The sequence below is a fragment of the Pongo abelii genome, chromosome 14 (genome assembly GCF_028885655.2).
Source record: "Pongo abelii isolate AG06213 chromosome 14, NHGRI_mPonAbe1-v2.0_pri, whole genome shotgun sequence".
Classification (NCBI taxonomy): Eukaryota; Metazoa; Chordata; class Mammalia; order Primates; family Hominidae; genus Pongo; species Pongo abelii.
The window spans coordinates 85608531-85680619 of NC_071999.2; the positions used below are offsets into that span (position 1 = coordinate 85608531).

Here is a 72089-nt window from a genome sequence, read left to right on the forward strand (position 1 = left end):
TGTGGCAGAACCATATTATAAACTCAGATCTTCGAACTCCTGGTTGCCATGAAAGGAGTACCAGCCCAGTTATCTGAGACCTGGATTCAAGTCCTGGCTGTACAGCTTACAGTGTGTCACAAAAGCTTTCTAATCCTACATTACAGAAATAAGTAATCTACTTTGTCTGCTTCCCAGGGTGGCTATAAGGATAATACATACCAAAGTATTTTGCCAAGAGTTATATAAGTGCAGAGTTATGTTGCTTAATTCAAAGTATAATCATTTGATATCACCTATTTGATAAGGCCAACTTTGTAAATAATAAAAGCATGACAATGAAAACCTGTTTTGTCATTTTCTCTTACCCCTTGGAGTCTGGCAATAGTACTGGCAGATGCTGTGTATAATAAAGCTGATTTATCAAAGAGTGTAATTTGTGAAATTCAAATGTACTTGTGACGACAGTTTGCTTTAAAAAATCTTGCTTTCAAAGAAAATATGCAAATAGACCATAATGCAAAATTAATGTTCTTCATTAATGTTTTTCATGTCATGGATAATGACTTTCCTTTTAAAATGATAAAGGACGTAAATAATTTCTTGCTTGACAGAAAATATTCTGCATTACCAAATCACAAATTTTGCCCTGATTTCAGGTCCAGACTCAAATCAGTGTAAATTTTCCAGGCCTTTACCACATTCATCATTGATGTCTATTCTAGTTCTTTGTAAACCCACCATAAGTTTATTGAAAAACTACTGTAGAGTAATCCTTGTCCTTTTCAAACATTTAGATAGACAACATTTACCATGCCACTATTTTCACAGGCTTGGCAAAGGTATGCTTTAGAATTGTAAGTATTATCATACAGAGGTTTATTGAGTTGAAATTCGTATGATGTGAAATCAACCATTTTAAAGTGTACAATTCAGTGGCATTAAGTATATCACAGTGTTATGCAACCACATGTCTATAATTTCAAAACATTTTCATCTCCCCAAAAGAAATCCATTACCCATTAAACAGTCACTCTCCAATGTACTTTCCACCACCCCCCTGGAAATCACCTATCTCTTCTCTGTCTCTATGGATTTACCTATATGATCCCATCTTATTGGCTTATATTGTTATGTCTAGCAATTTCTTCTTTAACTTCATACTGGTTCTGAGAAAGATGATCAGTTTGTATTTTCATTTCTGGCTACAAAATGGAAGTAGAATTAAGGAGACGGTAATTGACTTGCCACAGTCCACTCAGAGAGGCATTGGCTGACAGTCCCAGAAATGTAATAGACCATGACAGATTACTTGTGTACTCACCAAGGAGAGGATTACAGGTTAGCATCTGTCTCCTTATTCAGACTAGCCAATATCAGAATGTGTTACTGAGTTCCTAGCTTGAATAGGATGGGTAACAATGTTCATTCATTCATTCATTCATTCAACAAAGAATGAGTGCCTAGAATGTGTAAGTTCCTGGGCTATATATTACAAATGACTGTTGTGTGCATTGCAAATCACAGTTCCTAAAGGTAGATAGTTTTACAAGCACTTGTTCTTGTGAACCATGATATGTTAAATAAATATGTTCTTAGGGATCCTTTAATTCACACACACGCATACACACACACACGCATACACACTTGTTTGTTAACATTTGAAAATCAAAGCTCTTTTAGCTGGACTAGCGGTTTTCTTCCCTAAAAAGGCTTTGTGAATGTCTAGTAACACAACCTGAGTATACACAGAGAATTCATTTCTTGTTCTTTCTGACCATAGATGGGTGCTCCTCAATGCCCGATTTAGTTGTTGATTGGACTAGTCAACCCATTTAGGTACTGTTTAAAAGCCTCTTCATCAAGAGATCTGCAAATGTGGGTTTATAGAACTTCACCGTTGTCTCCGACTGAAACAGGGCCCTTGATGCCGTGATGTCTAGCCAGGCCTCTTCTGTATGTGTCACGCATGTGTGGGCATAAGATGTGATGTAAACAGAATGGTAGGTTTCAAAATAAGGAAAATGGGAGGACCTGGGCCGACCATTGGTGCTGCTGTAAAAAATCATTTTTGGCATGAATTTGGGTTTAATTTAACCCATTCTTTGTTAAAAGAAATCAAATTATTCAAGGAACTAGGACCTGGGAACCTCCACCTCTCCCCTGAATATCATGGTCAGTCTGGGCCTTCATGATAAGAAGTTTCAGGTTATTCTATTGAAACGCAAGGGACCAAAGAGTGTTTGTTATCTGTTGCCTTTCAAAGGCCTCTAAGCATTGAAATACTATCTGAGAGAAAGAGACACAAGACCAGACTAGCAGGTGTTGATCCAAAAAGAGGTGAAAACATTCTCAGCACAAACTTACAGCCAGTGTGAATTTATTTTTGTGCCTCCAGGTAGGGAATGCCTAACAAATAGAATATTATCTACTTTTTAGTCTGATGGAAGATGTTTAAGAATTTTATGGTACGCATGCTCAAACAATTACATATCATAATATTGAATTCTATCATATAGCAGAGGAAAGATAACACTAAGGTTAATATCAAAATTAATAATTTGTAAGTTAAGAAATTTTCACTTTTGAAGAAATTTGCTGCCATATGGTTCTTCACGGAGTCTTTTATTGTTGAGCCATTGCCTGTCCTTTGGATGAAAGGGTTCACGTTCTTTTTGGTGTGCCAGGGGAAAGATTGCTGTTTGACCTTGGAAAGGAGTAAAGGAAAAGATTTCGTGGCTGTTCTTGTTTGCTATATTTTCCACTGAGCCCTGGTGGCCATATCAAGATTCTGCTTCAGACGTGATTAGTTTTCCCCAAAGGGTTCTAAGCTTTGAAGGCATTTGCATTATGCAAAGAAAAATATTTCTCTAAAGGAATTCTACCTATCCATTCCTCACTGGTAATCCATATCCTCCTTCTCTTTCAAAATTTAAAAAAATTAAAAAATCTGTTTTCTTCAGGAAGCCTCCACAATTTAACTTAACGTACTGTGTAGTCTTATAAAATGCCACATAGAATTCATTTGTGTGACATGAATTCCTGATCCTGATGGTAACTTCTTTGGAGAACATTGTTTCAGCTTTTCCAATCACACAGTTGGCTGCTTAGAATGAAGAGTGTCCTTCCCGAAAGCTGGGGTCAAAGAGGGATCTGGTCATGCAGGGAATGCTCAATGAGTGTTGACTGGCTCACCTCAAGGCTGGTATATTTCCTGCTCTCACGCCTCTTCTTACATTTACGATATGTGTGGCAATGATTTTTTCTAAGTCATTAAAGTAATGATTTTTTTCAAAGTCATTGAAGGAGGGAGAGAGAAGGAAAAAGAGACACGGAGAAAGAGAAGGAGAAAGGGAGAGAAGAGGAGGGTAGGAGAGAGAGAAGGAGGAAGAGAAAAGGAAGAAGAGGATGAGAGAGGAAGGGAAAGAGGATGAGAGAGGAAGGGGAGGAGGAGAGGAAGAGGAGGGTGAAAGATGATCTTTACACATTAGTCCCTGTGCTGCCCTATGGAAATATTCAATCAACTTACACTTTGATGCGAGACAATAACTGATCACAACTGATCCAACTACAGTGAGAAGGAAGGTGGTGGGTTTATCTACAAGTGATTTCATTAAAGCATTACAGTCTACAGAAGTCCTGGAATCTTGAATAAGTAAAAGAAAGTAAATGAAGGGGAAAAGATGTCAAATAGATCCTATTGCCTCAGTACAGAGGGACTGAAAATACCTTTCTAATACCCCAGGTCCCCAAACCTACGGTCAGATTCCTGAGTTGTTTGGCCTTTTTCAATCTCTTTTATTTTTCACGATTCCTTCAGCTAAAGAGTCTTTGCACAAGCCCGTCTGAATTGCTCTGACCCTCTCTCTTTAGTTAAATTCATTTCAGTTCATTCACTTAATAAACATTCATGGAGTTTTGAACTTGATGCCAGACACAGTTTTAGGCCCTAAGGATAATGTGACAAAGGAGACAGCAGGGTCTGCTTTTGTGGGACTTAAATCCCAGTAAGCAGGAACAGACAATAAATACAATATATGTGTGACTGTCTGCTTAACTACTGTCTTCAAAGTTTAGCTTGAGCCTCAACTTCCTCTGGGAGGTCTTCCTTGAAAATTGCTTCCAAATGCTAGATGTCAAATTCTTCCATTAAAAGTTCCTTTATCATAAGTATACATATGTTCGTGTGATTATTTGATTAACACCTGTATCCTCCACTGCCTATGGAACTGCATCAGGACAATGATTTTGTCCTTGTTCCCACCAGATTCCCAGCATTAATCACTGGCACATAGTAAGCACTCAATAAATACTTTTTGAATGAATATATGTGCAAGTGAGAAGGTACACAAAGAGCATACATCAGACATTTAATAGAATTTCCAGACTGGCTTTAAACTTCCAGGGAGAAGCAGTATGTAAGACACTTTTCCCAAATACCTTAATCAACTACAAATGTAGCTGACATTTGTAGAAATTAAAGTGAAACAAAATGAAGGATGCCGGGTAGGCGGTTGGGAAGTACTGACAGGTCCGTGGTACACCTAAGAGGAGAAAAAGATAGCTGTTGAGGGAGGTGGAGATTTCCAAAACTAAGTCATCTCCCACCTGGTTACCAAAATCTAGCCAGATCATTAGCAATTCTCTCCGGGACTTGGGCAGATTCCTTCTTTGGAATTGCTAGAACAGCTTTGAAAATGATTTTCCAATGAATTTGATACATAAAAGTGATCCGATTTACTTTACCTCATAATTCAACAGCATCCCCAAATCTTATTGCCTTGAGAGGTCGAATCTGTTTTGCAAATGGGACTACCTTAAACACATAGAAACTTAGATTCTGTTTGGAATTTGGACTCACTTCTCTACCTTATTTGGTGCACAAAGTCAGTGTTGGTTTATAGTAGTAGCATTTTATGTCCCCTTAGCACACTGCTGTGGGGAACTCTTGAGGAAGTGGTGGTTAGCAGTGGAATGATAATGCATATTATGTCAACTGACTTCTGCTGGAGTAATATTTGTAATGCTGGGTACAGTATAATATCTGTGAAGGTTGTTACCACATGTATACTTTGTTTTTAAAAAATAATACTGGAAACTTTACTTTTTAAAAGCCTAACTAACTCTGTACCTCTCAAGTATGCCTCTGACCATAATGATCGTCTTCCCCTACTCAGTAAAAGGAGAATGGAACTAACATTTGTTATGTGCAATTATGTGCTGAGAGATAAATACTGTTTGCATTTTGTTTTGGGGACACTTATACATGGAATGGACTTAGAGAGTCTAAGAACCTTGCCTGAAGAGATAGCAATCAATAGCAGAGCTAAGCTTTAAGTAAACCCTAGATAATCTGAGTTTTTTCCAAAAAGATGGCATCTCTGAAATCTTACTGTATATAAATTGTTACAGGCATTGTGTCTTGAATAACTAATGATTTTTGTCATGACAAAGAATTAGACAATAACTAGGTACTTTCAACAAGAAAGATGTAAGGATTCTTCTTGTTTGTTTTTATGGCTGTGCTGAATTTGGGATTTTCTTCTTATAAAATTATTTTTGTAATTATATAGATAAAAGACCATATCATAAAATGAGATAAAGACATGAAGATGCTTTAAAATTAAAAGAAGTCTATTGTTATTAGTACTGTACTTTAGGTTTAGATAAGAGTATCAATAGAAAAATAAAAACATACTGGAAATTCAATATAACGTGTTATTGTTTTTGTTGTTATTTTCCATTGTTTAAGAGAAGATACATCAGGCTTCACAAATCTGGGGTTTTCTGGAGATATCAAAAATCATCCCCCAAAATGATAATGATGTGAGGTGATAAATATGTTAATTTACTTTACTTAATCATTGCACTATATATAAATGAACATTACGTTGTGTGCCATGCATCTATACAATTTTCACTTGTCAATTAAAAATAAATTTTAAAAAAGACCTTTCTTCAGATATTATTAGTGAGGTGGTCCCTCCTCATGACTCTTAAGGAAAATTAAGGACAAAACAAGCAAATATAACAACATTTCCAATAGAAACCTGAGAATGTGGTTCATATGCCCCCAAATCTCTCTCTAATTCTAGTCAAATACTTTTTTTCCGGTTATCTCTCTTCAAATTTTATGTTTAATAAAGAAAATTTATCTTTTTTTCCTCCTGCTTGACTTTTTCTTTGGTTTTTCGTGTCTTAAATAGTGCCAGACAATTCAGTTTGTTCTAGCAGTCACTTGATTCAATAGCTGTGATAGTGAATAAAAAAAAGAACAGTGTAGGTAAATGAACTTACAAAAACGTCAAATTTATTAGATAGGACAAATCACTGACCTACATTTCAAGCCCTGAAGGTTAAAGTTGTACTCTGGTGTGAGGTCGTGGAACTCAAGTTAAAGTTATAAGAGACATTTTTTCCCCCAACAAGTAAACAAAAACATTTTTTCTCACCTTGCTCAGGGTAAGATTTTGTTTCTGTTATTAATGCTAAGCTATTTCTATTATATATAATATATATAATATTAATATAGTATATAATATTTCTATAATTGCTTAGGTACTTTTGACTTAATGAAAGATTCAGAAACAAAACTTATTTTGGATTTATTTTTGCCTGACATGAATCGTTTCTTATTTTTTCCAGTAGTTAGAATTCACTTCATGAAATGTGTTAGTCTGCTTATTTCTGAGGAGGCTTGTGTTAAAATGGAACCAAACATGCTATGTGTTGATATGCTCCAAATATTCGTTACCAGGTACACACAGGTACTCAGCCTTGCTCCACGAGACTGTTAATTTCACTAGTTGAGGGAATTTTAATCTCCGAGATCGACCTCTTTCAGAAACAAAGGGGGAGGGAGATAAAGAAAAAGTACACACCTGCAACCTATTTCTTTTTGAAGCAAAGCCTTTGAGCAGATGGAAGATGAGATAGAGAGAGAAAACAGGCCAATTGCCAAGAGAGGTTTGTTTACAATACAGGCAAGTTCCTTCAGAAGTTGATAGAGAGCTGTTGTCATGGAAATGAAGGGAAATATTGCTGCAGGGTTCCACAGAACAAATTCCTACTACAAATATACCTGGATTTAAAGGTGACGGAGATGGGAAGGGGGGCAAAGAGCTTCCTGAAAAAGTTTTAAGTAATGCTTTTCTGCATATCTTTGAGGTGTTCCTCAGAACCTGAGAATTCCTTGCCTTGTGGTATGCAAAATAGGCAATCAAAATAAATGTTGCCATTTTTTCTGTATTACATGGAATTCCTAACAAGAATAAGAGAATTAGTGTTCAAGTGAGAAGTCAGCACTACATGTATCTCAATTCTGGAACATTGACTATTGTTTAAAAGACTTCTGAGAAGTACACTATTATTGTTAAAAACAAACCAAAAAGATGGTTTTTTTTTAATCCCGACTGCAGTAACACAGGTAAAGTGCCTATACCGTAAGGTACTACAATACACTGTTTTCAGTATACAAATATCAACCTTTAACAAATTAAATAGAATCTATTCCCTCGCCTTGCCCTCCACAAAAACAAAAACAAATAACCCGTCAATTTATAATTTACTGCCTGCTTCAAAATCTAGACTTTGCTTTAATTTTGACCACTATGACTTTCTACTGTTTTTAAAAGAAAATCTTTTCACAAATTAGTTTTTTGAAATGTAAATTGTTTTGTGGACAAAAGTTAGTCCTGCAAATCTTCAGCTTTACAAATTCCTTATTAGGAAGTGCTTAGTAAGCTATTTTCTGGCTTTTCTCTTTTCTCCAACAGTTCCAGCAAAGGATGATGTCATTTTTCCCTTGTCCTGTTCCACCTCCCACCCTTTTATCCCACTAAGTTTCTTGTTAGGCTTTAATTGAACATAGCAACACCTGTGTTTCTTTACTGGACTTCAAACTACTATTTCCAATCCATTTCTTCAGCTGCTTACAGGGTTGTTTTCATTAACAGATAATTAACAACTTCACACAGATTGAGGAAAAACAGTCTAGAAGCCTATAGAAGCTTCTGCTGCCTATTGCGCATATTAAATTAAGTGTAGATGCTAATGATCAAGACTTGACATTGTTTATTAGATATTGTAGCACAGGGTTATAAAAAAAAGCAACAAGAAACTAAGTTAGGAAATTGGATTTCTCTTGTTGGCTCTGGCATTAACTAGTTGGATAACTCAGACAACTGGCCTAACCCACTCTAGTTTTACATTTCTTGACTCCATCAATCACGTGTTGGAATGGTTAATACCTTTAGTCCTTTGTAATTTTATTATTTTGTAAGAATTATATTGAATTCATATAATCATTTCCTATTTGCAATATGGCGCATAAACTTCTAGAAACTGTAAAACAATCATTATATCTTTTTTCTTTTCTCATTCCTGTTCCCTTTATCATCTCCACACACCAGCATCTTCCCTTTCTTACTCACATGTTGTCTCGCCATATGATACAAAGGAAACCAGTCAATGCTGTCTGAACAATGTTATGCCATCTGGTAGGATTTCTGTCCCGCTCACTTCTCTATTGCTATAATTCTCCTCAGATATACTTGGGGGAATTCTCCCTAGACAGCATCTTCAAAAGCTGCATATTCAGATTTACCTCTAAAGGTTTACCTGGGCTTCTCACCTTCATTGTTCATTAAGACCACTAGAAGATGTGAAGACTTATGCAAAGGAACCAAAAGAGATGAGAGGATACTTCCTTAGAGATGTTCGGTATTTCAGCTTGGGCAAGGGGAGATTCAGTTTTAAATATTGATTGTGTCTCTTAAAAGCTGTGTGACCTGGCACCAGGTCATTCTAAAACACAGGTCCTTGTTCTGAAACACAGGTCCCCATTCTAAAACACAGGGACATAAATAGTACTCACCTAGCTTGGCTGTTTAAATTAGTTAATACAAGGATAATGTTTATCGCAGTGTCTGGCAAAAAACAAAATGTCACCTAGTGTTAGCTTAATTACTGGGGAAGGAAAGATCCTCAGAGATCCATAGATAGTTTTTCTGATAATTTTCAACTTATATCCAATGTTGCTAGATCTTTTCCTACTTTTTAATATTTTTATCTTTGTTGATCATTGTTTGTTTTCCTGACTTCTTTGTTTATTTTACCTCCAGGTTATACATTTTATACTCTACCTAAATCAATCTTAATTCAAGGAGAGAAACTTTCCCTTTTATTATCATAGGCTTCTGAAAAGAGAAGGAAAGTAATTAGCTCATCTTACTTCAAGGAAATATATTGCCCACTTAAAGGCAATTAGTAGTTCTGTGGTTCAGGAAAACAGGATATTGATTTTTTTTTTGTTTGATCCAGTGGAGTAGTTGACATGTTTATGTTTTATTCTGCATTGCAGAAACTTGGAAGTGGGGACCCAGTTTTATAAGTAAGGCCTTGTTTGTGTATAATGGAACATTATACACCTAGTAGGAACTCATTTAGGACATGTTTGTTAGTGGTTTTTCTTGTCTTAAAATAAAGGATTCTGAAACACGTTCCAAGTGAGATTGATGATTTTTAAAAGCAGTAGCAAGAGGAAAGGTGGAGGATGAGAAGCTGTTTCTAATCCCCTTCTCTTCTGAATCCTCTCTCGGCTTTATTACTGCTTCTACTCTCAGTTGACGGTGTTAGTAATTTACAGATGCGCCCACTGATTTTTAAAAAAGAGAATTCAAGAAGGCCTTGACCTCTTTGCAACACATATATTTTTAGAAAAATAACTATCCCATATATTGGAAGAATAACATGTTAGCTCTTTAACGCAGTCTAAGATAGCATGTTGGGACAGCCTTGAACTTCATTCTCTATGCCTCAATTTCCTCATCTGTAAAATACTAATAATAGGACTATCTTATTTATGAAGAATTAACTGTGTTTGTCAGCCAGTGATAATAATGCTTGTCATAACCTAAGGGCCGAAAAAATGTAGCTGTGCCGATTTTTCTCTTCTATATGTTATTCTGCAGCTATGGTTTATGGGTGCAAGAGGTAGTTACTTATCCCCTTCCTGGAGTCTTTCTGTGGAATGTCTATCATGACCCCATTATTCATTTCTTTTTGGATGGTTGGCCTCTTGGTTACAAGCATGTACATTATGGCTCTCTCCTTGCCTGGAACTAGATATGAGAAACTGGCTTGAATTTAGATCTGTGAATTATCTTATTTTCTTGGTAAAGTGGGATTGATTTTATTCCAAATAATATTTGTTTGTTTTCTAAGGAAGGAAACTTCTGGCCTCAGTTTCCTTAGATAGGTTTGAATCTTGCTTGGTGTTTTTAATCACTGAAGAGAGATTGAGTTCATTTCTCTGGAATACATTTTGGTTTATATTCTGAAGTTTTAATTTCATTTGGAAGCTGTAGGCTGAAGGATTATCACTTTATAGTAAGTGTATTGGCAGGGGAAGCTGGCTGCTACTGTAACCCCCAAACCTCAGTGGCTTATCACGCTGACTTTTGTTTTTTGCTTTTAGCACAGTTGGGTGAAAATGAGGATGGCAGTTCTGCCACTATCCAGAGCCTCTGCCACCCTCTCAGTCCACAGAGTCCTGCAATGGACTTTTTGCATGTGATTAGCAGATGCAGGATGAAGACAGTATGCCACGTGCAGGGCCAGCTTTGTAGGCCACACTGGACAGAGCATGTACCTCTTCTACCCATGGTCCGTGGTACAGAACTCATCACAGGGCAGCACCTAACTGCAAGCAAGGCTGGGAAATGGAGGCCAGTAACGTGCTCAGAAAGACAAAAGAAATGGCTGGTGAACAACTAGTTACTGCCAAAGCAAGATAGTTAGTTCAACTGATTTTTATATTACGGAACATTTCTACGATATAATACATGCACAGACGTGGAAGTTACAAGAATAGTAACATGAGTACTCAGTTTGAGAAATAATATATTACCAATGCAGTTGATGTCTTCTATTACATATGCCTCTTTGCCTCTGCTTGCATCTCCTTCTGTGTTGCACAGGAGCAAACACTATTTTATTAGCTTTTTGGTTATCATCTTATGACAGGTATATTTATACCCAGAGGTTAACATTTTTTGTTATTTTTGGTCTTTATACAAATGGTATCTATTGAATGTATTCTTTGGTGAGTTTTTTCACCCATCTTTATAATTCTGAAATTCATTCATGTTGACTCGTGTAGCTGTAATTCATCTATTTTTACTGTTGTATGGTATTCCATTTGTTGGAATAATCACAATAGAATCATTCAGTTTCCTGGGCATTTGGGTTACTTTCAGGATTTTTTTCTTTTTGCAAGCAATGCTGCTATGAATATTCCTGTACATATCTCTTCATATACATTTGTAAATTACTCTAAGGTATGAATCTTGCTGCTATTACCAGAATACCACTCTATTAAAATTGTATGCAGTAGTATGTCTTTTTTAAGGAAAAGTTAATAATTTAGATTTCCATTTACTCTTCCTAGGTTGGTGTGAGTGTGTTGCTATTGAGTGCTGGCTTCACAGAGTGTGAACTAAGTCAGACTAGAATATTTAACTCCATAGATCCATTATATTTCTTTGATTTTTGAAGAAAATTTAAAAAATAAATCCGTGAAGTCATAGCTGTACTTCTATTAGCTATCTCACTTTGTGCAATGTGGCTAAGTTATTTTGCAGGGTGGGGGTTCTATGTTAAGTTCACGGCATATCACTTTTCTGATGTGTAGAGTTCTGTGTGACAGAGCTAGATTTATGTCAGAGATAAGAGAGTCCCCCAAATTATTTTTTCTCCCCACTGACTAGTTAAGCAAATTTCCAACTTCCTAACCTTATTCTTGTGATTTAAGGCTTTATTTCCTTTTAAAAAGCAAATTGTCCTTCTGACAATACATAAAGGATAAGCAAACTAATCATTTAAGAAAAGCAGAAATCATCTTAATTCCAGAGTCAGAAAAAATTGTGTCCAAGACTCACAAATGGAGATAATTTGATGGGAAAAATAATGTTTTTAGTAGCATCATCATAGCAAATGACAGGGTGACTTTCACAGGCCTGTTTGTGATAGTGCCGCCTACCCAGGCAGATGGCACCACCCGATGTGATGTTGAGTCATAGCTGTCTCTCAGTGGGATAAATCTATGAGTTTCACATTAGAATAACCTTCCTATAGCCCAGAAGAAGGGCAGTGTTTTTCATAATAAGAAAAAGAAACAGCGAAAAATTAGGCTCCTAAATAAGAGTCATGGAGGAAAAACACCTATTATTGTAGCATAGCCTGATGAAGTTTTGGCACATGGCTCATTCCTCCAACACTGATCTTGTCATTCAACATAAATTTCTGGTTTCTTGCTCACATGACTCAGAGTTGCATATACCTAGAATTTGCCTTCATGGGGAAATCCTTTCAAGGCTTACAGGCCTAACATATCTGGGGCAGGCCATGGGGAAGACTGACATTTTAAACCACATGTTTATTAAATTATATGTTTGAAAAAAACTCCTGCAATTTTAAACCGCATGATAGTGGAGGAATTTATTTTTCATTTATAAAATTGTGTTATTGTAACAATTTTTCTTTGAAAGGAGATGAGACAGAGTGAATAGGGAATTTCTCAACTCCTTTTCGCAATTTGCTCCCTAGCTGTGTTACTCAGTCCTTTGGCTCTTCAGAATCTATTTGTAGCTAGACATCCTAGTGGCCTAAAAGACAAAGTGCTAGCACCCAGCAGTCAATAGCTAAGGCTTTAGGGCCCAAATCTAAAGTCGAATCCTAACTGTGTCAACTTCAGCATGGTCCCAAATCTATCTATGCTCTCAGTTTTTTTAACTTGTAAAATAGAGATGTTCATGCTAATATTTAATTTTTAGTGTTTCAATAAGTATAGCTCAACAAACCAATAAACCCTGTTACATTATTCTCCTCCTCAACAAATATTAGCAAGACTACTGTCTGCCAGACACCATGCTAAGTGCTGGTAATATAAAGATCATATTATTGCCTTGGGAAAGAGCATCTAATAGTTCAGTGAAGAGACATTTTCTGTAGAGTAAAAAATGCATTCATATTTCAGGACGTGCCATGCTTATGTTGGCACACTATTTACTTTCTTCACATCACCCTAAATCCTCCATAATTGTTTTTTGTCTTACTCTAATACCAAAGACTGGGTGGCTTACAAACAATGGAAATTTATCTCTCACAGTTCTGGAGCCTGAGAAGTCCAAAAATCAGTGCACTGGTGATTCTATGTATGGTGACGGCTGCTTTCTTATTCATGGATGGTGCCTTCCAGCTGTGCCTTCACATGTTAGACGGGGTAAGGGGTCTCTCTGGGGCCTCTTTGATAAGGGCACTAATCCCATTTATGAGTGCTCCACATTCATGACCTACTCACCTCCCAAAGACCCCACCTCCTAATACCATCACATTGAGGATTAGGATTTTGGTGGAGGGGGACGCAACCATTTAGACCATGGCAATTTTAAAACAGTGTTTTATATATATATATATATATTTTTTTTTTTTTACTACAAACATCCTTTCTGTAAATTAAGGTAAAGAGAAATAAATCCATCTTCATTATGAGATTCTTTAACTTCATTTAGGCTCTCTGAGGTCCAACTGAGTTGTGACAGTGGCAGGTAAGGACTGAAAGCCCAGAAGGGATTCAAGTCAGTTGCGTAGAGGGCCCTTGGTCTTGGCAAGTTCTTGCAGCCAATAAAAGAATAATTTTTCTAACATCCCTGCCGCTTCATTCAAGCACTGAGGAAGAACATAACTTCTGTCTCATCTCTTCTCACTGGGTGATATGAACTATGTTGCCCATTTGGGTGAGTTTAATATGTTCGAGGTCACCCTTCAAATGTGGCCTGTGACCATTTACCCTCCCGGGAGCTCCTGCTTATGACTGTAGGCATTCGCCTCTCCTCTGAGCCTCCCTGAGGAAGCTCTGTTCTGCAGAGAGGACAGACAGAGGGGATGTACCTAGAGTTATTCAGCTGCTGTGTTGGTGACCAACTCAGGGTAGTAGGACTAGGCCACCCAATTTGACCTCAAGCCCAATCTATCCTAATACAACTTTACCAGTTTGGATGCCTAAGCAAATCATATGTCTATTTCTCTATTGACACAAAATCCAGCAGAAAGAGGCCTGTAGTGAATTGGCCCCTCCAGTCCCTAGGTTGTACTCTCTATTTTGCCATTTACCAGCTCTGTTACCTTAGGTAACTTATTTTACTCTCTAGACTGTAAGAATGACAGTGTATTCATTTCCTATTGCTGCTATCACAGATTGCCCTGGACTTAGTGGCTTACAATAGCACACATTTATTGTCTTACAGTTCTGAGGATCAGAAGTTCAACACATGTCTTATTGGGATAAAAGCAAGGTTTTGGCAGGACTGTATTCTTTCCGGGAGGCTCTAGGGGAGGATCTGTTTCTTTCCCTTCTCTAGCTTCTTCTAGAGGCTACCTGCATTCCTTGGCCTGTGGTCCCTTCCACTATCTTCAAAGCCAGCAGCAGAGCATCTCCAGACCTTGTTCTTACTCTGACACTTCTGCCTCCCTCTTAGAAGGACCCATTTGGTTATACTGGGACCACCCCAATAATCTAGGATAATTTTTCCATCTCAAAATTCTTAACTTAATCCCACCTACAAAGTAAAGTCTCTTTTGCCACATAAAGTAACATTTTTGCAAGTTCAGGGATTAGGACATGGACATCTTTGGTGGGGAGAGCGTTATTCTGCCTTCCATAGAAAGTATGACTGGATAATTTCTAAATTATTTTCTACTCATATATATATTACTATAAATTAGGTTTGCAGATCTTATGATTTTTCACACTCTCATGTCCTCATAAAAAGATAGGTTACTTCAGACCTAAATCCTTATATTACCCTCTCCATCTTCGCCCTTATTTCATCTTCTCTTTATTCCTGCAGAAACCCATTAATAACTACTTTCCTCTATACAGATCTTTGATTCACTATTTAAACTCAGTATTAGAAACAAATCCAGCTTCTAATTTCCTCACGCCCCTTCTGTTGTTTAAATAATATTTATTTAGTCTGATATGCTCTTTGCAGTTCAAATATTATTCTTTGCTGATATTTTATCTCATCAAACCTGCTTATTCGTAAGTGATGGAAAAATCTGCCCATCCCCCTTTCTCTATATAGTAAGGGTAGTTTAATCTAGCGAAATCTTATGTAGAATACTCAACTGGGTTTTAGGAACAGAAATATGAGGTAGCATGTACCCTGCCATCTAGCTGAATACTTGCAAAATACTATAGTAGAGCTTCACTGTTCGGAAGACATTTGCAGAGTGCTTCTGGAATTAGCTAATTAGCTAGAGCTTGTTTCCTTCTTACTACTTCTCATTGCATTGTTTGCCTTACCATAAAATCATCAAATGGAATTTCAAAAACATCAACATATGTTTTATTTTTTTCTGACTCTTCTCATCAGGAGAGAACCTCATTTTTAAACAGCTGTTTTCCTGATTTTGTCTTGGTTGATGCAATGCTTTTTAAACTGTGGATGAAATAAGGGGATGGGAAGTGTCAAGAATGCTGATATTTTATCAGGCCCTTATTTAGGCATTTATGAAGAAGACGGTGATTACTTATTCATTCCTAAATTCTCTACCTCCTATTTAAGTAAGTGTCTGCCTGCTTCGCTAATTGTTAAATAATGAAAAGACTCACCCCTCAAAAGATTCTTTGAAAATGTAGCAACTACGGTGATGACTAAATTTCTTCAAGTGACACCTGGAAAAAAAAAGTATTTTGTTTCTCTTTGCTGTGAGAGCACAATTTTCAGACCATCTCAATGGGGCTTGAATTTCACTATAGCTCTTCAAAGAGCTGCTATTATTTTGGGCTACTTCTGGCAATTGCCATGAAAATGATAAACTGCTAAGGCCTGAAGGCTTGACACAAACTGTCACTAGCAATGCGTGTTTGTGTGTATATGTGTTTGGCTATCAGCTTTGATGTGCTAATTACATGTTACCTTGTTCCTTAGTCCTTTTCCTTAACATTTGTATAAAATCAAGGTAAAAAGCATGCCATAGGCATCCTTGCAGGAATTCATCATCTTGAAAGGAAGAAGGATCCTTCCAACTGTTTTTTTTCTTAATCAGGGCCACTCCTTAGGTGTGCAAAGCCTGAGGCAAATATTTATTTTTTGCAGCACCTGTGTCTGTATAAACACTATTAAAAATTATTACAATATTCATGAGGTCATGCATAGTGCCTTATAAATGAAGATTTGGAATAATAAGAGAAGATGTACTTACGCATTTGTTTATTGTCCAGTCAGAGCCAGTGAGGATTCTTTGCAGTGGTCAGTCACCACCTTGTCATGTTCTTAATTGTTTTTTTTTTTTTTTTTTTGAGACAGAGTCTCGCTCAGTTGCCCAGGCTGGAGTGCAGTGCAGTGGCACTATCTAGGCTCACTATAAGCTCCACCTCCCGGGTTCAGACCATTCTCCTGCCTCAGCCTCCCGAGTAGCTGGGACTATAGGCGCCTGCCACCATGCCCTGCTAATTTTTTGTATTTTTAGTAGAGACGGGGTTTCACCGTGTTAGCCAGGATGGTCTCGATCTCCTGACCTCGTGATCTGCCCACCTCAGCCTCCCAAAGTGCTGGGATTACAGGCATGAGCCACCGTGCTTGGCCCATGTTCTTAATTGTTAAATGTAATAAGGTACATTTATTACGTTATACTGAGAATAAGGTAGCAATAGTGCCATTGTTCACAATGCCATGGCCATGGCTCTCTGGACCCTATTTGTACTAAAATAATGTTGACCTTTTTGCGTTTGAAACTTCCCAGTACCATTTACTTGATGTTGATTGCATCATTTCTCATGACCTGTATTATTCACCCCACTGTCCACAAATCCTGGCTTCCAGAGATTCTCTCAAAGGTAGATATGAGGCTTCATTGATAGACACAAATACAAATCTTGTTCAAAGTACACAGAAAATGTGAACAATAGTCCATATTCCAGTCATCTTGAATTTATTGTGTGGATTTCCATAGCATAAACATAGCACAAATACATCTTCCATCCATGTCTCCTCTTGAACTCTTTAGGCCATAATCACTGCATTCCTAGATTGTGAAACCTTTCAATGTTGATCAACAACGTGGCTCTCACACGTGGCTACCACCAAGGGCCATAAATGGAGAGAAGGGGGGAATAGGTGGAGAGAGAAAAGTGATTCTTGGAAGCAAAGTGTATTCCTTATCCAACATGGCTTGAGGTTAACCCAGAGAGCACCTTGTCACCATATGGATGTTGGCACTGGGGAGCAATGAATGTCCTAGGAAAAGATAGGCGCAGCTGCCCTGGAGGGATACCTGCCACATGGTGCATAGCAGAAAAGGGTGGGGTGACCGTCCTGAGTGCCAGTGTGGGGATGGAGAGGGATCTACCTATTAAAGAATGCCCACCCCACCCCGCCAACCTAAGGTACTCTAGACCCACATGCAGAGAGCCCACAACACACACTGCTCAAGCCCCAGGGCTGGCCCAAAGCATGACTTGTCCTTTGTTTGTTGTGAATAAAGGTCTGTCCAAATCAGCATGTCATTAGTACTCTTCTGGTAGTTCAATTACCATACTGGATGATGAAAATGATCCACTTGCTTACAACAATGTCCCAGCCATGGAACTTGAAGAACACTGCATAGGTACAACTCAGGGCATCTGGTCAACTTCACTTTTAGGAGAGGTGGATTATTGGGGTTAGAAGTTTGGAGAGCACCTCAAAGGAAAGGAACAGAAACAGGGTCATGACCAAGACTCCTGGGTCTTGACCAAGGTTTGGGGAATGTGGTTCCTGCTGGTTCCAGGCAGAAGAGGGAGACTTGGATGAAAATATTGAGGATGGTACTTTAAAGAACAGGACCCCCCTTGAAATGCAGCAGCAGTCCTACTTCCTTGCAGCTAATGGCTTTAAGTGATAATGGAAGAGTGTACGCGGGGGTTAGACTGATTATATGGGTGTGAATTTTTATTTATTTTAGTACTAACTGGCTGGTTGCATTCTCCTTCCCTCTGTCATCTGTCATCCATCCATCAAGCAGTAACTGACTACCTTTGCTGTGCTCAGCAGGGTCAACTTATCCATTAAGCACTAAGGCCAACTCTTAGGGGCCCAGAAAAATGCTCTAATTGCTTTTATGAACACAAGAAGAAAATGAACTTTTAGGTCCAAGAACATGTTGTAACATATAATATTAAACTATTCATCTTTATACCAACAGTCACAAGGTATATTTTAAAATATTTTTTATGGAGGAAAAGTCCCACCAAGGCTAAAATGCCCAAAGCCTAGGGAGATCATAATGGAGCCCTGGTGATCGGCCCCATGCTAGAGGCTGGGGCTGCAGCAGTGAGCAGAAAGCAGTCCATGGGAGTTGGAGGAAGATGGAAAAGAACACAGGAAGTTACGTTACAAGGTAATGCACTATTGCAACAGAGTTAAGCCCAGGGAACTTACAAACAGGCTTGTAGCAAGGTTGGGGGTTGGCGGTGGGTGTGTCTGTGCAAATCAGTGATGGGTTGGAGGCGATTGCCTCATTGCTTTATACTGTATAGATAGTCCACTAGAGTTTTATCTGTTATTCTTGTTATTGATGCAGATGATGATCCAAGTAAATTATGGGCAATTATTGAACTCAGCTACTGGTAGAGATTTAACTTTGATACTGGCTGCTTTGAAATATAAGCATCCCATCTGAAAGCATTTTGAAATAATTGAGAAATATATAATAAATGTACATAAAACTTGCTACCTGGCTGTGTTCATGATTACTTCCAGGTTCTTCAAGCTATCCAAATCAATGGTAATCCTAACATACTATATTTGAGCTGTTGAGACTGGAATAGACACCTCTAAGTGATGCCTTTTTAAATACCAACCAGGATAATGATGTCATTACCTCTCAACCTAGTCCACAAAGGACAACTTTGTATTTTAGTAAGACTTTTTTGTGACTCTTTACTATAAAATAGTAACAATAATAGAAACAAAACCTTCTGTACATTTGTTTTGCCATAATAGGTAACAAGGCTGATATGGTTTGGATTTGTGTCCCTGCCCAAATCTCATGTTCAGTTGTAATCCCCAGGGTTGGAGGTGAGGTCTGGTAAGAAATGGTTGGATCACGGGGGCAGTTTCCCATGGTTTAGCACCATCCCCCCCTTGGTACTGCATAATGAGTGAGTTCTCATGAGATCTGGTTGAGTGTGTAGCATGTTCCCCCTCTCTCTCTTATTCCTGCTCCAGCCATGTAAAACATGCTGGCTTCCTCTTTGCCTTCTGCCATGATTGTAAGTTTCCTGAGGCCTTCCCAGAAGCTGAGCAGAGCCATCATGCTTCTTGTACAGCCTGTGAAACTGTGAGCCAATTAAACCTCATTTCTTCATAAATTATCCAGTCTCAGGTATTTCTCTATAGCAGTGAGAGTGCTAATACAAATGCTAATATATACGCCTCATTAGTTTGTATGTCTCATTAGTTTGGGTCATATTTGATAATACCCAAGTTTCTTTCAAACCATAAAAGTTTAATTTATTTACATTTTATTTAATGAATGCAGGCACTCAGCAAAAGATATATACTTCATTCAGCAAGTGAACATTTACTGAGCATTCACTATTGTGCCAGACACAATACCACTTTACCAGGTACTGGGGATATTTAAGCTACACACAGCCCTTATCCTCAAAGGACTCATGATTTAGGGGAGGTTGTAGGCAAGAAAAACAGTGGTTATGAAAAGGGAAAGGTTCCCTTGTCCTCCTCGCAGGGCGTGTGCTGGGGGTGTGGCTGGCTTCTTCAGTGCCCCGCTGCTCAAACCTCTAGGGGAGCATACAGACGGGCAGGCTGTGGGGCTTCGACCCCACGGCAGTGTCTAGGGGTGAATATTTACAGCTTCTGAAGCCTCAGTGGGCATGTGTTACCAGATGCTCTCTTAGTTTGCCGTCTATAGGTGGCTTGTGTTAACCAGCTCAAATAGACCCTCCACCTTGTCCCAAGGACAGAGGGCTTTCTGTATCCCGGGTTCCTGCCTTGGTGTACCAGAAGAATTGGGTCACGTGTGGGCTTGGAGAATGACTACGAAGTTTTATTGAGTGGAAGTAGCTCTCCGCTGGTGGGGGAGCCAGAAGAGAGATGGTTTTTCTCTGGAGTTGGGCTGCTTAACACCCGGCTCTCCTCCAACTGCCCTGGCCAAACTCTGCCTCATCCCGTAGGTCAATAGCCTGCTGGCTTGCCGGCATCTGTCAGTGTGCTCTTCCACCAGCGTGCTCCCTCTATGTCCCCTAGCCATCCAGCCACTTGTGTCTTCTGCTGATGTGCTCCTCTTGACATCTGGTCGCCTGTGTGTCTGCCTGCTAGGGTCTTGGGTTTTTATAGGCCCAGAATGGGGGCATGCCAGGCCAGGGTGGTCTTGAAAACTGTAACATTTGGGCAGGAAGGCAGGAGAGCCTGTCCTCACCTAGGTCCATGAGGGTGGAGCCCTAGCAAGGGACCGACATTTCTCTACCCAGCACTTCCCTGCCTCCCTTCTGTATCAGTTACAATTACTGTTATGGTTACCTTCAATAGTTGATAGACCTTCCACTTAAAGTTTGGTTTGGATATTGAGATTTCTGATGCCACATACTAATAGAGAGGGTATGAAATGGTTAATTACTTGCAAAATTGAGATCTCTGAGATGAGAAAAGCAGGGCTTTCAAGCAGGTCTAAAATGACTTAAGGGCAAGGAAAGCAGGCTGGCTCTAGGTTTTTGTTGTGATTCCAAAATGAGGCTGGAATCATGGGCTTGTGTGGCTTGAATCTCCCACTGACATCAAAGAAGGGAGCACCAGGTTTCCTTATCAGCTTGGCACCAGGAAGCGAGGAAAGAGGGCTTTCAGCATCAAACGCCAAAAACATGGAGTCAGTCTCCTCTTTACAAACGAAGTGTGATCAGAAGTTCTATAAGGGAAGTTTGCAAAGGGTGCTTACCTCACATGGACATTTAACTCAGTCTTGGAGGGTTCAAATACTGTCCCTGGAGAAAAAATGCTCTTGAGCTGCTTCACAAAGGGTGAGAAGAAGAGGGAGAGGAAGAATGAGAGGATGTTCATCATGAAATTTAACTCAAGGCAGGACGTTCGAGGTGGAAGGTTATTGTATTTGAAGCACCAAAGGGTGAAAGTGCAGAGTACCTGAGGTTGGAGTGAATTTATAGGATAGGTAACATGTAGTGTTACGGCAGTAGATGCACCTAAAAGGTATGAAGTTTGAGCTTCATTCTGAGGATGAAGGAGAATCATTGTAGAGTATTCATCAGATTTGCATTTTGAAAGGTGACTATTCTATTTAGAAGGCTACCTGAAGTTAAACAAGAAGGGAAGACAAAATCTATGAACTGTGAGAGATATACGACTTGATCAGTTAACCTCTTGATAATTGCAGTCTTAATTTAAGCGGTTGTTCTCTTAGTTTAAGCGGTTGTTCTCAACATAGTCTTACTGTCTTTCTAGTAAAGGTGCATAGTGAGGGGCAAGGAAGGAGATGGAGGTAAGAAAGTTTTGGTCAATCTTTTCAAGCAACAGATACCTCTATGCTCTCTCAACTGTTCTGATACAACCCCTAGGGGAAGGAATTTTCTGTGTTTTGAAAAAACAAAAACCTGCCAGAATGATTTGGTTTTATGTCAACCTCATCCTAGCAAAGAATTACTGAGTTAATAAAGTAAAGCTCTGAGAGTGAATTTCAGGCTTGGGTCTGGTGGGGACAGGGTATTGAGCTAGAGGATGGAAGGGGACAATGAATAACTGTTACACTGTAATGCTTTCCTGGAGTATTGCAATCACAGAAAAGCAGGCTCTCTAGAGTGGGTATAAAAAATAACAGACTTAGCCCCAGTTCTTTAGAAATGTTCAATTTAGTGGAGAAGGATAGAAGAAAGAAAAGACAGAAAAGAAAGAAAGAGAGAGAGAGAGGGACAGAAAGAAAGAAAAAGAAAGAAAGAAAGGGGAAAAAAGAGAAAATACAGAAAAGAGAAGTAGAAAGAAAATGAGATCTGAAATTGTCAAGAGGGCCTGGACCCTGAAGGGAAACTAAGGAAAGCAAAATCCTGATATGTTCATGTCACTAGACTCCCTTCCTCCTATTTTTGACATGAGAACTAACAAAACCTTCAAGACATTTAAGAATGGGAGACAAATACTAATCAGATATTTTATAATATGTAGCCATAGTTTCCTAACCAGGTTCCCTTAAAACATTCTCAGCCAGTGGTCTTTGTTTTCTACCCACATTTCAGGTAGGTCTCCTGGAAATCTTTGTGTGACACTGGAATTAGCTGCCATCGAACTATGGGCTCTGTGCTGTTGGAGCCAAGAGAAAAGAGTAATAAGAGTTGGAACTGGTCTGCTGAGCAAAGGCTCCTTTTTTTCAAAGCAGGAGGCTGTGGAGTTGGGGGAGGGGAGTTTGATTAAAGGAAGAAAACCTTCTGTGACCAAGGCAACCAGAGGGCCCTCAAAAGCCTGTGGGAGCCTGGGGGAAGAGGCATGAAGTCCTGTAGATTTGTTACATCAAGATGTTAATGTTTTTAATCAAGGTTCCTAGGTGACCCTCAGGCAATTAACTCACGGTCCAGTTGTCCTATTATGTATCTTCAGCTGATTCTTCTCTTTGTACATTCTCTTCTCTTTTCCCGACCACCACTACTAAATTTGAGAAGTGGTTATGAGCTGCTACATCAGCATTAATTTAATCCTAGTACTTAATTCATTTCTTTCTCTTTTGTAGCTGATTGAAAAAAGGAGGAAGTTATTTCAATCAAGGTTTTATCCTTTTGAGAGAAGGATAATTTAAATATGTGAAACATGGTATTTCTAAAACCAGGGAAAGTAGCCTTATGAAATAATTCTGACCATGTGAATGAGTCCACATTTCATTGTCATTACCAGGTGCACACAACAAGAGCTGAACTAGCTTTCTACTTTATTTATTTATTTGAGACAGAGTCTCACTCTGTTGCCCAGGCTGGAGTACAGTGGTGTGATCTCAGCTCACTGCAAGCTCCGCCTCCTGGGTTCACGCCATTCTCCTGCCTTAGCCTCCTGAGTAGCTGGGACTAAAGGCACCTGCCACCACTCCTGGCTAATTTTTTTTTGTATTTTTTTAGTAGAGATGGGGTTTCACAATGTTAGCCAGGATGGTCTCCATCTCCTGACCTCGTGATCTACCCGCCTCGGCCTCCCAAAGTGCTAGGATTACAGGCGTGAGCCACCGGGCCTGGCCGAGCTGAACTATCTTTCTAGATCAATGTTCATTCGAGTGATTATAGGAAAATGGTTATAAAAGTACTGATTTTAAAAATTATAATTTTGGGGGCATAATTGCAAATATATGCCTTAATAGTAGTAGACATTATTTTTAAGATTACATGAATTTGAGAATAAGGCAAATTGACAGCTTGTATTTTACCATACAGGCTGATATCAAAGTTTGAACTGAAAATAAAAGTCCACAAAAATATAGGTAAGAAAGTATTTAATAAAATGGCACTTAAATAGAAGAAACATATTTTGTAACTCAACTTGCTGTTTAACACTATTCTTGAAATATTTTACATTGCATTCTCTTACTCTTATCTAGTACTATTTAAATTTTTGCTCATCAATTAGTTTGTGGAATATTGGTTCATTAGGAGACATGATTAATTGCATATTACTGATGATTCATCAGGACAAATGTGTTTCATTAATGGAACAGAGTACTGTGAATATGGCCAGCACAAAAAGTACTCAAATATTCACAGAAAATTTAAAAAATATATGTTGAATAGGACTGCCAACAGAACAGACTTGACCCACTAGGGAGGATTTATAGTGTCAGATCTTAACATTTACAGTGTTAGACTTTCAGCTAAATTTCTAGGAGTTAAGTTTTCCAGAGGAGATGATACCCAGGCACAGTGGCAATATGCTTAAAATTAGAAGGAATAGCTGTCCATTCACTGCTGCTGTCTCCAGCATTTCTATGGAGCATGGTGGCTCACCTGCTGCCTCCCAGGTAAATTCCTGAAGATAGTTCACTTTATAGCTCTGATTTTGTCAACTACAGAAGAAAATGGGAAGGAGAAGTGAAGAACGGTTCTTCTTGGTGATAAGTGTTCTGTTTTTCATGACATTGCTCACTGTGGTTTGAATACTTTTTCTAGGAAGAGTGACAGATTTGCACAGGTGTAGAGCTATACTCCTTCAACTGTCTTCCTTATTGCTAATCACGATTTATGAGTTAGCTTTTCTAAGGTTTGGGAAGGCATCTGTGCTGTATCTTACAGTGGGCCTAAGGATCCAGGCCTATTTATTATCTGACTGTAATTTTACCCTCTGTATGCGTTCTTCCTTGATGGAAAAAAACTGGTATAAAGTATCCACCATTTTTCACTGTTAAATGTATGTATTAGGGAGGGCGTTCCACAATGGCAGAATAGGAACAGCTGCGGTTCACAGCTCCCAGCGTGATCAACGCGGAAGATGGGTGATTTCTGCATTTCCAACTGAGGTACCTGGTTCATCTCATTGGGACTGGTTGGACAGTGGGTCCATGGAGTGCATTGCGGTGGACAGTGCAGCCCATGGAGGGCAAGCTGAAGCAGGGTGAGGTGTTGCCTCACCCGGGAAGCACAAGGGGTCGGGGGATTTCCTTTCCCTAGCCAAGGGAAGCTGTGACAGACTACCTGGAAAAGCGGGCACTGCATGCCCAAATACTGCACTTTTCCCAGGGTCTTAGCAACTGGCAGACAAGGTGATTCTCTCCTGTGCCTGGCTTGGCAGGTACCATGCCCATTGAGCCTTGCTCACTGCTAGCACAGCAGTCTGAGCTCTATCTGCTAGGCGGCAGCCTGGCTGGGGGAGGGGCGTCTGCCATTGCTGAGGCTTGAGTAGGTAAACAAAGGGGCCGGGAAGCTTGAACTAGGTGGAGCCCACCACAGCTCAGCAAGGCCTACTGCCTCTAGACTCCACCTCTGTGGGCAGGGCATAGCTGAACAAAAGGCAGCAGACAACTTCTGCAGACTTAAACATCCCTGTCTGACAGCTCTGAAGAGAGCAGTGATTCTCCCAGCATGGTGTTTGAGCTCTGAGAACAAACAGACTGCCTCCTCAAGTTGGGTCCCTGACACCCATGTGGCCTAACTGGAAGACACCTCCCAGTAGGGGCTGACAGACAACTCTTATAGGTGGCTGCTCCTCTGGGACGAAGCTTCCAGAGGAAGGATCAGGCAGCAATATTTGCTGTTCTGCAATATTTGCTGTTCTGAAGCCTCTACTGGTGATACCCAGGCAAACAGGGTCTGGAGTGGACCTCCAGCAAACTTCAACAGACCTGCAGCTGAGGGGTCTGACTATTAGAAGGAAAACTAACAAACAGAAAGGAATAGCATCAACATCAACAAAAAGGTCATCTACACCAAAACCCCATCTGTAGGTCACCAACATCAAAGACCAAAGGTAGATAAAACCACAAAGATGGGGAAAACCAGAGCAGAAAAGCTGAAAATTCTAAAAATCAGAACGCCCCTTCTCCTCCAAAGGATCACAGCTCCTCAGCAGCAACAGAACAAAGCTGGACAGAGAAAGACTTTGACAAGTTGACAGAAGTAGGCTTCAGAAAGTCGGTAATAACAAACTTCTTTGAGCTAAAGCAGGATGTTTGAACCCATTGCAAGGAAGCTAAAAACCTGAAAAAAGATTAAACAAATGGCTAACTAGAATAAACAGAGTAGAGAAGAACTTAAATGACCTGATGGAGCTGAAAACCATGGCACGAGAACTTCGTGACGCGTGCACAAGCTTCAGTAGCCGATTCAATAAAGTGGAAGAAAGGGTATCAGCGACTGAAGATCAAATTAATGAAATAAAGTGAGAAGACAAGGTTAGAGAAAAAAAAGTAAACAGAAATGAACAAAGTCTCCAAGAAGTATGGGACTATGTGAAAAGACCAAATCTACATTTGATTGGTGTACCTGAAAGTGATGGGGAGAATGGAACCAAGTTGGAAAACACTCTTCAGGATATTATCCAGGAGAACTTCCCTAACCTAGCAAGGCACACCAACATTCAAATTCAGGAAATACAGAGAACGCCACAAAGATACTCCCTGAGAAGAGCAACCCCAAGACACATAATTGTCAGATTCACCAAGGTTGAAATGAAGGAAAAAGTGTTAAGGGCAGCCAGAGAGAAAGGTCGAGTTACCCACAAAGGGAAGCTCATCACACTAACAGTGGATCTCTTGGCAGAAACTCTACAAGCCAGAAGAGAGTGGGGTCCAATATTCAACATTCTTAAAGAAAAGAATTTTCAACCTAGAATTTCATATCCAGCCAAACTAAGCTTCATAAGCGAAGGAGAAATAAAATCCTTTACAGACAAGCAAATGCTGAGAGATTTTGTCACTACCAGGCCTGCCCTACAAGAGCTCCTGAAGGAAGCGCTAAACATGGAAAGGAACAACCGGTACCAGCCACTGCAAAAACATGCCAAATTGTAAAGACCATCGATGCTATGAAGAAACTGCATCAACTAATGGGCAAAATAACCAGCAAACATCATAATGACAGGATCCAATTCACACATAACAATATTAACCTTAAATGTAAATAGGCTAAGTGCCCCAATTAAAAGACACAGACTGGCAAATTGGATAAAGAGTCAAGACCTATCAGCGTGCTGTATTCAGGAGACCCATCTCACATGCAAAGATGCACATAGGCTCAAAATAAAGGTAATGGAGGAAGATCTACCAAGCAAATGGAAAGCAAAAAAAAGCAAGGGTTGCAATCCTAGTATCTGATAAAACAGACTTTAAACCAACAAAGATCAAAAGAGACAAAGAAGGCCACTACATAATGGTAAAGGGATTAATTCAACAAGAAGAGCTAACTATCCTAAATATATATGCACCCAGTACAGGAGCACCCAGATTCATAAAGCAAGTCCTTAGAGGCCTACAAAGAGACTTAGACTCCCAAAAAATAATAATGGGAGACCATAACACTCCACTGTCAATACTAGACAGATCAACGGGACAGAAGGTTAACAAGGATATCCAGTACCTGAACTCAGCTCTGGACCAAGCAGACCTAATAGACATCTATAGAACTCACCACCCCAAACCAATAGAATATACATTTTTCTCAGCACCACATCGCAGTTATTCTTAAATTGACCACATAATTGGAAGTAAAGCACTCCTCAGCAAATGAAAAAAACAAAAACCACAACAAATTGTCTCTCAGACCACAGTGCAATCAAATTAGAACTCAGGATTAAGAAACTCACTCAAAACCGCACATCTACATGGAAACTGAACAACCTGCTCCTGAATGACTACTGGGTAAATAACGAAATGAAGGCAGAAATAAGGATGTTCTTTGAAACCAATGAGAACAAAGACACAACATACCAGAATCTCTGGCACACATTTAAAGCAGTGTGTAGAGGGAAATTTATAGCACTAAATGCCCACAAGAGAAAGCAGGAAAGATCTAAAATGGATACCCTAACATCACAATTAAAAGAACTAGATAAGCAAGAGCAAACACATTCAAAAGCTAGCAAAAGGCAAGAAATAACTAAGATCAGAGCAGAACTGAAGGAGATAGAGACACAAAAAACCCTTCAAAAAATCAGTGGATTCATGACCTGGTTTTTTGAAAAGATAAACAAAATTGATAGACCTCTAGCAAGACTAATAAAGAAGAAAAGAGAAAAGAATCAAATAGACGCAATAAAAAATGATAAAGGGGATATCACCACCAATTCCACAGAAATACAAACTACCATCAGAGAATACTATAAACAGCTCTATGCAAATAAACTAGAAAATCTAGAAGAAATGGATAAATTCCTGGACACATACCCTCTCCCAAGACTAAACCAAGAAGAGGTTGAATCTCTGAATAGAACAATAACAGGCTCTGAAATTGAGGCAATAATTAATAGCCTACCAACCAAAAAAAGTCCAGGACCAGACAGATTCACAGCTGAATTCTACCAGAGGTACAAAGAGGAGCTGGTACCTCCTTCTGAAACTATTCCAATCAAAACATTCCTTCTGAAACTATTCCAATCAATGGAAAAAGAGGTTATCCTCCCTAACCTATTTTATGAGGGCAACATCATCCTGATACCAAAGCCTGGCAGAGACACAACAAAAAAAGAAAATTTTAGACCAATATTCCTGATGAACATTGATGTGAAAATCCTCAATAAAATACTGGCAAACTGAATCCAGCAGCACATCAAAAAGCTTATCCACCACGATCAAGTTGGCTTCATCCCTGGGATGTAAGGCTGGTTCAACATACGCAAATCAATGAACATAACCCATCACATAAACAAAACCAATGACAAAAACCACATGATTATCTCAATAGATGCAGAAAAGGCCTTTGACAAAATTTAACAGCCCTTCATGCTAAAAACTCTCAATAAACTAGGTATTGATGGAATGTATCTCAAAATAATAAGAGCTATTTATGACAAACCCACAGCCAATATCATACTGAATGGGCAAATCTGGAAGCATTCGATTTGAAAATTGGCACAAGACAAGGATGCCCTCTCTCACCACTCCTATTCAACATGGTGTTGGAAGTTCTGGCCAGGGCAGTTAGGCAAGAGAAAGAAATAAAGGGTATTCAATTAGGAAATGAGGGAGTCAAATTGTCCCTGTTTGCAGATGACATGATTGTATATTTAGAAAACCTCATCGTCTCAGCCCAAAATTTCCTTAAGCTGATAGGCAACTTCAGCGAAGTCTCAGGATACATAATCAAATATGCAAAATCAGAAGCATTCCTATACACCATTAACAGACAAACAGAGAGCCAAATCATGAGTGACCTCCCATTCACGATTGCTATAAAGAGAATACAATACCTAGGAATCCAACTTACAAGGTTTGTGAAAGACCTCTTCAAGGAGAACTACCAACCACTGCTCAATGAAATAAAAGAGGACACAAACAAATGGAAGAAGATTCCATGCTCATGGATAGGAATAATCAATATTGTGAAAATGGCCATACTGCCCAAAGTAATTCATAGATTCAATGCCATCCCCATCAAGCTACCAATGACTTTCTTTACAGAATTGGAAAAAACTACTTTAAAGTTCATATGGAACCAAAAAACAGCCCGCATAACCAAGACGGTCCTAAGCAAAAAGAACAAAGCTTGAGGCATCATGCTACTTGACTTCAAACTATACTACAAAGCTACAGTAACCAAAACAGTATGGTACTGCTACCAAAACATAGATATAGACCAATGGAACAGAACAGAGGCCTCAGAAATAACATCACACATCTACAACCATCTGATCTTTGACAAACCTGACAAAAACAAGAAATGGGGAAAGGATTGCCTATTTAATAAATGGTGCTGGGAAAACTGGCTAGCCATATGTAGAAAGCTGAAACTGGATCCCTTTCTTACACTTTATACAACAATTAATTCAAGATGGAGTAAAGACTTAAATGTTAGACCTAAAATGATAAAAACCCTAGAAGAAAACCTAGGCAATACCATTCAGGACATAGGCATGGGCAAGGACTTTATGACTAAAACACAAAAGCAATGGCAACAAAAGCCATCTTAGACAAATGGGATCTAATTAAACTAAACAGCTTCTGCATGGCAAAAAACACTACCATCCTAGTGAACAGGCATCTTACAGAATGGGAGAAAATTTTTTACAATCTACCCATCTGACAAAGGGCTAATATCCAGAATCGACAAAGAACTCAAACAAATTTACAAGAAAAAAACAACCCGATCAAAAAGTGGGCAAAGTATATGAACAGACACTTCTCAAAAGAAGACAGTTATGCAGCCAACAGACATGTGAAAAAATGCTCATTATCACTGGTCATCAGAGAAATGCAAATCAAAACCAAAATAAGATACCATCTCACGCCAGCTAGAATGGCAATCATTAAAAAGTCAGGAAACAACAGATTTTGGAGAGGATGTGGAGAAATGGGAATGCTTTTACACTGTTGGTGGGAGTGTAAATTGGTTCAACCATTGTGGAAGACAGAGTGGTGATTCCTCAAGGATCTAGAACTAGAATTACCATTTGACCCAGCAATCCCATTGCTGAGTATATACTCAAAGGATTATAAATCATGCTACTATAAAGACACACACACACATATGTTTATTGTGGCACTATTCACAATAGCAAAGACTTGGAACCAACCCAAATGTCCATCAATGACAGACTGCATTAAGAAAATGTGGCACATACACACCATGGAATACTATGTAGCCATAAAAAGGATGAGTTCATGGCCTTTGCAGGGACATGGATGAAGCTGGAAACCATCATGCTCATCAGACTATCACAAGGACAGAAAACCAAACACTGCATGTTCTCACTCATAGGTGGGAATTGAACAATGAGATCACTTGGACACAGGGCAGGGAACATCACACACTGGGGCCTGTCAGGGGGTGGAGGCCTGGGGAATGGATAGCATTAGGAGAAATACCTAGTGAAAATGATGAGTTGATGGGTTCAGCAAACCAACATGGCACATGTATACCTATGTATCAAACCTGCAGTTTGTGCACATGTCCCCTAGAACTTAAAGTATAATAATAAAAAAATTAAAAATAAATAAATAAATGAATGAATGTAATCACAACTGCTTTGCAAAGTTGTCATTAGGATTAGATATAATATTGCAAGGAGCACAATGGGCTTTTAATACATGGGGACTATTATTATTCAAAATTCATCAGTCTTCTATTATTTCAGTTTAGATTACTGAAGTTTATTCCATCAAATGGATATCAGGGACAGATGGAGTTGTGGATTAGAATCAAAGACTGATAGTGCCAGAAGGAATCTGAGAGCACCCAGTCTATTCAATCTGTGACCTTTAAGCAGATAAGAAATCTGTAGCTCAAGCTCATTGTGTCTTATCCTAGATACCATGTAGAAAAATATTACTTACACATGCTATTTAATACAAGACATACATTGTAGTAAAATAAAATGAAATAATTATTATAATGTTAACAATATTTAACATTATTAAAGCAATAGTTATATTTTTATTATCATAGTGAGGATCAGTGGGAGACCTAGAAAGGGAAATTAGTCCTTAAATCTTCCATTTCAAATTTCTTTCCATAGAAGCAAAAGTTCTTAAATGGGAATAATGACGTAACATTCCCAAATCAAATCAATCAAATCAAAATGGACAGGGGTAGTATTCACCTACTCTTTTTCCTACAGCTTTTTGTGAATTTAAATACATGGGAAGTAAATTTGGTTCAAATTGCTTACATTTCATATCTACCTAAAGAGTATATCTTTCCCTAGGAAAGTGTTCTTAAAAAAAAAAAATGAAAGCTAGTGTTAACCCTATGATTTTAGCAAATTTGGGAAGAAAATATATGCTGCAATTTTTATAGCATACATTTGTTGCATTATAAATGTATTTTGTAGGGTTGAAATCACAAATTCATATTTTTGGGTCCCTAACAATACTTTGCTATAATAAAGTGAAAATGATTAGACAAAAAATATATATATATATTTTTATATATATATATATGTATCAGATTTAAAATTACTTTGTCTAACAAAGAAATTTTGTTGTAATCCAAGTTGGGTCTGAGGAAAAGCCAGGTCTATGAAAACAATCAGACATGGGCTCTGAAAGAAATAAGGCTTGACAAATTGTGACCATCCACTCAATTATTTCCAATAATGTCAGATAATCTTAGGTGGATTATTGAAATAATCTGATTGGTCTGATCGTGCCAAATAAAAAAACTGGGAATCCCAAGTGTCTGAAATTTGGGTGTCTGAAATATAGTTAATAAAACATAAAAATAATGAGTCAATGCTATTTGTTGAAAATATTATTAAACTTCAGTCATAAAAATTACCTTTAATTATACTAAAATATATTGCATTTTGGCTTGTAGCCTGAATAGGGTTTTTGTTTCAGTTTAAGTTTGAAATATGCTACATGAATTGGAGCTCAATTAATATTTATTCAATGAAATAGTGCACACCTGGTAATAAATATAATGACTTTGGATGCATTTACAGAATAGTTGAATCAGTACTATCTTTAGTAAGTTGTCCTTATTTTATTAGCTTTGCTATGCCTTTTTCCTGCTTTTAACCCTTTCTCCATTCTTACTCTAAACACTTTTCTTTCAATATTTGAAAAGCGTGACTATTCTGAGAATCTCTAGTCTATGTCGTCAGGTAAAACATATTTTTTGACCTAGCTGGCATTATCCTATGCTAATATAACAGTGTTGCTAACATTCTTGCTATTTCGTTAATAAACACTTCACTAATTCTTTTTATTAATCATGTGTTCATGGAAAGGGACTGTGACATCTGATCTCTTGAGATGGTCCATAGGCCAGAGTTGGTGCTTGCTTCATTCTACCTCAGGTCGTGTCAGCTGTGAGTGAGGAGGCTAGTATTTTTTTTCAGTTTACCTAGCATAGGACCTCTCTGTGTCTTCCTGTTCTGATAAAGAAGAAACAAGAAGTAACAAGTGGGCAAATAAACTTACCCACTGGACACAGTTTTGTATGTGTGTAGTTTAGCAAAATTCATAGTCTACCTATCAGAAGCCATACACTAGGTGTTCATTCTTCTGATGATGGATGTAATTTAATATGTTATTGAATCACAAAAATGGGGTAATTTGATAGATAATGAAATAAAATAGTCTTAATGCCTCTGTCTTCTCAATCTTCCACAAAAGCAGAAGGAGAAAGGAGGCATCAAGCAACATTTTATTTTGCTTATGTATTTTGTGAATTAGGAATTCAGACAGAGCACAGCAGAGATAGCTTGTTTCTGCTTCACCTGTTGGAAGCTTCAGCTTGGGGAGATTTGAAATACGGGGCATAAATCAAACCATGAGAGGCTACATTCATCTGGAGGCTTCTTCACTTACATGTCTGGCACCCGGGCTGACATGACCTAAAGGCTGGGCTCAGATAGTTTTATCAAACAGAGCTCTGACACATGGGCTGTCCATGTGGCTCGAGCTTACTCTCAGCATGGTAGCCTCTGGGTAGCTGACCTTATAAATGTGCATTCCAGCAAAAAAGATGGCAGCTGCATGGCCTTTTGTGACCTAACCTTGGAAATCACTTCTGCTATATTGGTCAACCCTGCCACAAGGCCACTAAGATGCAAGGGGAAAAGAACAGATTTGATTTCTTGATGAGAGGATTGTCGTGGAATTCTGGTCTTGACTTGAAAGTGCACCAGAAGGCATAGCTTTTCTCTGAATCAGCTTCATTCAAGTGTTGTGGATAGCACTCAGATTGTTTGCTCCGTGATTCCTTGGTGACTCTATTTCAATGTGCATAGACCCTTTTCATTCTATGTGAGATGAACACTTTACTGACACAAGAGAGATAATGAAAGACTAAATTTTGCTGAGTGCTGACTGATTATATGTGTAGTCCTTATCCCCACTAAACTCATATTAGCATTACATACACCTAATCTATTCTGGGACTAGTGGCTTCTTTGAACCCTTGGACATGTGTCTTTCCAGGGTCACTGAGCTTTTGAAGACTACATTAGTCTATTCTCACATTACTATAAAGAAATACATGAGACAGCATAATTTATAAAGAAAAGAGGTTTAATTGGGTCATGGTTCTGAGGCTGCAGCATGATGCTGGCATCTGCTCAGCTTCTAGGTAGGCCTCAGGAAACTTACAGTCATGGTGGAAGACAGAGGGAGCAGGCATGGCACAGGGCCAGAGCAGGAGAAAGAGAGTGAGAAGGGAGGGGCTACACACTTTTAAACAACTGGGTCTCATGAGAACTCACTATCACAAGGACAGCAACAAGGGGATGGTACTAAACCATTCATGCGAAATCTGCCCCCATGATCCAGTGACCTCCCACCAGGTCCCATCTTCAACACTGGGGATTACATTTCAATATGAGATTTGAGTGGGGACACACATCCAAATAATATCAGAGAGGATCTGACTTGATTGGATCAGTGTTCTCAAAGACTGTCTGTCTCCAACCAGATAACTGTATCAGACCACCATCCATGAGGAAAGATTCTCAGAGATTCTCTCACAGGGCCCTTGTCCATTATTGAGAACAAAAAAATTAGGATCCAGAGGATGAAAAAGAACTTAAATTTGTGTTTCTGTAATAAATGTGGATTAAGATAAGAATGGCAGATTTATGCATACCTAAAGTGTCAAATGCTTTATGAGAAGATGTGGGGCCTTCTAAGGAAAAGGATAGAGTTCTTGTCCTTAAAGGAACTTACCATCTTACGCAAAAGGTAGAAAAGCACATGCATCTTCTCAAAAATGTACAGCCACTGCAGAAATATGTAAAATCACACACACCATGGAAACATACAACTAGGCGTGACCATTCTTAATAGGCAGCTGAGCTGGAATGCATGAACGATTAGAGTGAGGTGGTATTAACAACAAGGAGTGCTCAGTAGTTAGTGAAGGTGATCTTAAGGAGAAGAAATGGATTCCATAAAGATGAGATAAAGAAGGCATAGTAAGAAGGAAACCCGGAGGTCTCCCTAGGTTTCAGAGAGGTTGAGATATTTTGAGTTCTACTTTCAGAGAGGTGTGATTTTGACTACATTGAAATTTTGATTCTAATTCTAGCTGCCTAGCAATATATTCTACCTAATATATTTCCTCCTACCAACTCTCTCCTCCATCCAGCTACCAAGATCGTAGATTTCATGACAGCAAGGCCCCTGCATCACCAGCCTTGGTGTCTTCTGCATAATCTAGAATAATACTTTAGTGGAGGATGTGACAGGTACATTTTAATGGAATTGAATTACCTTGAGCAGACTTAGCCCTTGATACCTCATGACCAGCCCACACCTTGTTAGATGTCTATTTCCTGTGTTCCCTAGGACTTCCCTGGGGTTATTTTATTAGTAATAGTATTATTGTAGTTTTTGAGACAGGGTCTCACTCTGTCGTCATTCAGGCTGGAGTGCAGTGTTGCGATCTCAGCTCACTGAAACCTCCACCTCCTGGGTTCAAGAGAATCTCGTGCCTCAGCCTCCCAAGTATCTGGGACTACAGGCGTGCACCACCATGCCTAGATAATTTTTCTATTTTTAGTCGAGACAAGGTTTCTCCACGTTGGCCAGGCAGGTCTCCAATTCCCAAACTCAAGTGATCTGCCTGCCTTGGCCTCCCGAAGTGCTGGGATTACAGGCATGAGCCACCATGCCTTGTCACTCTGGGGTTATTCTTGCATCTGCTTTGTAATCTGAACTCTTTCCATAAAACAATGCTATTCCTTTGGCAACCTACACAGCTGATTTTATTGAGCAGTCATATTTTGCTAGTTATGCTCTATTATTCTTTTGGGCATACTAGTTTTTGTTGAATGAGCTCAGGGCCTAAGCCAAATGTAAAATGTGTGTGTGTGTATATATATATATGTGTGTATATATATGTGTGTGTGTGTATATATATATGTGTGTATATATACATATATTTGCATGCATGTATGTGTGCATATATAAGTATATACAGATATGTAGATATCTGTTTTCAAATACTTTTTGAAATAGAAAGAAAGGCCCCATCTAGATTTCATAATTATTTCTCCCTCTCTACACTTAACACATTTTTGTTTTTAGCATTTCCTTTTTTCATTTCCTGTTGACATAGTTCTAGGTTTCAAGGCTTATTTATTCTCCTTGTGCATGTACATTTCATACATTTCTAATCTGAAAGCTTCTGTCATTCTGAAGGAGGCAAAGCTAATGAAAACTCACATCATGGTGCACAGACAGAACTAGCCCACAGAAGCCCTGCTGGTTGGTCAAGGCTGGTCCAAGACTCCTTTTGCCAAGATAACTGCTGCTGCTACTAATCCCCTCCTAGCTCCTTGGAGTACAGCCCAGAAAGGACAGGTTAGTTTGGGCCCTGACAAGGTTATCAGAAAAGCCCCAACACTAAAGACTAAAAATCTGACACTCACAATCCTCACAATGGAATCAACACAAAACAGAAAGTGATCCTGTTCTTGTAATCTTAGCTCTGCCCAGGTCACCATCTTGCCTGGCTGGTTTTGTTGATGCCAGCATAATGTGACACAGATTCCAAAGGCACAGCCATTTCCAGGACCAGAGGGTGGTGGATTATATAACCAAGCTGGGTAGTGTCAGGTTTATCAAAGGCTGATAACTAACAACTCGCAGCTACTTGCCTTGGCCAAAAACGAGGCGGAGTGAAACAGCTCAAAATTCTGCACAGTCAAATTGAACACATAGTTTATTATAATTTATTTTCTATGCAAAATCTATAGTTCATTTAAAATTCTGTCCTTAATACTCTTTATCAGCTGTGCATCTCAAAGCTGATGATGGTCCAGGAAACAATTGTGTAATAAGACCCCTAAAATGGTACGAATGTTTGAGTAGATAAAAGGGCCAGCAGTTGGTGAATTAGCAACCTGAATTCAAATTTTAAATTATGTAACCTCGGGATATACAGGTGATAGAAGACAAAGCACCAAATATTTAAACAGGAAAAAGTAAAGGTTACATTTCAATCAGTAATGCAATCATTTATTTAAGATGCAGAGAGTCATCAACTCAGCCACCAATACTTATGACTTGAGAATGTTGAGTTCTATGACTCACCATGGGAAGGATCTGGGTTTCAACTTGTGTCTAAAAGGGAACATTTATTTTAAAATGTTCCCATTCTTTACCCCACATTGGCCTGATTATCTGTATTGTGGCTTACAGAATCTTACAGACAAAGTTGAAGTGAGAGAGAAAGCGAAGAATGGGCACATAAAAGGGAATTTGCCCAGATCTAGTCCTGAAAGACCTACAAGATCCTGCATTTTTTTCAGGCTTTTCACTAATTTTAAAGATTCTGAGAAGTCTTATTCTAGATCCAGCCTCAGGTAAAAATCTAAAATGATTGAAGTCTGCGCATGGTCTCAGTTTTCACATGCTCTCCTCTTGACACTGGCCAGAGCTAGCCTATCCTTTTGGGAAGATACTGGTAGAACATGATTGAGTTATTAACTATGGGAATTATTTTGACCTTAAACAAAAACTTGTATTACATTAACTATTATTAAGAATAATGATATATTACACATGTAGAGAGTCTCATCACTTTTTAAGACATTGTTGTGTCTATTGAACAACTTTGCCAAGCAAATCAAGAAAACATTAGCCTCATTTCATAGAGCAATTTACTGTAGCTCTAAAAAGATAAATAATTTACTCAAGAAAAATTAGAAAGTGGGTAGCCCAATGCACTTCCCATCACAAGGCTTTTGTGAGTCCTTCCAAAGCGTGTTCCTTGGAACACTAGTTGTATCAGACAGAATAATGGCCCCTTCGAAGTTGTCCACATCCTAATCCCTGGATCCTGTGACTGTATTACTTGACATTTCAAAGGGTAGTTATGATTGCAGGTGGAATTAAGGTTGCTAATTAACTGACCTGAAAATAGAGAGTTTATCCTGGATTATTTGGGTAAGCCCATTATAATCACAAGGTCCTTAAAAGTAGAAAAGGATATAGAAGAGGTGCTGCCCTGTGAGAAGGGACCAGTCTGCTGTTGTTGGCTTTAAAGATAAAGAAAGGGGGCCCTGAGTCAAGGAACGCAGATGGCTCCAAAAGTTGGAAAAGTGAAGGAAATGAACTCTCTCCTAGAACCTTCAGAAAGGAATGCAGACACCTTGACTGCGGCCCAGTGAGACGTGCGTCAGATTTCTGCCTAAGAACTATAACATAATGTATTTGTGTTGCTATAAGTTACTCAATTTGTGAGAATTTGTTGAAACAGCAGTAGAATACTAATGCACTAGTCCTGTGACAGGTTTTATTAACAAGTGTTTTCTAAGACAATGGTATGGCGGTAAAGAAAACCTGTTAGTAACTGTCAATGTGTGTGGCATAACGACTCCCACCATAGCCAATTTCAAGCTACCACAGTGACATCACTGAACTCAGAGTTGGGAAGAGACGCCCACAACCTTAAGCTGGTATGGGCCAGCTGCAGCATACCACTGGAATAAGTTTGGGAAACTGCATACTTAGCCCCTTTCGAATTTCACTATACATATTAGCTTTATTAGAGGTAGCCCTTCAGATAAGACATCTGCTTAACTTTACTTAACTCAGCATTCCAAACTTAATTTGACATTTTTCCCCTAAATAACACACATTGTGTGGAAACTTGGAAAGTCAGTGACAAAATCGTTACCAGCTGCTCTGTCTACTGTCTCCCAACTCAGAATTTTTTTCCACTCTGCCAAAACGTGCCCCCAGTTTGTGAACAGATTTTACTTTTTTATTGTTATCTACCTCATAATACTTGGGGACAATGAGTCTAGGGGACATAACATAGGAGGAGCAGAACTAGGGAGAAGTAGCTGTGGCTAGCTAGCCCTTTGTCCCTGACTGCCCACTTTGCAGAGCAAAGCAAGTAGCAGCAAGCAGCTGATTAAAAAGTGATCTCTATTGACATCAAGATCTGCTGACTGAGGAGCGCTTCTCTTCCAACACAATCAGTCCAAATTGTCAACTGAATGAGGGCCACCTTGCTTCAAAGGGACCAGCTTTTGACTGCTGGATGTAATAGGATAAATGTAATAGGATAAATGACATTTGCCCTGTGAATACTACTCCACGTAATAAGTCCCTCTCTAGGCTTTTCAGAAGCTTGGGGGAATCTTTTGATAATGATTTAATTTTTCCCCTGAGCTTTTTAACTCTGCTTGTTAAGGGCATAGGGTTGGGGGTTGGGGTGCTTTAATCTTGCTAATTAACTACATTTCTGTCTCTTCCTGTTTAGATAATTTCTTTTGGATGACTCATCCTCTTTAGGGTAAATGTTCAGTCTGTCAGATTTCCCAACCATTTCCCTCTTCTTCCCCGAGATGGTGCCATATGTCTGGCGGTTTGAGGCCAGGGGGCGATCTTATAATCCTGAGGCAGCAGGGTCAAGCTTCTGTGAATGCAGGTCCTTGTTTGGTGCACTGTTTGTTCTTGGGCTCTGTGGTGAGGAAGTTACTCTGTGCCAACCCATGGGGGTCTGCTGATAGGTGGCTGTCTCCTCATGGCCTGTAGAGATCATGCTGAGACATGTGTGGCTTCGGCCATTGCCTGAAGCCTCTGGTCTCCATGCTGTGCTGCCCTTGCTTCTGGCCAGACTTCTGCCAGCTCTCCCAACACTTCTGTCTTGCCGTCATTCGCATTTACAGGATCCAAGTATATCCCACACAGAGGAGTACTACTTCAGGCTATCAAGGGCCATCTCTCTTGATGCTGCATTGTATAGTGGTGGCATACTGGTGGCATGTTGAATGAGACACAGAGAAAAATGTAGAGCTTCTCCATCCCCCAAATTACACCACATTTCCCAATACGTTAGGGAGCAGCAGGGATTAGACACTTAATAATCTGGCTCTATCACCTCTTTACTTTTCTTTACATTCTACTGTGTTCAAAGAAATGGCTTCCTATTGTATCTTCTTACCTGCTTTCTGGTTGAAACACTTCTTAGGTCACATCTATTTCAATAGGCTTCATGGCTTAGCTTTCACAGGTGGCAGAGGTAACTTCTACATACAAAGGAAAGGACTCTAAAATATGAGGTGGCCAGGCTTGGTTTGTGTACAAAGAATAGCTGAACAACTAGAAGGTAAGAGTCACCTAGGATGAAAATATGTTGATTTAATATCCTGGCTATTCCCATTATACCTGCTGATAGGATTGTGCTAATGGGAATGTAAAGCCTCCTTTTCTCCATTACAGAATTGCTAAAGAATATAAATAAATCTCATTGCATTGCTTCTCAGCCTTTTGGCTAAGATCAAGTGTAATAAATCTCATTGTGCTTTATGCCTAATGTGTGCTTATATTAAACTCATTTATCTGTAGGAGATAAGGTGTTATAATCCTAGTGGACAATAGTATTCATAATGTGATTTTAGTGAACTCAGAGGAATGTATTTTCCAGATGAAAGGCTTTTTCCCCCCTTTCTATTTCTCTAGTAATTTGTATTTTGTTCTAGTAGCATATATTATACCTATTGTAATTACTTGTTTCCATATCTTTCTTCCTGCCTCCCAACATTTCTTCACATGTACACTAAGCATACATGACCATAAGAGCCGGAATCCTGTGATATTTATGTGTGTACATCTTCACATGTATATCTCAAGTTCTGTGCCTGGCACACAGTTGCTGCTCAATTCATGAATGAGTCAAGTGACTTGCTAAGTAGCCATTCAGCAAATAGGCAACAGAGGAAAAAATCTTGTTTCACCATCTATACCAAGTCTCTTGTGGGGGCACAATAACTCAGCAGTGGGACTGACTCAAGAGAAGTGAATCACAGCAGATTGAAAACTTCACTTTCAGAAATGGGACATTTTCATTGAATTGGACAACATGAATTGACTGTGTACGAACCATTCAACCAATTGTGAATGTTGAATGAGGCTCCAGAGCAATAGTTTTTATGGCAAAATAAGAATAATTAGCATGGACAGAGAGTATTTTTTTTCTACCAGCCGGACACAAATTATTAGCATGTTCGATCTAAGAGTTTGATAATTGGGATGATACTTCTACTGCCACCAGTGCAAGTATTCTGAATTCTCTTTCCCTTGAAATAAATGGGCCTCTTTCTTATTTCTCTACCTGGAATGAGGCAATCATGGTCCAGTTATAGCAGCCATCTTGTAACCATGAGATTATGGGTAACCTGCTAGTGATGCTGGTGCACAAAGCTGGAAGAAGAACATGTTGTCACTGATAGTAATGGGGCTGTCATAATAGGCCTGTATTGTCTATCTCAAAAATTCTTCCACAATGTCAAGGGAGGGCCTCAGTGGCTAAAGTAAACTCACTTTCCTACTGGTCCAGAGATCTTCAACAGCAGATATCAAGAGAGAGATTGGTCAAAGAAATGAAGGCTCCTCTGCAAGACAGGATGTGCCCACTAACAAGAGTTAAATAAAAACTTCAGAATTCAGTATGCATTATATGAATCAATATATAAAAAGAGGTTAGAACAGTGCTTGGCATGATTAAACACGATGCGTTTGCTCTCATCGTTATTGTTACTGCTGTTGCTGATATTGCTACAGAGTAAACTGCTACTAGCTCCAGTCAATAGGTGTTCTTTGAAAAATTGAAATGATTTTATTTTTTTCCCCAATCTCTGCTACCCCAGCCCATGGTAAACATTTTTCTACTCTCCACTTCTATGAGTGCAACATTTTTAGATTCCACATATGAATGGACAATGTGAGATGATATTTGACTTTCTGTGACTGGTTTATTTCACTTCATATAATGTCCTGCAGGCTCATCCATGTCATTGCAAATGACAGGATTTCCTTCCTTTTTAAAGCTGTATAGTATTCTGTTGTGTATACATGCCACATTTTCTTTATCCATTCATCTGTTGATGAGCACTTAAGTTGATTCCATATTTTGGCTATTGTGGTAATGTTGCAATGAATATGGGAGTGCAGAGATCTCTTTGACATAATGATTTCATTCCCTTTGTGTATATATATATATATACACCCAATGGTGGGATTGCTGGATCTTAAACTATTTTAAATTCAAAAATTAATTCCTACTTATTGCAGAAAAAGTTAGTATAGATAGGTTGAAAAAGGAAAAAAATAAAATACTACCTAAAGATAATCATTAACAGTTTGATCTATATATGTATGTTTCTCAAAAAGAATTACATCATGCTATGTTTACTATTTTACAAAGTACTTGTTTTAACTATAATATTGTTGATATCTTTTTAATATTTTCTACTCTAAATGCAAAATTATACTGATTTTTAATATATCTTACCATTTAATGAGGCATTAGAATATATATAATTCTATATACATAAATTTATATATACATACATTCTACATTTATATATTAACATATATATTTATAATATATATCTCATAATAAAGAAAGCATTTGGCTTCATTATTATTTTATATTATTTTATTTTATATCATTTTATTCATTATATTTTGTATTATTTTATTATAACCAAAAAATCTTTTGTGCTTTTAGAAGTTTCTTCTTTTTTAAATATGAGAATTTTTTTTATTGTGCTGTGCAATTGATTAGTAAATTATTCACTGGACCTGGTTTTGAGTGATAGCTTCAGCTGTGACTGTTTCTCAAGAGAACCATATACTGCCTTCACACTGTCTCAATGTTGTTGGAATACACCAACTAACTCTAATGTCTGTTGTCTTGAATATAATGTAAGCTAAGTTGTTTAAAGTATGGACCTATTTAATGCTGTGCATTTGCTGGTGAAGAAAGATTTTAGACTGATTGTGAGCATGCTGTTTGAAAGAGTGAGTGGCTCAGCTGTTTGGAACTGTTTCTAGTAAAAACACAAATCCGTAACTGCCTTTGGGTCATCAGGCCAACAGGTTATAGTGATGTAGTATGAAGTATCTGTGTGTCTCAGACCAAATTGATTATCCTGGATGCTAAACTGAGAACTTACAACAAAACAGAACAATAAAAAAAAAAAATCCCTGGTCTACTGTAACATCCTAATTGTAATCTAAATAAACACAACACGCTGAGCTAAAGAGGACTGTCGTATTGTGTGTAGAAGGGGATTTATGAGCACATTAGAAGGGAAAACCAAGGTAGGTGAATGAATGTAAGGAAATTTTAAAGGTAGAACAATTTAATAACCTCTTCATTAGGATACTCCTGTATAAAAGATTCTATTTTGTACACTTTATTCTTATCTATACTATAAAGTGCTACATAACCTCTAATTGACAACATATTGGGGCAGCATCTTTTGGCTTAGTTAGGTACTATGAGAATTCAGAGATAACAACATTGCATTAATCTAAGTGTGCTATATTATTAATCTTGCCATCCAGTATGTCTTTTTACAGTCTATTACATTTAGACCTAGAGAAATTGTCAATTGACAGAGAATACATTTTAGTATCACTATCTTGAAAGCAAATTTGTATTCTTTTTGATGCTGAAATTGTGGATTTGCAGTAGAACAATACAATCATTGTGTAGTATAACAGGTCCCATAATTCAGTGTAATTGGAAGTCAAAGATTGTATGGGAATGGAAAGCAAAATATAAAATGATTAGTTGCCTAGGAGAGTTTTCTAATTTTTCTACAGAGTATTTATTGGTTAACACAAACTTCAGAAAATATATCTTCTGTGACTTATGTTGTATTATAAAATATTTAATTACATTTAACTCTCAATTCTCATTTGTGTGTGTGTGTGAATGTGCACATGTGCTAAATCAAAACGTGATGCAATTCTAAATGCCTTCTAAGAAACAGAAGCTAGTAAGGAGTACGGCCAAATTTTGGGGTGAACTATTCATAGAAAGTGACATCTGCAAAGCCCAGTGTCTAATAAAAACACAGGACAAATAAGTAAATGTTTCCTTTTCTTACAGACATTGCACTTTTTGTAGGAGACAGATGTTATTACATTACCTGGTTCCAAATGACTGCTAGACAGTGAAGAATAAAAACAGCATTTTACTTGTTATGTTTATAAAGTTCAATGATCTAATTTAATTTGCTTATTGTAAATAAAATCAGTTTTAATAGTCCTATAAACTAAAAGTCCGTTAATTAATGGAGAATTTTACAAAAATAGGATAAATTTCTATTTATCTCTGCTGTAGTCAAACATTTACTAATAGTTTTATTAAAACAATTTTAAATTACCACAATTATATTTGTTATGTGTAAAATGGGTGTGATGGACTCACTAATGTCTAAGGTCCATTTCACTTTAAAATTATATCCTAAGTTATTTCTCAATGAAGTTTAGCATTTTCCAAGTTGTTTGAGAAAAAGAATTTTTTAGTTTTTCTTCAATGCCACTGAAACAGAGTGTTTACATTATTTTAGCCTCCTTAAATTGCAAACGAACTGTTCTGCCATCTGTGCAAGTGAATGCACAATAATACATAAGATTATTTGCTACAAATTAAACTATTTTATATTTTTTAACCAGGATTAACCATGTTTCATCTATGAGAAACTGAAATTTAGACTTTTCTTATTTAAACAGCATGACGAAAGTGACCCAAAGTGGTAGGACAATTTCTAGAAAGTCTGTAGACTATAACACTCAGGTGGCTGGGTGTGGTGGCTCACACCTATAATCCCAGCACTTTGGGAGGCCCAGGCAGGCAGATCAACTGATGTCAGGAGTTTGAGACCAGCCTGACCAACATAGAGAAACCTCATCGCTACTAAAAATACAAAATTAGCCGGGGGTGGGCGTGGCGCATGCCTGTAATCCCAGCTACTCGGGAGGCTGAGGCAGGAGAATCACTTGAACCTGGGAGGCAGAGGTTGCGGTGAGCCAAGATCGTGCCATTGCACCCCAGCCTGGGCAACAAGAATGAAACTCCTTCACAAACAAATAAACAAACAAAATACCCAGGCTTTGGCATATTGGCCCTGAGGGGTGGAGATGAGCTGTCAAAACAAATAGCTTCCTCTCAAAAGCTCTAATCTTGAAATGTTCAGAGCTCACCTTAGAGAGTCTTAGTGGGCTGGAAGCAGACTGTGTACCTGTGAACATCTAAATCCATCCCGTGGCTATTGTAAACAAGATTACCCAAGAGAGTTTTGGGAGATTAGAAAGGTCAAAGAGGACATGGTCACAGAATGCAGAGGAGGATGATTAGAAACTAGGAATGCGCTGTAAGGCAGTTTGGGGTTATGTTGTGATTTATAAGGGAGTTTCATTGATTCCTTTAACAAATAATTGTTGAGCAGCTCCAGAGTAAAAGACATTGTGCTACGGTCATGGAGGGTCTAGCTATGCTGTCCAGTACGTAGATACCATTCACCTGTGACTCTTTAGATTTAAATTTTACTGAATTAAAATAAATAAAAATAAAGCTCAGTTCCCATTTGCACTGGCCATATGTCAAGTACTCAATAGCCACAGTGTAGCTAATGGCTATCATATTGGACAGTGGGGATATAAAATATTTATATCATAACAGAAATATTTATTGGAGAATGCTGGCAGAATAGTCAAAGATATCCTGGTGCTTTTCATGCTGGTAACCCACTTGAGCAGATTATGTAAACAAATAGATGCAATAGCAAACAGTGTATTATATGAGCAATTTAAGAGGTATAGATAAGATAACTGAGTGAATTCAGAGAAAAAAAGGAAATCACATGGGATTGTCAGAATAGAGTCACAGAAAAAGTACACTTTGAAGTCAGGACTGAAGAAAGTATGAAGAAAGTCATTGTCTTAGCTTGGGATACAGTAACAAAACACCATAAACTGAGTGGCCTAAATAACAAATATTTGTTTCTTACAGCTGGAGACTGGGAAGTTCAAGATCAAGGTGCTAAAAAAATTTAGTGTCTGGTGAGGATTTACTTCTTGGTTTGCGGATGTCTACCTTCTCATGGTATCCTCACATGGCAGTGGGTTGTGGGGAGGAAGAGAGAGAGAAAGGAAGCATGCTCTTTAGTATCATGTCTCATCTTAAAAGGGCGCTAATCTCATTCATGAAGCCTCCACCCTCACGACCTCATCTAATCCTACTTACCTCCCACAGACCCCATCTCCTAACACCTACCCATCACATTAGAGGATAGGGTTTCAACATATGAATTTGAGGGAAACAAGCATTCCATCCAAAACAGCAGTTGAAGACAAAGTGAAAATGTTCTCTCTATAAAGGAAGATGTGAGTTCAGAGGCAGGAACAGATGGCAATTAGGCTTGGGTAAAGAGCTCAGGAGAGGAGGGGATGAAAAGGCACCTGAAGCCATTGGTATTCTAACTGTGAAAATCCTTGAGGGCTAAGAATTTGAGCTTTTTTTTCTGAAGGGACTGGGAAACCACTAGAATTTCTGAGTAAGAAATGTGATCCAAGTGTTATTTCAGAAAGATATATCTGGCAGCGCTGCGCAGACTGGGTAGGGTGGAGAGAGAGGAAGTTGATAGACCATATTAAAGTGTGTGGAAAATAGACCATATGTGCCGTTGTAAGGACCTGAACTTGAGTATCTGCAACTTACTTTGGACATACAATATAGTGAATCTTGAATAAAATAAGGTTTTTACAAACTAACAGCATTATTAGAAATCCAGGTCCCCATATTTCCGTAAATGACTGATTTTTTACATCTCTCTTCTGTTGTCTTCAGTCAGAAGGATGCAGGTTGCCCATACTTCATAGCAAAGCAACAGGAGGGACTTAGGGACAAAAAGGTAAGATCTGGGGGAAAAATATGTAAGGAAATGGGAATAATTCAGGCTGAAGATAGAAATAGGACCAGGCACATGGAAGTCACTTGAGACATGCAGTGTGTTGAAATCTTCATCTGAACAGCATCCACCTTCAGTGCCAGTTCTGCTTATGCAGTGGTGTGGTGGAGCCTCTTAGCACTGCCTCCTGAGATGCCATTGTGTGCATCTCTTCTCAATTTTGTTTTCAGTGAAGTCTCATGGTGAGAGTGTTTACACCATGGAAATTGGCAAATGCTATAAATCAGGGCTGCTTCTATCCCCAGCTGTGCCCACAGGAACTACTCAGACAAGTCTGATCTCTTCTTTAAAAGACAAGACTAGAAACTAAAGACACCAGGCTGGGCACGGTGGCTCACACCTGTAATCCCAGCACTTTGAGAGGCCGAGGTGGGTGGATCACCTGAGATCAGGAGTTTGGGACCAGCCTGGGCAACATGGTGAAACTCTATCTCTACTGAAACTCCAAAACAAACAAACAAAAATAGCCAGGCATGGTGGTGTGTGCCTGTAATCCCAGCTACTGGGGAGGCTGAGGCAGGAGAATCACTTGAACCTGGGAGTCAGAGGTTGCAGTGAGCCAAGATTGTGCCACTGCACTCCAGCCTGGGCAACAGAGTGAGATTCTGTCTCGAAAGAAAGAAAAGAAAGAAACTAAAGACACCATTGCACCTGAGCAGCCATACCGGGGAATGGAGGCCAGTTTTTCCAGCCTGAAGTTTATAGTTCTAGGTGTACATATGGCTGTACATTGTTTTGTAATATCACATACATCTTAAACTACATATACGAATACTTCAAATGTACTAAGCGTTTTTAGATTTATTTTTTCTCTCTTGCTTTGCTATAGAGCTGTTCAGGAGTTCACCCAAGAGAGTGGAGACTACTTCTTCCTGATTTCCTTGTACAAATTTTATGTAGCTTGACCTGTGATTTATGGACAGGAAAGCTGTCTGCATAGTTACACTCTTACCAACTGATGTGTATAGCATGTCTCCCTTCAAGTTTAAAGAATATTTTTTTCTGTCTTTTAATAGGCTTACTCTCCTTTATAACTGTGCACTTTTTCCTGTTGCAGCAGTGGAGAGTGATACTTCCAATGGCTGTTGTTTTACTGCAACTACTACTTGCCATTGATTGAGTGCACCTGGCACTTTCTGTGCACCCATTTCATTTAATTCTCATCACCATCCTTTTAGTTAGAAAATATGATGTCCGTTTGTCAGATGAAGAAAGAGGACCTGAGAAGTTAAGACACGTTAATCATATACCCGATTGATCTCAGATGTCAGTTCAAATCTCTGACCATATCATGCTTAATTCAAATGCTTAACCATTAAGCCACATTGCAGGAAGAAAAATTCTTTTCTGATAGTGAGAGCTTCCAGAAGCCATGGCAGCCGCATGGGCCTTGGTGACCAGGCATCAGACATTTTTACTGTGTGCCTAGCAGGGTGCATTACCATTACCTTTAAAGGACTGTGGGAGAATAAAGGCCAAGGTGCATATGGACACACAGGGGCCCTTGCTCTAGAGATCTTACAGCCTCTGAAACCTCACAGGTGAATATACTTGGTAGTTCTAGTAAAATGCCACTGAGAATTTCCAGATTGAGGCAGGGTCCTCGGATTGAGAAAAGTTATAACCAAATTTTTCGAAGTTATGCCTTGTCCTGAAGCCCTAGGGTTTTAAGAACAACAGTAACAAACTATTTAGGCATTTCTAAGACTTGTAAGTAGGAAAAGAATTATTTCTGAGATGCAACCTAAACATACAATTGTGGGGGAAAAATGTACTTTGTGAATACCTCGAATATTGTAGCATAGATAAATGACTCAAGGATCAAAAATGCATGAAACATGCTTGCAGAAGGACCCAATTACAATAGCAAATGAGGCTTGAGGAACTGATGCCATTTTGTGAATTGGGTGTGTAACATGGCAAAGCTATCTCCTTTTATAATGTCATGTTTGTGTATATTCACACTTATGCATGGACATGCATCTATTATAGTAACTCAGTAAAATAACCAGAGGGTATAGAAATTCCTGCCTAGACTTGGGTTTTTAGACATGCTTTCTTTATTCTCAACACCCGTGCACATGAGAAACTGCAGCTCAAGGACAGACTTGGCAGGCAGAGCCTGTTCACTGTTTTCTTAAACGCTCTTCCTTTCTGTACAGTGGTACCTATTTTAGGGGCACTAAGCAGCCTCACACTTGCCTCTCAGGCTTCTGAAGGGTATTGAGTACTTGTTTGGAGCACATAATTTATGCTGTGCTGAAAAATAGCTGAGACTGTAATGGTGCCCAGAGAATCCAAGTTCTCTGAAGACCAAGATCACATTAATATGCAGTATTTCATTTACAAACCCCTTCTAAGTAGGTTTGAGAGGATAATGCCTTGTTTGAATAATAATATAGCACATTTTACTATTCAAAGTGCTTTCACATAAATCATCCATCTCATTTTATTTTTGAAACAATGAGGGAGATAAGGCCAGGATTATTACCTATAGGGAATCAAAAGCTCAGAAAGGTCAAGTGATTTACTCAAAGTCACATTGCAAGTTCTCTGTAAAGCTGAGATTAGAAGCTGTGATTCTCCCATTCCCAGCTCAGCTGGGTCTTTTTAAAAGCACGTTAGGACCCACAGCTTCATGGGTGGAATACTGAAATTCTCAGGCCCAGCCTCTTGCCTCTAAGTGTTCCATTTCTGTACTTTGCTTTTAGCATCATTTAGATGTTGTGGCCTTATAAAATGGTAATAAATTTTAAATAAAAATGTATAATTTAATCTTTTCTTTTAGGAAATGACTTTAGAAATTCAACCTGAAAGCATTATCAATTTCTTGAGCTAAATTTACAAAATTGGGTGCAAGTTGCATATGACAGTGATTCTTGGTATTTGTTTTTCATCCGTATGTTTAATCATAGGCATGGGTTTGAGTTTTATGTGAGATAATTAATGGGAAAGCACTTTGTAATTTTGAAACATTGTGATAGTAAGAGCTGACATGACAGTGTCAGAAATTATTTAATTTAGTTTAACAGTTTCAACTTGTTAGAAATGGTATTTTGACTTGTTCACATAGTATCTATGCTTAGTCCCTTTTTATAAATTTCATTTTATAATTCCTTTAAATACATACATTTATGTTATTTTATATAATATATGTGATTAAATATATGTGTATACATGTATATAAATTACTATTTTTGTCTTTATTAAATTCTCGTATGTACTGAGATTCTCTCACTTAATTTTCTAGTTTTTAAAATATTCTTAAAGCTTATGGGAAATGTACCAATTAATTCACTCTGGCACCATGATCTGTCTATAACTTCAAAGGGCTATGCTTAAAATCCAAAAGCCATAAACTAAAGGTATTTTATGGAATTTACTTGACATTTCAGAGGAAAACGAAGGCATTACAAAACAAGCATATTAAGTATACGATTCACATCCCAACAGCTCAAAGGCAAGGAAGCCTAAGGAAGCTAAGTTACTGGCCGTATGTTTAATAAATATAAGCTTAATGGCAGTGAATGTATTAATGTCAGTGAAGACAAGTCTATGAAGGTATGCAGTCCAGTGTGAACACTATCTGGCATGCACTGATCTTTCTGTTCTTAAGAATCTTAACCATGCCAATCTTCATGATTGTTTTAGCTCTATTATGCAATAGGTAAGTGTCAGCTTTGGGACAGATACCATAGTAACGGTAGACTTACAATTACAGTAGAATCAAAATATATCTTTGTCAGCCAAGTATTTGACAAGATCTTGGTATATCCTTGTGTATATTAAAGAAAGCCAGGCTGGATGAGAACATAGCTGGAGACTGAAAACCCACATTCCAAGACTGTTGGTTAGTTAAATGAAATTCTGAATTTTTGCACCACTGAATTCTTTCATTGGCCATGAATGTAATACTTTATCAAGGTTTTGGATGAGAACATTGAGGGCATGGTTATTCCCGGTCATTCCAGATGACCCAGAGCACTGAGGATTACTTTCATGACAGAAGAACCAAGAGTACAAAACCACCTCAACAGATTATAACCAAGTAGTGACATTTACCCAGGATATTAGTAAAGTTCCCCACATTGATTCAAAAAATAAATTGTGTAGATAAACATTGCATTTGAACAATACAAATGTTCTAAGATATTTATACTTTTTGTCATCTTTTTCAGCCACAAATGAGCTGTATATTCTGGCCAGAAATACCTAGGTAAATATGGTGTTTCTCTATTTTACTCTGAATATAAGACTCAACTTCAGTATCTAAGTGTTAGTGAGTATATTTTTATAAGTACTGTTGTTCCAAATCACTTGCTGTCAGTTTAATTCGGTAAATGCATGACAGGTGCCTAATCTGATTTAAGCATCACAGAACATTCCAGGAGAAAGGAAATGAATAAGATGTCATCTCTGACCTCCAAGGTTTAATGGAGAAGGCAAGCCCCCAAAGCAATCAGTGCAAAGACACTTACAAGAAGGGTGCTGTGGCTACCTAGCTATCAGCTGCGACAGTTGTTCTTAGATTTTCATTTTCATATACACCTCTTTTACCTGAAAGATGTCCGTCCCTTGCCCCTTTTTAACTTTGCCATTTAGGAGTAAGGCAGTGAGCTATTCTCACACCACTGTGAAGTCATCAGTCCATCTCTCCCTGACTAATGGCTATAAACCAGCAAGAGTTTCCTAATTGACATTTCAAAGAACACTAGGGATCAATTACACATAAAATGTTTATTTATAAAACTGTCATAAACTACAGGTTCAATTTGTTTGACCTTCTGGTAATTAGCACAGACTTACAATAGAGAAAGTTAGGTTACACCAAATACTTTTATTCTTGTTATTTCTACAGGAAAGAATCAAAGCACACAAACAAAACAAAAAAAGTAATAGCAGCATATTCTTCCCGGTGGGAGCAAGAGAAGAAAAGAGTACTCTACCTATCCCCTTTGCCTTCATCTTCTTTCTAAAGGCAAATATGCATTCTCAATCAAGCACATTTGCATTTGGAAATAATTTCCTTGTTGTTTAAAAGGCCTCACTTTTACTCACCTTGCTCAAAGAACACAGGTGTATCAAAACACTTTAGGTTATTCCGAAATTGTTTTTCCCAGATTGTTTTCTTCAGAACACTAGACCTGAGGGAATTCAGTGGTAAAGGGGTATAAAAATGTTAGGCAAGTTTTCCCTCTCTGAGAAATTCACATGATACTTTACCATATTAGAGTCTTATCTCTTGGTTTAACCAACTATGTTCTGACATTATGTGTTTCCTTGTGGTATTAATTATTTAGTTTTATTGCTTTCAGAAGCTTAGTGTTACTACTATTGACAATATCCACTTTACTAAGGGAGAAATTATAGAGAGGCCAAAACACCTCAAAATTTAGAATGGGAAGAGGAAATGAGGAAAGTGTGTGTGTGTGTATGTGTATGTGGGTGTGTCTTGGGGAAAAACTGAGACACTGTGAGAAAATATTATAATTGAGGTTTTCTTAAATTAGCATTTAGGACCACTAAATAAATAAATTTCACTGTTCACAGAAATTTTAAGAACACATTATATAATTAAAAACAACTTAAACTAAATTACTCCTTTGGCAGATAAGGTCATGTGGTTACAAATTTTCTGGACTCGTGAAATGTATATGTAGTATTATTTTAAACAGGTTAACATCACTGTAGAAAGATGCTAAACCTTAGAAACCTGTGAAGTGGGAAACACTAACATCCCAATTTTACAGTTAAACAGGCACAGAGAGGCTAAGAGTCTTACCCAAGGCCACAGAGGAAGGAAGAGACTAAATCTGGAACAAACTTTCTATTCTCCATTTCCAGAAGAAACCACTAAACCATGCTTCCTCTTGTCATGGAAGCTTAAAATATTTGGTATGGTGGTCTTGCCTTTTTTTTTCTTTCCAATGACTGTATAAAGGCTTTCGAGATGGTAGTAGTCAAGCTGTCCCTTTCTTTTGCAGCCTTCTCTATGCTTGTCTCCTTGGTGGTGCAGCAGCAGCTTATATTTTCTTTGCTTGGCTTAGGAAGCTCCCTTTGAGGGTTTCTGAATCCCTGGCCTTTTGGTGATGTTTGATGCAACAATCCTCTTTACCTGCAACCCACATCACTGACCTTGGAGCTCAATGAACTTTTCATTTACATGCACAGTCAAATTAAATTTGCCTGGCCTTTGAAAACTTACATCTGTTGAGTGTATAATTTGTATTGCCATTTGTTCCACAGATGTGTAACAAGACAAATACCTGTCCAGGCTTATAAGGGATTCAGAAATGCTTACGTTAATCATGCTGGTGGAAGGAGGTTAAGGGCGATACAATAAATCAGTCTCCAAATGGTTTCACTTGGAATGGCCTGGGAGAACAGGGTTATTTTTATCCTAGGATGCTTTTAATTTGAATCAAAAATACTTTACCACATGTTCTGCCACAAGTTCAAAAGGATTGGTAACAAACATTTAATCTTTTTCTTTTCGGATTGGCGCTAAGCCCTCATCAAAAAGCGTATGCAGTCAGGCAGCTTATCTCCACTGAGCTGCTTCCCTTAATGTGTTCCTAATTATAATCGTATATATGGCTCACTGTGGCTGATTGAACAATATGGCAGTAATTTCTTTACAGGCCTCCCTGCTCTTTGAACTGTGAGTACAGAGGGCTAGAACAGAACCAGATCAATGGGATTTGAGTGCTGGCAAATCAAGCCAGATGTGATCTTTACAGAATGAGTTTCCAGCTGTTTCCCAGAAAGGGACTTCAACAGACAGCTGGGGACCTTATCATTATCATCATGATCATCATCATCATTCCCAGTAAATACACTCACAACTCTTTACAAAACGTGCAGCTATTCTCGTCTCTTCCTAAATCATTACCCACCATAAAGTCTCCCAAATGCTTTGAAACTGTGACTGTGTAAAACAGATAAGCCTGTGACTGATGATGTGGGAATGGAAACATAATAGTATTATATTGACACTATATATTTGTCAGTGCTGCAAGATGTGCAGCTGAAAGCAATGTCCAAAATGTATTTTTAAGATACCAAATACTCACAACATTTCCATGTGTTTGTAAGAGGGAGATAACATAATCCTCATTTTCTTGGTCACAATGGCATGTTATTGCTTTGTGCATACATCTTTGTGTCCTCCACATCACTATCACCATGCCTTGTTTGAGGCAGTATCCAATACATGTTTCTAGGAAGAATAAGTGCTTGCTCTGTATAGAGCCTTGTGCTGTGGGGGAAGACAGCAAGCCTAATACATCCAAAGGATATTGCTGTGGCCCTCTAAAAGGCTCCCAATTAAAGAGACCCGAATATATGAATTTAAAATGATAATTACTTTGAACAATTTAAGGATCATTAAAATGAAAGAAAATGTCCAATAGCAGAGGGACTCACAAACTTTCCCAAATGCAACTGAATGAGTTAGCTGGTCTATGTGAAATAATTTATGCCACCTTCAAAAGCCTACCTCATAAAAATTCTTCCTCTCTAGCCTGCTCTGGGGCTCCTAAGTCCTGCTCTTGGCCTCCCTTTTTCAGGACTTTCTGTGGATCCAGGGAGGAATTTCAGAAGAGCCAGGATTAGTCAATCAAATTAAACTCAATATCACCCAAATAAAGTTGGTCAGGTAAAATAAAGAAGTTGAAATGGGAGGTGAAGTTCAGGAGAATGAGAATATTGAGTGATCCTGAGATATGGGCAAATGAAGAGCAAGTCTAGGGATCTGTTTGGTTTTTGTTTGTTTGTTTGTTTTGAACAGTGCTCATAGAAGAGGAAATCTGAAAGAAGGAGCAGAGTAGGGTGGACATGGAAGAGACACAGTCTACATGACTTTGTTCATACTTTGCATAAAAGATTTTCTCTAATTTATTTCAACTTTTATATTTCTTAGTAAATTCCTTGAAGATAGGAACCACCAATGATCTTTTGCTCATTACTTATTCTTAGCACTTGAAAAAAAGCAAATACAAAATATTTAATTTTTAACCTTTATATCATTACTGTATCATAGTAGATGCTCAATAAATATTGGAGTAATAAGTAACTATTTACAATTTTAATTTTAACTATCCTCAACTGAAAAACTCTTCTGGACATTTTAAACTCTGGTTCTCAAACAAAACAAAAATCTTTTAGAGCTAAAAGTGTATTATAAGATAAAAATGTCTTTCAGAATAGACCTAGAGTGTGCAGCTGATGAATAGTGAAATTTTGTTATATGTACTCAGCTAAACTAAAAGTTCTAAGAACTGTATCATTTTCTATGGGAACAGAGGTAAATAATTTATTTTAATCTGGTATGTAAATGTATATAAAACTACATCAGTATTACCTGCATGTGATTAAAATCACACAACATGTCTTGAAACTATTTTTCCTCAGGTAACACAGATAGTAAACATGAATTATTTGGATCTGTGCTCTCCAGATATATTTGATTACTCTCTTTATCAGTTCAAAATTACAAGAAAAACTTTTGAGCATGCACCCTCAATATATGTATATTTATTCATGAATAGTATATATACTACTACTATTTGTATTAATATTAGATTTATTTCTTCTTTGCTTTAGATCAAAATACATTTAAATAAGAATTAAAATGCCATTTGTCCATCACCTAATGGCTCAATTTGCTCCTGCCTTGGGTGTGCACACCGTGCTCTGGAACAGACCAGAGCTCTAAAGAAGTGACTGGAAGTTGTGAATGTCATTATTATGAAGCTTCACATTTGCTCTTCTCTTTAGGACACAGACATGGCATTAGAGAAGGGCAGAAAACTGCACTTGGCTGTGCATAGAGAACACTAGAGACCTCTTGTGCAAGACAGGGGACTACGTTGCCTAGTGTAATGAGAGAAGCATGGGTTTTGAGGCCGCTACAATGTCTGTTTCTTCTTGGCCAACATTTCAGTAAGTGTGGTAAGTATATCTCCACAATAGGGTTAAGAGAACCAGTGTCTTCTGAAAAACACATGAAATCATCATAACCCTACTAAGTCTGTGCTTTGCAAAAAATAAAAGTAAAACTAATTTTCACTATGACTCTATTATTCTTCCTTGTTCCTAGGCCACAGGTGGGTGAGCAAATTTCAGTTAAGAGTTGGATAAATCGGAGTAAGTTGTTACTTCTGAGGATCAAGGGCAAGTAATTGGATCGGGGATGGGTAAACAGAGGGTTTCAATTCTGCATATTATATTTCAGTGAGTAGGTACAGAGATGATTGTTTTATATCCTTTCCTTCTTATTGAATCTCCTTTTTTTAAGTGAATAATGAAAAATAGTAGAGATTATACTGGAAATATTTTTAAGAAATTTAGAAAAGTCCTAGGATTGGGTTTACTACAATAATTTAAATAATAAGGTTAATATGGGATTGTAGATGCATGCATTACACTAAAGAGACTTGTTGTAATGAGGCCCAACTCAGTGGAGTAAGTTGTTAGAGAATTTGGACTTCTTCCTTTTAAGGCTGACTTTGGAAGGGTGAACACTGTGGCATTAAAAAAAAAAGTTTAACTTCCTTTCTGGAGTGCATACCAGTTCTTATAGCTTGTATAAGCCCTCTATTTTATGCCATTGGGTCATCACAGGTTCTGTAAAATCCTCCATTATCATTTTCATGGAAAACAAATCCATTGTAATTCAATTGAACGATTACACATTGATCGTCTAAAATGTGCCAAACATAATACAGAACATGCATTTTATAGGAAAATTGGACCGCTCTAAGATATGTAATAAATCATCTTCAATTTTATGAAAAGGGAAGCCAGGCATGTTAATGGAGTTTGTTTTTATAAACATGAAGTGTTTGGGCATGTTTGATTTTTCAGTTGGGCTGCTCAGCTAAGCTTAGTTAGCACCTTGTAAAAATGAGTTGTTTCTCATTTCCTTAATGGAAAGCAGCGAGAGTCATAGCTAAGATCCCCATATCAGCTGGAGGCCTTCTGTAGCACTCCTTAAGCCTCTGAGGTTAGATCCAGGATGCAAATCCGTCTGGATACTTGAGACCAGAAAGTGTGTTTCTCCGGAGAATTTAAACTCTCTCCCCATCAGTCATAGACAAGGAAACTATCTAAAAGCAGATCTCTGTTTTCAGATCTCTAAGTTGGAAGAAAGGTTTTATTGATAAGCATTTACATCTTAATAATTTCTTGAAATATGTAACTGGTTCATCATTTTTACAATTTACTTGGCCTTCAGAACACACCATAATTCTGCATCTGTGTGGATATCAATTTTCTTAGTAATATAATGTTAACTTAAGAATGTGATAAAACAGGGAGCATGCTGGAACTGTTCCTTGTCCTGTGGCCTTAACAAGCCACAGCTGTATCAGCAGCTGGTCATTGAAGGAGCTTGGTCCTAGCCTCTCCCAGCATCCTTTTTCAGCTAGATCAAAAGGAAATATACCAGGCAGAAGGTTTTATCATCAAAGCCTATAGAAATCTGTGGGAACCAATATTTCCATTTAGATTGCTTCAGCCTCATCAGACTGAAAAGATTTTTCTCTAGTGGGACAGAGGTTGTTAAATCAGCCAATTTGAAAAGCTTTTTCATCCTCACTGAATTTATCAAAGAAAAGGAATATGGTGTCAAAAAGTTTGTTCACCCCCCAACATGCTTTACTAAGCTGTCAGCTTATTCTCTTACCAATTTATTTTAAAAGTTGTGTTAATTACCACTAGTGATTGTTTAATGGCGATTTTACTGAAAGTAGTTGCCATAGATTTAATTAATGAACCGCAAACTCCTGCTATTTCAAATGCAGGTAAAGCTAAGGAGCAGCTATTATGAGGGAGTGAGTATATTATTCACTTCTAGAAGGAGTAAAATAATTTTTTTTTCATTTAAAGGCATTAAAATAAATATTTATCTTAATTCTCTCAGATGACACTGTTCAATACAATTGCTTGTCCAGGCTAAGTTCAACCTTTCATTCAAAGGGCTCACTGATGCCACAGAGAAGTGTTGAGAAATATTCTGTGTTTATTTTTAACCTATGTTGTACCCATGGCCATCTCAGTTTATTTTTATTCTAAATTCATTTTTGCATTTTCTTAATGTGTAAAGTATTCTTATAGAGAATACTTAAATATTTTAATAGGCATTCTTATCATATACTGCCTGAATTTTTGCAGTAGCTTTCACTATAACTGGTATTTTCATCTCTGTTCTTTTCTTTCTGGAAAAAAGAATTCTGCACAAAAATTCCAGATTTATCTTCTTGAAACACTGATTTTTTTAAAAAAATTTAAGATCCAGGGTACATGTGCAGGATGTGCATATTTGTTACCTAGGTAAATGTGTGCCATGGTGATTTGCTGCACCTACCAACCCACCGCCTAGGTGTTAAGCCCAACATGCATTAGCTATTTTTCTTGAGGCTCTCCCTCACCTCGCCGCACTGACAGGCCCCAGTGTGTGTTATTTGCCTCCCCATGTCTATCTGTTCACATTGTTCAGCTGCCATTTATAAGTGAGAACATGTGTTGTTTGGTTTTCTGTGCCTGCCTTTGTTTGCTGAGGATAATGGCTTCCAGCTCCATCCATGTCCTGGCAAAGGACATGACCTCATTCCTTTTATGGCTGCATAGTATTCCATAGTGTATATATACCACATTTTCTTTACGCAGTCTACCATTGATGGGCATTTGATAGATTTCATGTCTTTGCTATTGTGAATAGTGCTGCAATGAACATACGCATGTGTGTATCTTTATAATAGAATAATTTATATTCCTTTGGGTATATAACCGATAATGGGATTGCTGGGTCAAATGGTATTCTGGTTTAAGGAATTGCCACATTGTCTTCCACAATCGTTGAAGTAATTTACATTCCCACCAAGGTGTAAAAGCGTTCCTATTTCTCTGCAGCCTCCCCAGCATCTGTTGTTTCTTGTCTTTTTAATAATCACCATTTTGACAGGCATGAGATGATATCTCATTGTGGTTTTGATTGGCATTTCTCTAATGATCAGTAATGTTGAGCTTTCTTTCATATGTTTGTTGGCTGCTTAAATGTCTTCTTTTGAGAAGTGCCTGTTCATATCCTTTGCCTACTTGTTAATAGGGTTGCTTGTTTTTTTTCTTGTAAATTTGTTTAAGTCCTTTATATAATAGATTCTGGATATTAGACCTTTGTTAGATGGATAGATTGAAAAAATTTTCTTCCATTCTGTAGGTTGTCTGTTCACTCTGATGGCAGTTTCTTTTGCTGTGCAGAAGCTCTTTAGTTTAATTAGATATCATTTGTCAATTTTAGCTTTCGTTGTAATTGCTTTTGGTGATTTCATCATAAAATCTTTTCCCATGACTATGTCCTGAATGGTATTGCCTAGATTTTTGTCTAGGGTTTTCATAGTTTTGGGTTTTACATTTAAGTTTTTAATCCATCTTGACTTAATTTTTGAATAAGGTGTAAAAAAGTGTTCCACTTTTAATTTTCTGCATGTAGATAGCCAGTTCTCCCAACACCATTTATTAAGTAGAGAATCCTTTCCCCATGGCTTGTTTTTGTCAGGTTTGTCAAAGAAGAGATTGTTGTAGATGTGTGGTCTTGTTTCTGAGTTCTCTATTCTGTTCCACTGGTCTATGTGTCTGTTTTTGTATCAGTACCATGCTGTTTTGGTTACTATAGCCTTGTAGTATAGTTTGAAGTTGAGTAGAGTGATGCCTCAAGCTTTGTTCTTTTTGCTTAGATTGTCTTGGCTATATGGGCTCCTTTTGGGTTCATATGAATTTTAAAGTAGTTTTTTTCTAATTCTGTGAAGAATGACAATGGTAGTGTAATGGGAATAGCATTGAATCTATAAATTATTTTGGGTAGTATGGCCATTTCATGATATTGATTCTTCCTGTCCATGAACATGGAATGTTTCTCCATTTGTTTGTGTCCTCTCTGACCTCCTTGAGCAGTGGTTTGTAGTTCTCCTTGAAGAGGTCCTTTACTTCCCTTGTTAGCTGTATTCCTAGGTATTTTACTCTTTTTGTGGCAATTGTGAAGTGAGTTCACTCCTGATTTGTCTCTCTGATTGCCTGTTGTTGGTGTATAAGACTGCTTGTGATTTTTGCACATTGATTTTGTATCCTGAGACTTTGAAGAGGTCGCTTATCAGCTTAAGAAGCTTCTGGGCTGAGAAGAAGGGGTTTTCTAAATATAGGGATATAGGGATGTGTCATCTACAAACAGAGACAATTTGACTTCCTCTCTTCTTATTTGAATATGCTTTATTTCTTTCTTTGCCTGAGTGCCTTGGCCAGAACTTCCAATAATATGTTGAGTAGGAGTGGTGAGAGAGGGCATTTTTGCCTTGTGCCAGTTTTCAAGGGGACTGCTTCTAGCTTTTGCCCATTCAGTGTAATATCGGTTGTGGTTTATTATAAATGGATCTTATTATTTTGAGATATGTTGCTTTGATCTGTAGTTTATTGAGAGTTCTTAACATGAAGTGATGTTGAATTTTATCAAAAGACTTTTCTGCATTTATTGAGATAATCGTGTGATTTTTTTTCTTTAGTTCTGTTTATGTGATGAATTATGTTTATCAATTTGCATTATGTTGAACCAGCCTTGAACCCCAGGGATGAAGCTGACTTGATGATCATGGTTAGATAAGCTTTTTGATGTGCTGCTGGATTCGGTTTGCCAATATTTTATTGAGGATTTTTGCATTAATGTTCACCAGGGATATTGGCATGAAGTTTTCTTTTTTTGTTGTTGTTGTATCTCTGCCAGGTTTTGGTATGAGGATGATGCTAGCCTCATAAAATGAGTTAAGGAAAAGTCCTTCCTTTCCAATCGTTTGGACTAGCTTCAGAAGAAATGGTACCACTCCTCTTTGTATCACTGGTAGAATTCCTCTGTGAATCGTCTGGTCCTCGGCTTTTTTTGGTTGGGAAGCTGTTTATTATTGCCTCAATTTCAGAACTCATAATTAGTCTGTTCAGGGATTCAACTTCTTTCTGCTTCAGTCTTGGGAGGGTGTATGTTTCCAGGAATTTATCTATTTCTTCTAGGTTTTCTAGTTTTGTTTTGTTTTTTTTACATAGAGGTGTTTATAGTATTTTCTGATGGTTGTTTGTATTTCTGTGAGGTCAGTGGTGATATTCCTTTATCATTTTTTGTTGTGTCTATTTGAGTCTTGTGTTTTCTTTATTAGTTTAGCCAGTGGTCTATTTTATTAATTTGGTCAGAAAATCAAATCCTAGATTCACTGATTTTTTTGAAGAATTTTTTTTTGTCTCTATCTCCTTCAGTTCTACTCTGACCTTGGTTATTTCTTGTCATCTGCTAGCTTTTAAATTTGTTTGTTCTTACTTCTCTAGTTCTTTTAATTGTGATGTTAGAATGTCAATTTGAGATCTTTCTTCCTTTTTGATGTGGGGATTTACAGCTATAAATATTCCTCTTAACACTATTTTAGCTGTGTCCCAGAGATTCTGGTATGTTGTCTCTTTGTTCTCATTAGTTTCAGAGAACTTCTTGATTTCTGCCTTAATTTTATTATTTACCCAGGAATCATTCAGGAGCAGGTTGTTCAATTTCCATGTGTGGTTTTGAGTGAGTTTCTTACTCTTGAGTTCTAATTTGATTGTGCTGTGGTCTGAGAGACTGTTTGTTATAATTTCAGTTTCCTTGTATTTGCTGAGGAGTGTTTTACTTCAAATTATGTGATTGATTTTAGAGTAAGTGCCATGTGGTGCTGAGAAGAATGTATATTCTGTTGCTTTTGGGTGGAAAGTTCTGTAGATATCTATCTGGTCCACTTGATCCAGAGCTGAGTTCAAGACCTGAATATCTTTGTGAATTTTCTTTCTCGATGATCAATCTAATATTGACCATGGGGTGTTAAAATCTCCCACTATTATTTTGTGGGAGTCTCTCTTTGTAGGCCTCTAAGAACTTGTTTTATGAATCTGGGTGCTCCTGTATTGGGTGCATATATGTTTAGGATGGTTAACTTTTCTTGTTGAATTGAACCCTTTACCATTATGTAATGCCCTTCTTTGTCTTTTTTGATCTTTTTTGGCTTAAAGTCTGTCAGAAACTAGGATTGCAATCCCTGCTTTTTTTCTGCTTTTGATTTGCTTGGTAAATTTTCCTCCATCCCTTTATTTTGAGCCTAGTTGTGTCTTTGCACATGAGATGGGTCTCTTGAATATAGCACACCAATGGGTCTTGACTCTTTATCCAGTTGCCATTCTGTGCCTTTTAATTGGGGCACTTAGCCCGTTTACATTTAATGTTGATGTTATGTGTAAATTTGATCCTGTCATCATGATGCTAGCTGGTTATTTTGCAGACTTGTTAATGTAGTTGCTTCACAGTATCATTGGTCTGTGTACTTCAGTGTGTTTTTGTAGTATCTGATAACAGTTTTTCCTTTCCATATATAGTGCTTCCTTCAGGAAATCTTGCAAGGCACACCTGGTGGTCATGAATTCCCTTGGCATTTGCTTGTCTGAAAAGGATTTTATTTCTCCTTTGCTTATGAAGCTTAGTTCATCCAGATGTGAAATTCTGGGTTGGAAATTTTTTTCCTTAAGAATGTTGAATATTGACCCCCCAGTCTCTCCTGGCTTGTAGGGTTTCTGTTGAGAAGTCTGCTGTTAGTCTGAAGCCTACTTCTGTCAGTTCATCCATCTCATCTCAGCCCAGTTCTGTGCCCTTGCTGAAGAGGTGTTGCAATCATTTGGAGGAGAAGAGGCACTGTGGCTTTTTGAGTTTTTAGCACTTTTGCGTTGATTCATCCTCATCTTTGTGAACTTATTTACCTTTGATCTTTGGGGCTGCTGACCCTAGGATGTGGTTTTTGTGGGGTCATTTTTGTTGATATTGCTGTTGCTTTCTATTTGTTTGTTTGCTATTTTTTTTTGTTTAACAGTCAGACCCCTCTGCCCATAGGGTTGCTGCAGTTTGCTGGGGGTCCACTCCAGACCCCATTCGTCTGGGTCCCTCCCACACCTGGAAGTGTCACCAGTGGAGGCTGCAGAATGGCAAAGATGGCTTTCTGTTCCTTCCTCTGAGAGCTCTTTCTCAGAGGGGCACCAACCTGACGCCAGCCAGAACTCTACAGTATATGGTGTCTGGTGACCCCTGTTAGGAGGTCTTACCCAGTCAGAAGGCACAGGATCAGGGACCCACTTAATGAAGCACTCTGACTGCCTCTTGGCAAAATAAGTGTGCTGCACTGGGCGAAATACCCCTCGTCTGGACTGTCTGGACTCCTCAGAGCCAGCAGGCAGGAAAGACTAAGTCTGCTGAACCGTGGAGACTGCAGCCACCCCTTCCACCCCAGGGGCTTCCTCTCAGGGATATCAGAGTTCTGTTCATAAACCCCTGCTGGAGTTGCTGAAATTCCCACAGGGAGGCCCTGCCTGGTGAGGAGGAATGGATCCAGGTCCCACCTAAATAAGCAGTCTGGCCACAATCTGCCACAGCTACTGTGTTGTGCAGTGGGGAATTCCTCCCAGTCCAAACTACCCAGTCTCCCCAATACTGGCAGGGGAAAATGGAAGACTGGAGTGGCAGTGATGGCAGCTGCCCCTCCCCCTGGAAATTTGGTTGTCTTAGGCAGTCTCCAGCCTGCTACTGCCGGCTGAAACCTGAGTGGCCACCGAGCATCTGCATGGCTCTGTGCTTGGGACCCAAGGCCCTGGTGGCACGGGCTCATGAGGGGATCTCCTGATCTGTAGGTTGCACAGATCCATGGAAAAAGCATGGCTTCCCAGGCAGGATAGCATAACCACTCACCACCTCCGTTGGCTGGGGTGGGAGTTCTCCTTGCCCTGTGAGGCTCCTGGGTGGGCCATCAGTCCACTCTGTTTCTCCTTGCTCTCTATGGGTTGTGCCAACCCCATAGTCAGTCCAAGTGAGAACACCTGGATACCTCAGCTGAGGGTGCAGGATTCACTCACCATTTTTTGTTCGTCTTGAAACACTGATTTTAGTCAGTTGCTTACCTACTCAAAAACCTTCATTGACTTTTCCATGCACATTTGATCAACTCCAAAATTCTTTATCTTATAATTAAGTGCTTCTTACATAGTAGTCCTAACCTGTCTTGACTCCACCTTTATCTTCCATTATTTCCCAGTAAAAATTATTTTCTACCTAGGTCTCAGGAAATAGAAAAACATTCATTAAAAGTAAAACACACTTTATAACACTGGCTTTGGCAATGATTTCTTGGATATGGTACCAAAAGCATAGGCAACCAAAGAAAAAATAGATAAACTGGATGATACCAACATTAAGATTTTCTGTGCATCAAAGAGCATAATCAGCAACATGGAAAGGCAACCTATGGAATGGGAGAAAATATCTGTGAATCATATGTCTGATAAGGCATTAATCTGAATTATGTAAAGAACTAGTACAACTCAACAACAACAAAACAACTCAATGAAAGAAAATGGGCAAAGAGCTTAAACAGACATTTCTCCAAAGAAGATATACAAATGGCCAATGAAAAGATGTGCCATATCACTAATCATTAAGGAAATGCAAATCAAAACCACAAGGAAATACCATCTTGCGTGCATTAGGATAGCTACTATAAACACAAAAACAAAACAAAGCCAGGAAATAGCAAGCATTGGTGAGATTATGGAGAAAATGGAATCTTTGGGCCCTGTTCATGTGGATGTGAAATGATAGAGCTACTGTGGACAACAGTATGAAAGTTTCTCCAAACGTTAAAAGAATTTACCATATGATCCAGCAATTTTATTAGTAGGTATATACCCAAAAAAAATGGAAGCAGAAACTTGAAAGAATATTTGTACATTCATGTTCATAACAGCATTCATAATAGCCAAGGGCTGAAAACAACCTGCAGATGAATGTCCAACAGATGAATGGACAAACAAACTAGCATATACATACAATGGAAAATTATTCAGCCTCAAAAAGGAAGGGAATTCTTTCTGGTACATGCTACAACACAGAAGAGTCTTGAGGATATTATGCTGAGTCAAATAAGCCAGTCAGAAAAGGACAAATACTATATGATTCCATTTGTGTGAAGTACCTAGTCAAATTTGTAGAGGTAGAAAGTAGAAACTGGGCATGGTGGCTCACGCCTGTAATCCCAGCACTTTGGGAGGCCCAGGAGGGTGGATCACAAGGTCAGGAGATCGAGACCATCCTGGCTAACACAGTGAAACCCTGTCTGTACTAAAAATACAAAAATTAGCTGGGCGTGCTGGCACGTGCCTGTAGTCCCAGCTACTTGGGAGGCTGAGGCAGGAGAAATGCATGAACCCGGAAGGCAGAAGTTGCAGTGAGCCGAGATTGTGCCACTACACTCCAGCCTGCAGCCTGGGTAACAGAGCAAGACTCCGTCTCAAAAACAAAAACAAAAAAAGTAGAATGGTGGTTGCCAGGGGTTGAGGGAGTAAGTAATAGGGAGTTATAGTTTAATGAGTACAGTGTTTCATTTTGCAAGATAAAAACCATTCTGGAGATGGATAATAGAGCTAGTTGTACAAGAATGTGAATATATGTCACTAAGCTGCATACTGAAAAATGGGTAAGATGGTCAGGTGCGGTGGCTCACACCTGTAATCCCAGCACTTTGGGAGGCTGAAGCAGGTGGATCACCTGAGATCAGGAGTTTGAGACCAGCCTGGCCAACATGGTGAAACCCCCTGTCTACCAAAAATACAAAAATTAGCTGGGCGTGGCAGCAGGCGCCTGTAATCCCAGCTACTGGAGAGGCTGAGGCAGGAGAATTGCTTGAACCTGGAAGGTGAAGGTTGCAGTGAGCCGAGATTGCACCACTGCACTCCAGCCTGGGCAACAAGAGCGAAACTCCATCTCAAAAAAAAAAAAAAAAAAAAAAAAATGGTTAAGATGACACGTTTTGTGCTTTGTGTGTGTATATTACCACAATTATTTTTAAAAAGTAAAACAAAACACAAATAGTAATAACATGCAAAAAGGAATACAACACCCAATGCCCACATTTTGGTTTCTACATATTATTCTCCAATAAAAGAAACTAAGGCTCCTTGAAGAAGTGGCTGTTTCTAGGACTGCAGCAGGTAAAGGACCAGGTGAGCCTGGAGCTTCTTACAGTGCCAAAAAGAAGTGAAGTGCTAAAAGAAACAAATGGAGCAAAACAAACAATGGAGCATGTCAAAGGGATGTAGGAGTCAATTGAGAGGGCCAACTGTCCAAAGCAGGATTAATTTGATCAACAAAGTAAATAATGTAGCATTGGACCCAAAGTATAAAATAAATATCTCTGAGCCCATACTAATATAAATCAACGTATGAGTAAATCAGTAAATGGAGGAGATGGGGCAAATCTTCCTTATGGAAGAATTCTAAATATGATATATAGATGCTCTCTCCTCCTGGAAGTGGAGCTTAATTCCCCTCTCCTCCTGGAGGAGAGAGTGTAACTGGCGTAGTGAATGGAGTGTGGAAAGGAGAAAAGTAATAATTTTGCAGTGGGGAAGCCTGGCACACACTACCTTAATCAAAGTTAGCACCACTGACAATTAGGGTTGCTATCATACTCACTTACATGATGTGATGAGAAGGGCACTTCTCTGTAACATTGTTCTCCCAAGCCCATAACCCCAATCTAACCATGAGGAAAATAGACAATCTAAAATTGAGGGATATTTTACAAAATACCTGACCAGTACTCTTCAAAGTTGTCAAAGTCATTAAAAACAAGAAAAGACTGAGAAACTATCATAGGAAACTAATGGGACATATGACTAAGTGTAATATTGTAACCTGGATGGGATTCTGTTGCAGAAAAAGGAAATTATTAGTAAAAGAACTGTAGAAAGCTGAAATAAACCTAGAGCTTATTTGATAATGTGTGCCAATGTCAATTTCTTAGTTTTGACGAATGAACCATGGTTATTTAAGTTGTCAAATTAGGGGAAACCAGGGGAAGGACATACAGGAACTCTGTGGACTATCCTTACAACTCTTCTATAAATGTAAAAACTGTTTTAAAATAAAACTTCATTTGAAAAAAAGAAATACAAAATTCTTGCTTTTGCATGATAAACTGTCATCTCAAACCAATAGCCAATCAGATGTTTATGGATATTGAAAATATTTTTTTTCAAAAAATTAGCAAAAAATCTAGGAAATAATGAAATAATATATAATTTTATTAAGCTATCATAGTGGGGTCTATTATATAGTAAGTGTTCCATAAGTAAAAAATGTTATCACTCAATATTGTTTCAGAAGTACTAATACTTGAATGTGAAACAAAATTGTATGTTGGGAAGAAAATTTATTTCTATTATTGTACATTATTTCTATTATACAGCATTTGTTCATCCCTGCAAACAGTAAAGAACCAACTGAATAACTATTATTAGTAGAAATTAGCTATAATTCTTAGAAAAGTTTAATGACGTGGCTTGGCACAAGATAAACATATGTATTTAATTAATAACTTTCCTAGGCACCAGCAATAACCATCTGCATAAATACACTGAAAAAAGAAATCATTAATAGACTCAAAGAATATAAACTATCTAGGAATATGTGCTATAAAATAGAGAAATGAAAAAAATTATGGTTTCTGTATACAATGTAATATTATGCAGGCATTTATAGCTGTATTTTTAGGAGAATTTGAAATAACAAGTCAGATGTCTGATACTATAAAGTTAAGTGAAAATTCAAGATGTTGAAATAGTAAGTAGTTTAATAACTGGGAGAAAATTATCCAAATAAAAAGTCCCCAAACTTGATCCACTTGATAATCAGATAAAAATGGTTGAAGAGTAAAACCTCTCAGAAGAGGTGGGACAAGAAGTGAATAGTTTTTTTTAAAGGCGAGGCATTTGATTCTTCATATATTTAATGAGGAGTTTTTATTTGAACAGATATGAACCAGTCTGGACATTTATAGTTGTTGACTGCTTTTTTTTGTGGATGTCAAGTGGTCCCGTTAGAGAGAGACAGGGAGGTTAAGTTTGAGATGTACGTTAAACTCATGAAACGAGTTAGTGAATGAGCAATCGAGTACAAAGCAGAGAGAGGTCTGAATGGATGATATAAATTTGGAGGTCACTGAATGCTGGTTCAAATCACAGGCCTAAATAAGATCAACTGTGAATGTGAGGATAGAGAAGAAAAGTGAGCTGATTTTGAGCCCAGACCAATTCAACAATTTTCTCTTTGACTTGACTTCAACAATTTAATTTAGAAATGAAAATAGTTACTGCATTAGCATATTTTGAGGATTTTGCATGTTTAGAATTATGAATTACTTGAGACCTACACTGGAAAGAATGTAGAACAATGGGAACACTTACACATTGCTGATAGAAGCCTAAGTTGGTACAACCACTTTGGAAAACAATTTGGCACTACCTAATGAAGTCCAGGCTGGGTTTTCTTTTTGTACTCAATTTGCATCTGAAGACAAAACAATCATATATTTGTATCTGTATATATTGAACTAGTTTGAATGTTCCTGCTTGCTTGAAAATTTCTTGTTTTTCCTAATTATCTTTTCAATGGATAAATGGAAAAAAGAAGCAGCAGAAGCAGAAAGAGAAGCAGGAGGAGGAGGAGTCATCATCATCATCATCACCACCACAGGGTGACATAAAATGAGGCCACATGATATATTTCAAGGGCTCCACAACTCAGGTTAACTCATACCTCAACTACTAGTCTTTAAGATGTATGTAGTATAAAAGTTGGCTGATTGTTTCCTGTATAGTGGGCATGGTTGGTACAGACAATCTAGGATGGATGTGGAATCAGGAGTTGGATGGAAAACTGAAGAGTGACAGAAGTATCTTGACCAACTTTGGTATTGTCCTTTGAGTTTTGCACTTTATTCTAAAGATTGTAACACATCCATCATATTCAAAGTTGCTTTTAATAAATTCCTGCTTAAAAAAGACATATGATAAGTGTTGCAGGAAGAGCAAACAAGCAAACATTCGTACATTAATAGCCTTCCAAAAATAAATCTTTGTGCCAGAAGGTGAAATTGATTGAAAGGTTTTGTCCATTCCAGGCACAACTTTGGCTCTTTGCAATTTCTATAAATGCCGAACATAAGTGGAAATCTGCTGTGACATGTATTCAATAATAAAATTGTCCCTCACGTGGACATTGCACCTGAGGCTTTGACAAAATATCCTTCTAACAGTGTAGTGCAACTTGACACCCATCCCCAAAGACTGGGCTGAGCCTTAAGTCATTGCTTCACCCCAAATAAAATGTTCTTATTTCTTCCCTCTTTGCCTGTGCTCTTTATTTCTATTAAACTTCTTTGTAAATGTATGCTCTGTAAAGTTAAGAGTGAGAGAATGCAAGTGCTGCCGGAAAGAATGAAGAGTTCACAAGCTTAGAACAGAAAGGGAGTTACTAAACTATTAAGTTCAATTAACAAGTGAAAAATGAACTAAGTTGTTCCAGAGTGATTTTTAATTCTGTCAAATAAAGAGGAACCAGACTGCAGGGTAAACTCTTATTTATTAGTTTTGGGTAATGAGGTTTTCCATAAGCAGAATTTCTTAAATTTTATTGAATCCATAAAATCACCAGTTGGAAATCTGGTTTTTCCCACCAGAGTAGGATTTTAATTGAGCATACAGAAAACACCCAAGTGCTGTAAAGTAACTGTATGGAGGTGAAATGGTCTATGAGTTATATTATTGGCCTGGCTGACAGGGTTTCAGAAGTCCTTCATTTGAATTTAATCTCTACTATGTACCTCTTGTGCATTAATTTTTCCCTTGAGGATAATGGTTTTGTATTTTCTTTATGCTTATTACCAAGGAACCATGATAAAAATAGTAATGTCAGGGCCTCCCTGTTCTAGCCTCTGACTGAACAGAACACCGCTATGTGGAGTGTATGCCGACGGGTCCTAAACCTCTGCTAAAGAAGGATCAAGGCACAGGTGCGACAACCCCCTTATAGTACAGATAGCTTTGCTGTACTCCATGGCCAAAGGGCACATCTTACCCTAGTCAACTGCCTTGTGAACACCTGCCTTCATTTATAAAAGAGTCAAGGGAAAAAGCATGCTTGAGGAGCATAAATCCGTCCCCACAACTCGAAAATGGCATAAAGAACCTGCTTTGAAGATAGTCAATACTTCCTTCCTTATTTCTGAAGTTATTGGCAGTAAAGGAATTCCTTTAGTGTGAGACCAGTCGTCATATTTCTGTTTGCATTATATGTTTTTAAAGACACACACACAAAATGAAGTAATGGGGCTTGGAAATTGTCAACTAACTTTTACAAGACTGCCTAGATCAAGTGTAATGTTTCTACACTTGTCTTTGTTAAATGAAAGACATATGATGTGGTTCAAAAGTTGTGTATCCTAGTATACAGAATTGATCAGAAGAATTGATTTTCAGTCCTACTCGTGAGACTATATTTAGCTATCAAATGGACTGCTTTGCCTAAATTCTATAGTGCTTCAAGCCAGGCATATCAAGAAACCAATTGTATACTTCCCTTCTCTCTCCAAAAACTCTTTCGCTACTTCCACCTCATAAATGGTAATCCCAAGGGTAAATTAGAGTTTTGTGGGGTCTGGAGCATATAAAATATAAAGCTCTTTTTAAGAGTTTGTTTTTTTTTCCTAATTGTTGTCTACTGTACTATGTTAATTGCAGAGTAACTGTAGGAATGGTATTGATGATAGATTGATTCCACTGCTCCAGGGAGCTGTGCTTTTCTAGTATTTTCTCCTACCTGGTAAACCTAAGGGCCACATCCCTCAAAAGATGTGCCCTGTGTGAGTGGACAGTCAGGCATGGCTGCAGGTAGATTGTACCAGGTGATGGTAGCCATGGCCTCACCCTACTGCCTGCTTTTCCAACTTAAGAGTGTTTATCATGGAAGCTTCTGTGTCCTGAATTAGGCTTATACCTTAGACTTAGATGTTGGACTGGCTGTTTCTAGCCTCAGGACATTTTCCATCCAATAGTAATACTTGGCTTCTTGCGAGGTGGCCCAGGTATCCTCAAAGGCACATGAGAGATTTCTGTTACTCACTCCCCTTTCTATCACCTTCAGGGTCTAGCTCCAGAAGGCACATTGGAACTCTGTGGTAGCCCCAACGCCCTGTCACCCACTCATCTGACATCCCATTGAAAATGTGTTCTAGATAAAACAGCAATCTCCTGGGAACCTTATCCTGTTACATATATTTTTTTCTGAAAAAAATTATATCCAATTTTGTGATATAACACATAGTCATTTAAGCATTATCAAAAGCCTAGGAATTTAAGGCCAGCCTGGGCAACATAGTGACATCTCCATTTCTAAACACCACCCCCCCAACACACAAACTTCCACCTTCTGGTTCTTCCGTGAACATTTCCCACTGCCATTTTTTTTTTTTTTATTTTATTTGTAGTCAAGGGAGAAAAGGAGACTGAAAAAAACAGCATTCATTTTATTGGAAAAGAAACAGCAAATACCCTAAACTGGTTATTAGTTTCTTATAAGTCTATGTCATTCTTTCAATGAATAACAGTTTTATGTTTTTGCTCAGCTTAAGGTATAAATTTCTCTGTAGTCTTTTTTTTTTTCTCAAATTCTTTCTTTCCTTTTCTTTCTTTTTTTTTTTTTTTTTTCTGAGACCAAGTTTCACTCTTGTTGTCCAGGCTGGAGTGCAGTGGCACAATCTTGGCTCACTGCAACCTCTGCCTCCCATATTCAAGTGATTCTCCTGCCTCAGCCTCCCTAGTAGCTGGGATTACAGGTGTGCACCACCATGCCTGGCTAATTTTTGTATTTTTAGTAGAGATGGGGTTTCACCATGTTGGCCAGGCTGGTCTTGAACTCCTGACCTCAGGTGATCCACCCGCTTCAACCTCCCAAAGTGCTGGGATTACAGGCCTGGCCCTCAAACTCTTAATACTGACACTTGTATCATGGTTGTTTCTCAAGTTTGCTTTAAGAATTGGTCATTTCTGGATAAAGAAAATGTGGCACATATACACCATCAAATACTATGTAGCCATAAAAAAGAATGAGTTTTTGTCCTTTGCAGGGCATGGATGAAGCTGGAAGCCATCATTCTCAGCAAACTAACATAGGAACAGAAAACCAAATACCGCATGTTCTTACTCATAAGTGGGAGTAGAACAATGAAAACACATGGGAGGGGAACATCACACACCGGGGCCTCTTAGGGGGTGGAGGGCAACGGGAGGGAGAGCATTAGGACAAATACCTAATCCATGCAGGGCTTAAAACCTAGATGAGGGGTTGATAGGTGGAGCAAACTACCATGGCACATGTATACCTATGTAACCTGCACGTTCTGCACACGTATCCGAGAACGTAAAATAAAATTAAAAAAAGAATTGGTCATTTATTCCTGGAGCCCCTTCTCAAGACTCAGAGCATTAGCATGATAAAGGTTTTGAAGGGGAGGAGGTCAGGAGAAAAGATAAAATATTTAAATTACAAGTAATACAGCTATTAGTTTTGAAGTGGTCATAGACTGTAGAAAATAAGATGAGATATACATATAATTGATATTGCTCACTGAACCAATTTACTAAAATTAACAACAGTGAAAATTACCAGCCTTTGAAAGATATGCTGCATCAAGACTTTCTATACTCATTAGTTGAAATGATCTCCCTGTAGTCTCTGGAGTTGTAACATACCAATTGATAAAC

The 72089-nt window shown here is 38.3% G+C and overlaps 1 long non-coding RNA gene across 1 annotated transcript; it reads left to right on the forward strand.

Annotated features, from left to right (window-relative positions):
• Positions 1–10041: 10041 nt before the first annotated feature.
• Positions 10042–55460, forward strand: LOC103892269 (uncharacterized). The gene is made up of 6 exons (XR_656497.3): positions 10042–10154; positions 46271–46334; positions 49845–49952; positions 52142–52286; positions 53960–54048; positions 54996–55460. It is a non-coding gene; the product is annotated as an uncharacterized LOC103892269 (long non-coding RNA).
• Positions 55461–72089: the final 16629 nt, after the last annotated feature.